Below are 71,915 nucleotides of genomic sequence, written 5' to 3'. Positions count from 1 at the left end.
TTCTGAGAAACACAAGAAGGACGATAGAAGAGTTCGTGACCTTGCTTCATGGCCTGAAGATTCAAGGCGATTGTCTAAGAGCCTTCGACATTCCAACTCCCTTAGAGAAGCTAACGAGCCATATGAAGATGGGCAGATGATGGATCGCGACCAAGATCAAGAAAAGGAGCTAGCAGTGGCATCTATTGGAAATTGGCGAGATTATCACAAACATGCGGATAAAAAAAAGTTAGATGTTGTCTCTTGGAATATAAGGGCGAGGCAGTACACGCATCTGCTTTATGTAAAGGAATTTGCTTTCTAGAAAAGTTTCCTAAATGTAATTGAACCAAAATCTATGTCTCTCTAGGCATTCATTTTATGCATCTGCATTACTTGCATTAAAATCCATTGAAAGAGTCTAATTGAGTCAATTTATCTCAGCTAATTTGGAAAACCAACTAACTAAACACCCTTACGGTATCTAAGCAAAGACTGGAGAAATGGAACAAAGGTTGGAGAAATTAGAACGAATGCAAATACAGATGCATGAGCAATTGACCGAATTTCAACAGAAAATGAGAGACCAGATGCTAGAATTGCAGAGAACTATGATAAGCCAGTCCAACCGATTGCTAGCTGGAGAGTTAGAATAAGTGAAAAACTCAGTGATCCACTTTGGGGTTGATAAAGAGGATCTTGTATACTCTCCAGATTATACTCCGATAAGTGTCCAAGTCCAACCAGATAGGCATCCACAAGGGGCGTTCTCTACTATCAGATCCCAACATTATCAGACTAATACATTAACACCGGTGAATTGTTTGACAGACCTAGGATCCAATTTGAGGAACAATTTTCCTATTGCTCTTGTTAAACCAGCAGAAATAAAACAATCAAGGGTGGAGTACCCAGATACTACAAAGGCCGCGAGGAAGAAGGGGGATAAATGGGATAATGCAAACAGATATAACAAGGGCCACTCAAAACCAATCACTGTGGGCCGACCAAAGATAAAAACCACTAGCCATCAAAGCCCTTTAAAGCAAGAATCTGGAGTGAAACCAGGTACTGAGAAGCTCCAGTTCGCACCAATTCCGATGTCATATAGGGAGTTGTATCAAAGCTTGTTCGATGCGCATGTTGTTGCTCCTCATTACTTAAAACCTCCACAGCCTTCGTACCCCAGATGGTACGACGCGAACGCACAATGCGACTACCATGCAGGAATTACGGGGCATTCAATAGAGAATTGCATTGCCTTCAAGAAGCTAGTTGAAAAATTCATCAACATGGGTATTATAAAGTTGGGTGACTCATCTAGTGCAGAAAACCATCTACCCAATCATATTGACAACGTGATGAATACAATGTTAGATACTTGCCCTTATAAATCTGGAGTGTTCTAAGCGATTAGCTTGTGGAAGAAATCCCTATAGTTATCAAAGCTTATTTAGAGTAATGTTCAGAACATTTTTGTTATTTTTAGCCTAAAGCGATAGAAGTTCCTTTGTGAAATAGGCTAATGTCTGAACGTTATTATTCTAATAAAATACATCTTTGCATTCACTTTTGAGCCAATGTTCTTTCATTCTTTTTGAATAATTATGTCTGATTATTTCATTCTTTTGGATTTTCTTCCACATCATTCATTCATAATCATATTGTATAAATAATTATTCATAAATTTATACATTCTTTTGTATATTCTTTGGTACTTATTATGAGTCCCCAGATATCAATGACATGAGTGACACTGCTGCAGACTTTGAATCTCCTTTTGAGCGAGATATGTTTTTAGAGGGATCTCATGGCTTTGAAAATGACATGGATTGTAGCCTAACTCCGGACTTGTTGACGATGGTAGAACAAGAGAACAGACAGATCCTACCTCACCAGGAGTCATTAGAAATTATGAGTTGGGTGAAGACTGAAATTGACATGACCGCAAAGACAACACAAGACCTTGTTGAGTTACCTCTAGAGTTTAAATATGTCTTTGTATGATCATTCCAGAATATGCTCGAGTTAACCACTGATAATGAAATCTGCACAATAACGCGATATCAGAAATTTATAGTATGAACGGTGTAATTCTTTGCCGGGGCAATGCCTTTCTCGTTAAGTCAGCATAGCTTTGCCTGTTTAAAGTCGAGTTTCTGTCCCTTCAAGATGTTGTCAGATTTTATCCTGATTAAGAAGGAACATCCAAAGTTTTCTGTCGTAGTGGCGCCCCAAAAGGCTCTATATCAAGGAAAATTCTTCAAAAAGGGATAACAAGGACTTGCCTAATCCTATGGGTTCAGATCCAATTCAAAAAAAATCCAAATCCAAATCCAAATCAAAAACAGAAAAAAAGAAAAAGAAAAATTAAAATCAAAAATAAAAGAAAAAGAAGAAAAATGAGAGGTCGAGGCGAAAACCCGCAAAGGGCGCTTTGACCAAAGGTGGATTTAAGTTGAAAACCCGAAAAAGGGTGACTCATTTTGAGCAAAATGGGACAGGGACATCACCATTATTGAAGACTTTTGATGGGCAATACTTCATTTTTGAGATCATTAGTTACTTCGTCAAACGGGTATAGACTGCTTCATGCGTCAATGTCATCATATGCCGGTATAGAATTACAGAGAAGATGGTATCATGAATGATAGCACGATAGCTGAGGTTTGTGATCAATTCAAAATCAGACATCACAGTTCATCACTATAATGAATTGCAAACAATAACTGAGATTTACGAAGGTTGGCATTTGAGGTTACCATCTGCCTTCCTCGTTTTTCAAACAATTATCGGGACTTTGACTGGGGCAATACTATTTTCTCTGGTTTACAAGACGGAAGTAGTTCTACCTATTGAAGTAGAAATCCTTGTTCTCTAGTTTCAGTTGAGCAAAATGAATCCAATCTGATCAAAAGGAAAAAGACTAAAAGCTATTTAGCAGAGTCAGATGTGCCAAAGGCAAATGATATGAGCCCATGACAAACAGGGTCGTCCCAGAGAATTCCACAAGAGGGCTGGATGTTGAAAGAAGATCCTTCCTCAATGAAAAGATTCTAGAGGGAAATGAATGTCAAACTGGGAATGTCCATATGTTGTAAAGATGACCATTTTTTAGAGGAGCACTGATCCTGAGTGAGATTGCTAATCCTATAAACTCGGATCCAGTCAATAAACACTTTGTTTAAAGAAGAGGAAAGGACCAAGGTGAAAACTCACAAAGGGCACTTTGAGTCGGGGAAAAAATAAAAATGAAAAAATGAAAATGAAAAATGGAGAGGCTAAGGGGAAAACCCGCAAAGGGCACCTTAGGCCAAAGGGGATTTGAGTTGAAAACCCAAAAAGGGCGGCTCAAATATGATCAGAATAGGGCATGAGGTAATCAGAGAAATTCAAATTTTGATCAGAATGGGGCATGAGGTAATCAGAGCAATTCAAATTTTGATCAGATTGGGGCATATGGTGATTTTGTTATACCTGAATCAACAAGAAAGAGTAGGCGACATCTTGGGGCATCAACAAAGCAATGTAGATCACCTAAACACATGTCAAACTTAGAATGATCTTCAGAAAGTTTGTACAGAGAAGTTCAAGCTACGATATCTGGGGCACCCAATTCTCATATTATTTATATTGAATTTGTTGTTCTTGGAATACTTTATTCTTTTCCAAGATATACATTCCCAATCAATTTCTTTATTATCCTTCTTTACTATTCTGGAAAATTTATTCATTTTGAGTTATGCTCAGAACCAGCTTTATTCTTATCCATTGTTATGCCTTTTTTGCAAGCATGTTGCATTGGAATAATGATTAATGGATTAATAAAACGTTCACAAAGGAAGTTTTGCATATTACTCTGAAAAGTTTCTAAATAATATAGGAGCCTAAAGCAGAACTATTGTTTAGAACACACCAATTTTAAAGGTTGGAAATTTGAGAAGGAATAGTCTAAATTTAGACTCTCTTTGGATTTTTGTTTTCAAATGCGTTGATTGACAAGGCGCTATGTTGGTGACAAAGCTTAAATAAACAAGCAAGCAATGATTATCAGGCAATAGTAAGAGGTTACCTCGGAGAAGAGATCCTTTATTTGCACATAAGTATGACACCTTGGGAATGGTGTGAGGAACTAGAACGATTCACGTCCTGTATCCTTGAATTACAATAGGAGAAGATTGAGAAAAAGCCACATATTTCTACCATTGGGTTGTAGTGGGAGAATGATGGTACAAATTTTGGCGTCCCAGTAGATTGAACTTTGCGGTTCGCAGTGGGGGCAATTTGACTAAGCGTTTCTTCAAAAAAGCCAGTAAAGGAAGAATGTGCTGTAACACGTCAGTCACAAAACCTTAGTAAACTTCGAGTAATGACAACCTAAGCGATATCATTCTTGAAAAAAATAAAATTCTGCATTCATGCAAACACCATTCACACATGTCGGGTTAGGAGCAGTTGATTCATTTTGATCATGCCATCCTAATCATTAGGCATAATTAGGTTCATTATATAGGTCATGTTCCCCAGAGAATAGATCAGTAAAGATAGCAGATCTGGCCTTCCTGCATTGACAGCGAAGTTGATCGAAAACAAAGCCTTACTTCCCAAGCAGTGCAGTGGAGCAGATTAAAGCCACAACGGTGAATCTTGCTTTCTCTGACATTTCGGTTAAAAAGATTAAAGCTAAATCAGCAAATCTTACTTCCCAGGCAGTGCAGTGGAGCAGATTAAAGCCACAACGGTGAATCTTGCTTTCCCTGACATTGCGGTTAAAAAGATTAAAGCTACATCAGTAAATCTTATCTCTCAGGCGGTGCAGTGGAATAGATTAAAGCCACAACGGTGAATCTTGCCTCTTTGACATTGCGGTTAAAAAAATTAAAGCTATAGCAGCGAATCTTATCTCCTAGGCGGTGTAGTAAAAAGATTAAAGCCACAACGGTAAATCTTGCCTCTCTGACATTGCGGTTAAAAAGATTAAAGCTACAGCAGTGAATCTTATCTCCCAGGCGGTGCAGTAAAAAGATTAAAGCCACAACGGTGAATCTTGCTTCTCTGACATTACGATTAAAAATATTAAAGCTACAGCAGCGAATCTTACCTCATAGGCGGTGCAGTGGAATAGATTAAAACCACATCGGTGAATCTTGCTTCCCCTACATTGCAGTTAAAAAGATTAAAGCCACATTGGTGAATCTTGATTAAAGCTACAACAGCGAATCTTACTCCCCAAGCGATGCAGTGGAACAGATTAAAGCCAAATTGGTGAATCTTGTTTCTCCGACATTGCAGTTAAAAAGATTAAAGCCACAATGGCGAATCTTACTTTCCAAAAGTTACGAGTTACAAATCCTATCTTCCTAATATTACAGTGGAGTGGATCGAAGAACCAAAGTCTTATCCCCCTGAAGATGCAGTGGGGAAAATTGAAAGTACAAATCTTATCTCCCTGAGGTTGCAGTGGAGCAGATTGAAGCAGATAATCCTATCTCCCTGAAGTTGTAGAGGAGCAGATTAAAGTAATAGATCTTATCTCTCTGAAGTCGTAGTATAGTAGATCGTATCCAGTCTTATCTTCCTGAAGTTGCAATGGAACAGACGGAAGAAATCAATCCTATCTTCCTGAAGTTGCAGTGGAGCGGATTAAAACCACAAATCTTATCTCTCTGAAGTTGCAGTAGAGCAGATCACATACAGTCTTATCTCCCTGAAGTTGCAATGGAGTAGACGAAAGAAATCAATCCTATCTCCCTAAAGTTGTGATGAAGTGGATCAAAACCACAGATCTTATCTCTCTGAAGTTGTAGTAGAACAGATCGTATCTAGTCTTATCTTCCTGAAGTTGCAGTGGAGCAGACGAAAAAAATCAATCCTATCTCCCTGAAGTTACAGTGGAGCGAATTAGAACCACAGATCTTATCTCTCTGAAGTTGCAGTAGAGCGGATCGTATCCAGTCTTATCTCCCTGAAGTTGCAGTGGAGCAGACGAAAGAAATAAATCCTATCTCCCTGAAGTTGCAGTAGAGCGGAATAAAACCATAGATCTTATCTCTCTAAAGTTGCAGTAGAGCAGATCGCATACAGTCTTATCTCCCTGAAGTTGCAGTGGAACAGACTAAAACAAAAAAACCTCACCCCCCTGAAGTTGCAGCAGAATGGATTCAAGCTACAAGCTGTATCTCTTTGAAGTGCGATGGAGTGGATTGAAGCAACAAGACACAGTGGACTAGAGTGAAGCTACTTGAAGAAAAGCACCAGGACAAGTCCAAAACAGGCGAGACCGGGCAAAATTGGCCTTTCTTGGTCTTTGCTCTGTTCTCGTTACACGACAACGAGCAAAGACGGGCAGTTGTACAAGCCCAATTTCGCCCGGCCCATACCAACAAAACAAAAATAGCCCATTTACAAAATTTTAACCCAATTAACCCACTACCCAAATTTACCCATTTTGACCCTGGGCCTATTACAAATAAAAGACCCAATACCCAATTACAACCAACAGGCCCAACACCAAATTACCTAACCCTAGCCTATTTGCAGAAAAGAAAAAAAGAAACAGCAGCAACCCTAGGTGCGCCGCACCTAGGGCCTTCATCCACCTGCTCTGCCACTTGCGCCGTGTACGTCTCGTCGCCCAACTGCTCACCTGCAAACAAGCAAAGAAGCACACGCAAACAACATCAGAAACAAGAAAACATCATGTATAAAAACTAAGAAAGGCTTGTAAAATGGGGAGTACTCTCCACGATTTTGAGAAATAAAAAAATAGTTTGAATAGATTCAAAGAAAATAAGGTGCTAAGATCTGTGTTTTTATTTATTTATTTTTCTTTATTTTTTTGTTCGAAATAATATCTATACTTTCTTTCTTTTATTTTTTTTAAAAATAGTTTATATATACAAATAAATTAGAAATAAAAAAAACTTACCTCGAACTCCGGCCACCGCGCACGGCGGCCAACGGCGGTTCCTTCGCCGGATTCTGGGCAATGCCCGGAGGGGAGTTGAGAGAACTGAGAGAGAGAGTTCTCTGTTTTTTTGAAAAAATAAAGTGGGGAATGTTTTTTTTTTCTTCCTTTTTTGCTATTTATACAGGTCATTAAACGACACCGTTTTGCCCTTAGGGGTCAGGTGCCAAAACGACGCCGTTTTGGCCCTGACCTGCGCGGTGACCCGACCCTGGGGGAGGATCCGCATGTTTTTGTTTAAGGGTCTATTTGCGCAATAGATCCATCCTCCTTTGCGTTTTGTTTTAATGTGGTCTTTTATTTTTTTTTCTAATTTTGGCCACAAAGTTTGGCTGTTGTTTCAATTTGGTCTGGAGGCTATGTGCTCAGGTTTACCAAAGTGGCACCGTTTGATCGATGGGGAATATTTCCCTTTTGGTCCTCTTCTTTTTGCGCATGTCTCGATTTAATCCCTTATGTTTTTGTTTCAAATTCACCCACATACTTTCGTTTTTATTTCAATTTAGTCCGTATTAATTATTTTAATGTTATTATTCTTATCATATTACATCATCATCATCATCATCATCATCATCATTATTATTATTATTATTATTATTATTTGCTTATTTATACGTTTTAGATTTTAGATTTAAATATACATAGATATGTATCTTTGATTTATATATATGTATACTTCTATTCCTTATATACTTTAGATTTCATATATAATACGCATTTTCATGATACATATATAATTATTTTACAACTTATATATGTGCATATACATATTTATATATTTATATATTTATATATTCTTTTTTTTATAATTTGTTTACATATTTATTGTATATATCTATATAGGTATTCTTTTTTAGTATATATATACATTATCATTATCTACTTATTTATATATATTTACTATTCTCAAATTTTGTTATACATATACATAGATTTTATTATTTATTATTTATTTTATTTATTTATTTATTCTCATTATTGTTGTCATTGTCTTATTTGATATTTATTTATTTATGTGTTTATTATCTTGAAAGGCATTGTAGTCTTATTTGTTTATTCATTTATCGTGTCATGTATGCAATTCATTTGTCCTTTTATTTTGCTTTGTTGCTATTGTTCGTATTATTCGTGCTCGCATTATTGCATTCATTAACATTTTGTTATGCATATTAATATCCTTAAAAAAATTTTCAAAATTAGGCAATGTTTTGCGTTTGAAAGTTCGAGAAAATGTGCCCTAATGTGCTGGGTTTCGATCTTTCTCGTTCGACCAAATAGCTAAATATCCTTTTAAAATTTCAAAATAAGGCAATGTTTTGCGTTTGGAAATTCGAGGAAACGTGCCCTAATGTACTGGGTTTCGATTACCTCGTTCGACCAAATAGCCGAATATCCTTTTAAATTTTCAAAATAAGACAATGTTTTGCATTTGGAAATTCGAGAAAAAGTGCCCTAATGTGTTGGGTTTCGATCTTTCTCGTTCGACCAAATAGCTAAATATCCTTTTAAAATTTCAAAATAAGGCAATGTTTTGCGTTTGGAAATTCGAGGAAACGTGCCCTAATGTGTTGGGTTTCTATTACCTTGTTCGACCAAATAGCCGAATATCCTTTTAAATTTTTAAAATAAGGCAATGTTTTGCGTTTGGAAATTTGAGAAAACGTACCCTAATGTGTTGGGTCTCGATTTCCCGTCGGACCAAATAGCCAAATATCCTTTTATATCTTAATTCATGCCATTCAAGTTTTTCAGGATCGTATTTTAAATCTCTTTAAAGTTTTCAGTTTTTCGACACTAAGACATTAAGTAATCAACTAGGTACCAATTTTGGGCGTATCGAGGGTGCTAATCCTTCCTTATGCGTAACCGACTCCCGAATCCATTTTTCTGAATTTCGTGGACCAAAAATGTTGTTTTAATAAAATCAAATCATTTATTAAAAACAACTACTTTTTAAGGTGATCTGATCACACATTATCAAAAAAGATTGGTGGCGACTCCCATTTTAATTTTCATTTTCAAAATCCAAGTCGACCTCGTTTTCATCAAAAAAATGGTGTCAACAAGTCTCCTTCTCAAATTGATCATCTGTCTGAGGATGGAATGCAGTACTGAAGTCCAACCTCAAACCTAGAGCCTTATGAAGTTTATTTCAAAATCAAAAAATGAAGCGATGGTCACTATCAGAAATAATCGAGACCGAAACTCCATGAAGTCTTACGATCTCCGTAACATATAACTTGGCCAACTTCTAAAGGGAGTAATCTGTCCGAACATAAATGAAGTTGGTAGACTTGGTCAACTGATCTACGATGACCCATACGAAATCTTTCTTAGTAGGTGTTAAAAGCAACTCACTAACGAAGTCCATAGTCACACATTCTCATTTTCATAAGGGAATCTTAATGGGTTGAAGTAAATTTGAAGGCAACTGGTGCTTAACCTTAACTTGCTGGTACGTCGAACATCGAGAAACAAAATCTGTTACCTTACATTTCAAACTCGGCCACCAGTGCAATTTGCGAAGATCCCGATACATCTTATTTCCACCAGGATGCATAGCATAAGGGCTACTATGCACTGCCCGCAGAATGGACTACCTCAAATCAGAATCATTAGGTACACAAACCCGTCCATGAAAACACAAAACCCCATCACTATTTAACCTAAAATCAGACGTGTTACTATTCTCCACCTAACAGAACTGCAAAACCAAATAATCGTTCATCAATTTTTTATCTCGAATCTGACCAATCCAAGTCGACTTAACTTGCAACTCGACTAATAGACTCTCATTATCAAATAAACTTAGATGAACAAACATCGCCCTCAAATTAGTCATTGCCCTACGACTAAAAGCATCGACCACCACATTGGCCTTACCAAGATGATACTCAATAGTGCAGTCGTAATCCTTAAGCAGTTCAATCCATCTACGTTACCTAATGTTTAACTCTTTTTGGGTAAAGAGATACTTGAGGCTCTTGTGATTGATGTAAATGATACACCTATCACCATATAGATAATGCCTCAAAATTTTTAAGGCAAAGACAACTGCAGCTAACTCAAGATTATATGTAGGGTAACTACCTTTGTTTGACTTAGGCTGTCAGGACACATAAGCCACAACCTTACTGTCTTGCATCAAAACACATCCCAAACTAATGTGTGACGCATCACTGTAAACCATGAATTTCTTTCTAGATTCAGGCTATATCAAAACAGGAGCCTGAGTCAAAACAGATTTGAGCTTCTCAAAGCTCAATTGCTGCTTAACAATCTAGACAAATAGGGCGTTCTTATGCAACAGTTTAGTCAGTGGCGCTACAATTAATGAAAACCCTTTGATAAAGCTCCGATAATAATCCACAAGCCCAAGAAAACTACGGATCTCAAAAATATTCCTAACATATTTCCACTCAAGCACAACCTTAATTTTCCTAAGATCAATACAAATCCCCTCTACAAAAACCACATGGCCCAGAAAAGTCACATTCCTCAACTAGAATTCACATTTGCTCAACTTAGCGTAGAGCTATTTCTCTCGGAGTATCTAAAAAACCACTCTAAGATGTTCATCACGATCATCTTCGGTCTTAGAGTATACCAGAATGTCGTTGACGAATACCACGACAAACTGATTTAAGTACGGGTAGAAAACCCTGTTAATAAGATCCATGAATGCAATCAGAACATTCGTCAAACTAAAGGGCATGACTAGGAACTCGTAATCCCTATAATGAGTCCTAAAAGTAGTCTTATGAACATCCGCCTCCTTAACCTTAAGTTGATGGTATCTAGAACGAAGATCTATATTGGAAAACATAGAAGCCCCACGAAACTGATCAAACAAATTTTCGGTCTTCGAAAGTGGGCATTTATTCTTCACCGTTAACTTATTCAACTGACGGTATTTGATACACATTCTTATGGTACCATTTTTTTCTTTACAAATAAAATTGGTGCACCTAAGGAGACACACTAGGACGGATAAACCCTCGATCAATGAGTTCTTGAAACTGAGCCTTTAACTCCACCAGTTCCTTTAGTGTCATACGGTAAGAAGCAATGGACGCCGTAATTGTACTAGGTAAAAGCTCAATACCAAACTCAACCTCTCCAACTCAGAGGCAAATCTGGTAACTAATCGGGAAAATATCTAAAAACTCTTTAACTGTTTGAATATCCCCAATAGAAAAACCCACAAAAGCTGAGTCACTCACAAAAGCTAAATACACTTCACATCCTTTACGAACCAGCTTTTCGGCCACAAGAGCAAAGATCATATTGGATAAGTAATCCCGACGCTTGCTGATCATAACCACCTCCACATCACTCTCCGATCTTAGAACTCCCCTCTTAAGAGCATAGTCCAAATTGACCCAATGCTCTACGAGACAATTTATTCTAAGAATCAGATCAAATTCCCCAAATGGTAGCTCCATCAGATTAGCCGGAAACAGAATCCCTTGTATCTTTAACGGTACATTCCTATACAATCTATTAACCCAAACTAATTGACCCAACTAACTAAGAACAATAATCTCTTCGGAGGTGCTCTCAACAGAAATCCTCAAGTTTATAAAAACAGAGCTAGCTACATAGAAATGTGTTGACCCTATATCTATCAATACAAAATAAATGGCACTACGAATAAAGAATGTACCGATAATAACATCAGTGACGTCTCTGTCCTCACGATGTCTAGTAGCATAAACCAACATAGACTGCCTCACCTCAGTCTGATTAGGACCTCTGTCGATGCTCTCTGACCTCTGCCCATACCATTACCATCCCTGACCGGACCACGCCTCCTAGGCAACTGCTGAATTGCCTGCTGAGGCTGAACAAATCCCGGAACTAGAGCTTACATCTGATCAAAACACTATAGGCAATCTCAGATATGGTGCTTCATCGACCCACATCACAAACATGCTTCTAAACTCTTCTAGCATTTGCCCAGATGACGTCTACCATAATCTCCACACGGTTGAGTCACAGTAGGAGCAACTTGAACTCCAATCCTCAAAGGCCTATCAGATCTGGCTCGTTTCTTAGGCATTTGAGCAGAACTAGAAGGCTCCGAATCTCTCTTTTTTTACCCCTCTTACGCTTCCTATTTTTGCGCTCAATGCGCTTAACCTTCTCAGCGATCTTCGTATTGTCTACCAAGATGGTGAATTCTCACTCCCTCTGTGGAGCTATTAGAACCCTCAAACTATCCCTTAATCCTTCTTCAAAACGAATACACTTCTCATACTCAATTGACACCATCCCACGAATATAATGGCTCAGTATCAAAAATTCAGCCTCATACTCGGTCACAGTCCTATCCCCTTGGGTAAGGTTCACAAACTCGCGTCTACGAGCATCCACATAACTGGCCCCTATATATTTACTCTGAAAGGTGCTTTTAAATTTATCCCAAGTAATCTAATTCGATTGAGTACCCTCCTCAATCGTTAACTACCACTGATACGCCTCATCGCGAAGTAGAGATACTACACCTTTCAATTTCTGCTCAGGGGTGCAGTCAATGTCATTCATAATTCTCTCTACGGCCTCCAACCAATATTCGACCACAGTCGGGGCGACTCCAGTGACACCTCTAAACAAATCAGTGCCATTGGACCGGAGTCGTTCAGTTACCGACCCACAGCTCCCAGTTTTAGAATGGTGCCCAGCAACCCTCTCCAAAACTCTAAGCATGGCTTGGGATAATGTGTCGTCCTCAATTGCATTTGGTAGGTATCAAAACATTTTTCAACCAGTCGTTATTCAGGCAACATGTTTCTGTGTGAAATTTATTATAAGTTTAAATATAAGACGAACATTTTGATTAGTATGATTTGATAATGAATATTAATACTATGGTGTGATTATATGTATCATATGTCTATAAATATGTTTTCTAGTTATGATTGTAGTGCGTTAGATAATTAAATGGTGATATGAGTATTTTTTGAGTAACCAAAGTTATTTCATTTGGTTTAACAAGTATTTAAGGTAGAAACAGAAAAATATATATTTAGCTATGCTATTACAGAAATGACATATATAAAGATGAAGTGTGAAATATAATGTAAATGCAAGTGCATAATATATGATGAATATGGTTGAGGAAGTTAAAACCTTGATATGTTTTATGCCATGCTTTAGTGAAGTTTATAAGTGCAATGTTTCACCAACAAACTCTATGAGTTGTTGTGTATAGGAAAGGCATTTGGGTCATAAGGAAATAAATCTATCTTTACTTATTTTATCTAATGTATATGGTAACTTTAAGTTCTATTATACGAGCTTACTAAGCATTAGTTGCTTATGTAGTTGATTTTCTTTATTCCTGTACGTCATCGGAAAGCTCGATCGATTGGAATCTCATCGAAACATGATCATACTATTCAAACCTTGTTTTGGTAGATGTTTGGTATATAATTTCCAAGTTATAGATGGCATGTATAGGGTTTGTTATAAAGGGATTTTTTTATTATGTTATTTAGTCAACTTGGTATGGTTATGCCCTTTTGTGTATATGTGTTTGATTGGACTCGTAATGTTTTGGCATGTTTGTATCTTTCAGTAACTTTAAGTATTGTGTAAATATGTGGCTTGAGACAAGTTTATATGTGGTGGAAATGGTTCAATGGTATGTGTGAATATAAAGATGTTTGTTTAGGTTATAATGTATGTTTGAATGAATTGAATATGTTGTGATTAAGGTGCCATAAGAATAACACCTTGGTTAGATATTGGATGAGCATGAAATTGGTATATTTTTAGATGTTTGATGTATGTTTTAAACATATAAAAGATGGTTGAATTAGTGTATTTTGGTGTGCAGGGTTTGTGTTTGAAATAACTTGTTTTAGGGGCAACACATGCTGCATACGGCCTAATACACGGGCTGTCACACGGCCGTGTGCCACACGCAGTCACCTCACACGGACGTGTGTCTTTTAAATTTAGGTGCATGTTTCACTTGGTCATGTCGCGGGTCGTGTGACCATATTTCGAATACACACACGATTTAACACACAGCTTACGACACGATCGTGTGACATAAGTTAGTGAGTTACACGGTTTAAGACATGGGCTGGGACACAGCCGTGTGTCTCTTAGTTCAAATGTCCACACAGCCTGGGTTAAGCCACACGGCCTAGACAAATGGCCGTATGAGCCCTATTTTTGCAAATGTTCAATTCTGTCCTGAAATTTTTGTTTTGATTCGAATAAGTCCCTGTTCCCAAACTATTTTTAGGGCCACTTAAGCCTCATTTAAGGCCCGTAAAAGTATTTATATCATATTTAAATTATGTTATCAATTATAAAAATGTGAACTGCTTGTTGGTCCACACTGCGATGTTTAAGGTTTTGTTTTGCATTGTAATGCTTCGTAACTCTATTCTAGCATCGGAGACGGGTTAGGAGTGTTATACAAGCTTTTGCATATTCTCGCATGCAGGGGAAAATGGATCAATTTGCATTATATTGGGCTTTCGAGCCCAACTCTCATGTATGTGAGTCCTTCCTTTCTACTAGTTCTTACTAGCCCAACAATCCATTATGCATTATTCAATTTGTTTTTTTTTTCAATTTCACCTTTTTTTTTCTCTTCAATCGATTTCCTTTTCTATCGGAGGAGTAGGAGGCGATTCAATTTTTTTTCAATTTTTCCTTTTTTCTCAAGGCATGTATGGTATTCTTTATTTCTGGATCATCCTTGAACAAAATTAAAACTCATAGGGGATCGATCCCAAAGATCAATCTAACTAATTTCGAGATTTTTTACAACTAGAGTGTAAAATTACCCATAACTTTTTCAAACTTATAGAAACAAAGAGGGGTTTTAACATAATTGAATAATAAGAATTTAAATAAAATAAAACTAAAACATAATAAGAAAGTTCAAAATAAAAGTAGATTTAACCAATAAAACAAGAGCTTTAGCCTTTGACACAACTTCAGTTTCGGTTCGAATTTGATTACAAATTATATATCCTACTCCATTTGATGATAAGCCGGTTATTACAGCAGAGGAACAACCTCAAACCTCAAATTCTTCCATAGTATTTAATTAAAATAGCCTGACAATTGACTCTTGTCAAATGAGCAACCTCAAGATCAGCTCCTATAGTTTAACTCTTCAACAACTTTATGAGTAAAAAAAACCCAATTTAAGTCAATGAATTCAATCGCGTGATCCGTTTAAACTAGATCACTAATTCATTTTATGTCACCTAATTACATCCACAAGCCAATTTGTTGTTTAGTAAAATAAAACAACAATTACGAGTTGAATTAAAGAAGAAGAAGAAGAAGCTTTCGTAAAGAAAAAGAGAGAAGAAAGCTTTGATTGAATGTTGAAAAGAAAATAAACTATGGTGGAGAAGTCCACCAACGAAACGTAAGAAAAGGAATTCCCCCTAAATCAGAAGTCCCCCTGGGTCCTTGCTTCTAAGCTATAAAGCTGAATCAAACCCCATTTTACTAACACTAATTAATTTCTTTTAAATAAAATTAAGTAGTTATCTAATTAAAAAAAGACTAACAATAATTAAACTCCTAATAAGATATATTCATAAATAATGTTTTAATATAAATAAAAATAATTTTAACATACAATGATCCTAAAATCTAAAATCTCTTCTCATGTTTTTGACATGTATTGCACCTACATAAAAAATAGACAAATAAACATTAAATTTAGTAGCATCCATATCTAGAATAAACTGCAAAAATATGTTAATTAAGCATAATTATAAAGTTGTAACAAGTGTAAGTGAAGTTATATAATTGATTTTCGGGTAAGACTTCACAAGCACAAGATTAAATTTGAATTTTATAATCACTGTTTCAAATTTTAATCATTTTTTTAATTGTAACTCAATAACTCAGCATTTTCATAGGATTTATGTACTCTCTAATTTAGAATCTACATGAATATTTTTTTTGGTAATAAAAAGTGATTAATAATCGAAAGCGATTACAGAGGTCTGTTTTGAACAAAGGAAGATCTTGAGCATTCCAATTTTGTATCAATATATCCCAATTAAATCTATTGTATAAATTTTATAATCTGTATTTGTTGTAAAATAAATAGAAAGAGAGTAAGAAAGAAAACGTATTTTATAGACATAAGAAATATAAATGAAGTAAATATTTATTTTTAATGACTATAAGAATTTAAAATACATTAAAACTTATCTTGCTCAATAAGATATTCATAACAATATTATATTAATTAAACAATAAAATTATAAATTTCAATTAAATAAATTACATAATTAAATATATTATTTGATTCAAACTCCACTTAGTCATGCCTATACTCTCTTAGTTTTATTTTTTATTTTTATAAAAAAGAATAATAGGAGGGTTTGTTTTTACAATTGTGAAATGTAAACCCACCTCTTTAAAGGACATTCATACACACTTCTTCCATTTTAAATAATAATATTAAAATGGTTTGTTTACAAGTTTTGAGAGGCATGCGGACTAAAGTGATCTTAAAATGTAAGCTTACTTTGTTATAGTCTACTAGATTATGTGGTATTTATATATGTGATACTCATGTTGTAAATGAAAGAAAAAAAATTATATAAAAGTCCACTTAATTATTCATTCATTTTAGAATTTAAAAAAATATATATATATTTTGAAGCTATCTAATTTAATAAATTTATAAATTATTAAAAAATATTGTTATATCATCTCTAGACTTAAACATGTGTCAATATAATAAGATATTTAAAAACTACGCTCAGAAGTTTTAGTGACTAGACCTTATTCTCAATAATGAACTAAGACCACTCGCTTCCCTCTGAAAAACTTAGGCCTCTCGCTTTAAAGGGTAATCCATCCACTTGGCAAATGCTTTTATAGACAATTGTTTTTTATGTGTTAACATTCCTTAAGCATTAACACACGTGTGAAGACCATTGAATTTCACCCTGAATGTAACAGCCTTATATCATAGTGCATGTCCAACACGTTCTGTAAGTGCTCTTTAATGACAACTCCTTTATAACGACTTGTCACGTCACACTATCACCAGCTCCCTTTAATATCCTCCCAAATAATAGAAAAGGAAATTTTATTTTCAACTCTCCTTTAAAGAATGGTTTTTTTATTTATCAGAGTCTATTTTCCCAACTTCAATCTAATGAAGGTGACGTCATGTTATAGAAAAGCTAGCATAAAGTTGTCCCATGTGAAAGGGAACTACTCGAGTGTGAAATTTCTGCCCTTTGCATTGTCCAGTTGTCTTCACTAACAACAACGTAGACCATTTTGCTTTCTTTTTCTACAAAAACCATTTTGCCTCTGTTTGGTGTGCACTGTGCACACACCTTTATGCGTGGGATTGCTGCAATGCCACACAAAAACAAAAACAGGAAAATGTCAATAAGATTATTTCCAATCAAAACAACTCCGCGGTATCCAACAAGGGACTGTCGTCAATGTGAATGCAGAAAAATATAGATTGAGGAGACGTCTGTTTGTTTATAATTTTACTAACGTCTATTGTTTTGTTTTGTCAAACTGGGTCTCGTTTCTCATCTCCCATCCTTTTCATTGCCTTGATTTTCATCGTTTAAAACACGCCCATTTTTCTACCCTTATTCTGTTTGGTTAAAATTTCAGTCTTTTTAGCTGGGTTCTGCGTTTGTTTCACTCCAGCTATTCAATTGTCTTCTTCGTTGCTTCATCACTTACATATATTTTACTTTTCCTTCGTCATTCTTCCGTTGCTTCCATTTTTTTCCCTTTCTCTTGTTGCTCGTAAGGGTCTTATTTTCCTTGTTCAAAGTTCATATTTTTCTATCTGGATGTGAGGAAAAGACTGCAGTTTTATGCGACGATTTTGAGGAGAATTTTTCGTTTTGGGTATTTTTTTTTTAAAGATAGAAATGAAGTGTTTTTCAATATTCGGCAAAGACAAATCAAAGAGCAAGAAAAGAGAAACAAGATCTGCTCCTGAGTTGAGGAACCAAAGTGAATCATCGGATAACCCAGCACTGAGTCGAACAACGAAATCTTTGCCATCTCCAAGGAGTATACCGGAGTTGTACAAAGAGAAAGAGCATAATTTGAGAGTTTTCTCTTTAGACGAGTTGAGGGACGCAACTAACTGTTTCAACAGGAAGTTAAAGATCGGAGAGGGTGGTTTTGGGAGTGTTTATAAGGGAACAATTAAGCCTCTCAGTGGTCGAGGTGATCCTATTGTTGTTGCTGTTAAGAAGCTCAACGCCCATGGTTTGCAGGTACTTACTCTACACCTATTTCTTCGTTTATACCCTATAAGTTGCCTTTTACAATATGACCTTTCTTTCCTGAATGTTTGAAGAATTGACCCCTGCTACAACATAGAAAGGGATTGTTTAAGGTTGCGATATATTGTGCACTGTTTAATATTGGCTGGTTATACTGAAATCTTTGGAATTTATTTGTAGAACTAGTTTATGAATCTTATGATATTGTCATGAACTTTTTAGGGTCACAAGGAATGGCTTGCGGAGATTCAATTTCTTGGTGTGGTTAGTCATCCGAACCTAGTAAAACTTATAGGGTATTGTTCGGTAGATGGCGAACGAGGGATACAGAGGATGTTGGTGTACGAATACATGCCTAATCGGAGTTTGGAAGATCATCTTTTTAATAGTACATCCACGTTGCCTTGGAAAATGAGATTAGAGATTATGCTTGGTGTAGCTGAAGGACTGGCTTATCTACATGAGGGATTGGAAGTCAAGGTACAATCTTCTTTTATTCAAATGATAAAAAAAACATGGAAAATTATGACATTAAGACTTGTTTGGTAGGAGAGAGAAAAATGTAAGAATTTGAGCAGAGGTAGGTAGGAAAGGGAAGATTTGAAGAATTTGCTACAATATCTGTTACAACTAATGACTGGCATTGGTTATTTCTTTGTTTAAGGATCATACTCGTTATCTTTTTGTGTTATTTGAACAGGTGATATATCGAGATTTCAAATCTTCGAATGTGCTGTTGGATGAAAATTTTAGGCCAAAGCTCTCAGATTTTGGTCTTGCAAGGGAAGGGCCGACGGGTGATCGTACTCATGTATCAACAGGGGTAAGAACATATCAGAGTACAGTATTTCATGCATTGCAGCCATGTTGGTTGGCTCTACCCTCCACTATCTGCTGACCTTCAGCATCTTAAACTGTTGCACTATATCCACTTATATTCCAGCTGCATTTGTTTCCTCATTTGGTCGGAGTTGCATTTTCAATAGTTTTGATTTGAGAAGCATGTTGCATTTCATACATTTGTTGAATTAAGGTGTTTGACATTAAGTCTCGTTTGCTTTTTCATAAAAGGTGTATGGAACTTATGGCTATGCTGCCCCAGAGTACGTTGAAACCGGCCACCTCACAATCCAAAGCGATATATGGACATTCGGAGTGGTACTTTATGAGATCCTCACAGGGAGGCGAACAGTGGAAAGAAACCGCCCGACATTGGAACAGAAGCTTCTAGACTGGGTGAAACAGTTCCCTCCTGACAGTAGACGATTCAGCATGATAATAGACCCTCGACTTAGGAACAATTATTCTCTCAATGCGGCTCAAAAAGTGGGGAAGTTAGCTAATAGCTGCCTAAACAAAAATGCGAAAGAAAGACCGGCGATGAGTGAAGTGGTAGAGAGCTTGAAGCAAGTGATACAAGAATTAGAAGAGGCAAGCTCCTCCTCGGTCAACAACTCTGCCGGTCCATCTTCATCTAGGAATGGCACAAGGCGAAGATCCAAATAAGGTTGGTATAGAACGTGTATTTGATTTGGTTGGACTGGTTTGAAATGGTGGATATACCCCGTGTTTAGCATGAGATGCGCAGCTTAAAGGATTTTAATCCAGAGATGAGTTGAAGGATGAGGCTTCTTTGCATACATATTTTTTTACCGCTAGTATATAATTTGTGGATACAACATGGAAGAGGCGGTACCTAAAATGGCGAGATTTATAGGATCTAGAATTATTGGTTTGTAAACTATAACAATAGCGATTGTTAAGTTGTTATGAATTGAATTGCCATACGATTTTTAGATACTAATAAAAATAGTACCATATCATTAACTTTTAAAGATATATAAATACTATTATATACTTGTCCATATAAGCAGAGCCTTGCCCCCTCAAATTGGAAAGTTACAGTTTTAGTCCTTATAAATTAATATAAGGGAAGATTAACTTTGGCCCCTAAAAATAAAAAAAAATTCTATTTAATCTCTTTAAAAATGAAAAAAACTATAAATTAATATATGATAAAATCAATATTTCACATTTTTGGTGACTATTTTTATCCAAGTTAGTCCCCGAACTTGAAAATTATTTTCACCTTGGGACTTGAACATTTCGTATGTTTAAATTAATCTTTGAACTTATCAATTTCCTAGATTAAAGCTTGAACTTTTTTTTTGGTCTAATTTAGTCTTCATATTTCCTCGACAAAGTTGAGCTAATTTGGACAATAAAACAGTTCAAGCTCTAATGTGAAAACAATTGTCTAATTCAAAGATTAATTAGATAAAAAAAAAAGTTCAGAACCCCAATGTGTTGCTAAGTTCAACCCAAACAATGGATTAAGGCTATTTTATTAGTTTAAAACTTCTAATTTAGAGTTATCTAATAGTGTTGAAGTAATTTCAAGAAGTTGGCATCTCTATATGTAGGGTTTATTTGCGGAGTTCATGGATGGATAAGAAAAAGGCAATTCTAGTTTAGATGGTACAATTGGCCAACAAAATGAGCTATTTTCCAAAATTTTAGATTCTAATGTTTTCAAAAACCTAAAAAGGTAAATGAATACTTTCACTCTATAATGATACAAAATCATAGCACATCAAACAAGTTTCTTCACATTCTGTTTTCGACCAATACCAAACTTCACTGAGATTCTGATGATCGTGGAGACTGGAAATCATCACGAACCCTTGAGGGTTTCCAGTTGGATTCTTCCTTAGTTTCTCTTAGAGCAACAAAATGAAGCGCGTCACTTTGGACTTGGTATACATGACAACCCCACGGATATGATTCTGGAGCACACCATACCTTCTGCTCCTCAAATGTTGTCTCCTCTGCAACTGCTTCAGCCACACAACGTACCAAATCAGCTTCTGGCTCTTCAAAACCCGCCACAGCTACACATCCCAGGGAGAAGAATCCATCAGGTGCTCGCGGATACCAAATAGAGACCGGAGTGGTGTAGTCATCTAGACAATTCCTCCATACCTGCAGAGACTCAATATTAACTCCATTTTCAAAATACTACACTGGCATAAATATCTTCCAGACAAAAAAGATTAAGATATTTATCAACTCCAAGCCCTAAAACACAAAGCTAGTGTAAATATTAAATTTCGTAATGACTTTGCTCTGTCTTACCAGGTCATAACCTACAGGAAGTGCAAATAGCTTGTCAGTGTTTCGGTAAACAGCAGCAACATTAGGAGGATGACTCCCTACACGAGCTATGTCACCAATGGACACATACCTGAAGGAAAGAAAAGCATGATCCCACTCCAAGATTTATGTAAAAAGAACTGTATTTGGCAATTTAAGGTGATGATTAGGATGAAAAGTTTGAGATCCAAGGTCGGTTCAGTAGTCCATATTTCTTAATATAAATACAAATAAATAGATATTATTTTGTATGTTGTTATTGAGTGACCTTGTTACAACTAAGTTTCTTATAGCTGGATTTATAATTTCAATGACTAGTTTTTAGCTTTTAAGCTGTCATATGTTCAAATCTAAGACAAGTCAGAAAAGAGCACAAAGAACTTCGTAATTACCCGTCCGGACAAATGGGCCTCCAAATGCTACATACTCCACCATCATCTGCTATCTAATAGACAAAATAAACTATTTAAGCTAAAATAGAGTAATGAAGTGATCTACAGTGAAACAAGAAATGCATGACATAGAATAAAGCACCTGTTTTCTACATAATGTACATCGACCTTTCAATTCTCTCTCGCTGCTCCATATCTTCAAAAAGTTCATACTGTGTTTGATAATTTTTATTCCATCAGATGCAGAACTTGATGAAGAGAACTCTCCTGATTTAATGATGGATTTCTTCATGGCATGTGGTGCTTTCTTATCAGTCTCACTCCAAGAGAAATGTAGATGCCTATGGCTTGAAGAAACCTGCACAATCAAAATCTTGTTTGTTTACATGACATCTTGAAAGTATAAAGATCTATACGAAGTACCAACCTTTGGCACAATGCTCTTCAGGTCAGATTGATGCATTCTCCACATCTTGCGCACTACTGAACAGATCTGAACAGCTTGCGGTTCTGTTCCCTCAACTTCTTCAACATTACATTTTATAACTCGAACAAAAGCTTCTGATCTCCTAAAATTCTTAAGATGCAGGAGCAGGCAAGAAGGCAGATGACTGCCTGCTTTTGCCAACTCCAGTGCCATTAGCTCCTCCCATGGCACATCCCATATGATCTTGCAAGGTTTTTTATCCATCTTGTCGAGAGATGAACACTGCAAACAACAAGAAACGATGGCATAAGAAAATCAGCTGATTTTTTTTATGCGGGTAGTGTCATAGCTCAAGCACCCTTCACTCACCTGCAATAGCGTAACTCGCTTATTGGTCACCAAAAGTATCTTTTGGTATGGTACAATAAAATGCTCTTCATAATAATCAGACCAAGCAAATTTAGAAGGCTCTTTAAAAATTTCAGTACAGCCAAAACGTCGACTTGCTTCTGCCAGATAAAGGACCATCTGCCCCCGAAAAAAAAAAAGAAAAAGAAAAAGAAAATAGTCAATTCACAGATTTTCTATTGTTTCTTGTCCATGGACGAGACCTATCTGCTTTTGTTGGTAATATTTGCCTGGCATGTGAGAGCAGTGGTGTTATCCCACATCCGTTAAATAACAGTTTATAGTGACTCAACTGGGTCTTTCCATATTCTACCAATTTCTTTTAGGTTGGAAAATCATCAGCTTCAATGAATGTTGGATTGGATGGTCAATGGTTACACATTTCATTCATAACTAAAAACAGCAACAAAATGCAAAACGATTGTTTGCTCTAAGCAGAAACATCTGAGTAACAATGATTTTCATCTCGAAAAGGTTATAAGGTACCTGACCAGCAGCTTCTTTCTCAGAGTACTCTCTAAGAATACCATCAGAATGAATAGCTCGGGGGTTTCTAATTCTCTGGAAGGTGCTTCTGTTATTCAAAGCCTCCAAACACTTGGAACAACTAGCTTCAATTCCACCGACGGTCAATGAGAAGAAATCTAATGCTCCACTGACAGGTTGAACGATGAATCCTAGGCAAGCACGCCCAATTCCATGAGCAAGTCCCATGAAACCATTCTGTCTGGTACTTTCCACTGGTTTCCTCACAATTCCAGACACCCCAAAAGCAACACCCTGTGCAAGAGCTTCTGTTCCTTGAATAATTCCATCACCTACTCCAGTGATTCTCCTTGACGTTACCTAAAATCTGGGGTTAGAGTTCGATTCTCAATTATTTTCAATGCCAATTATTTACAAAATGAAAAAGAATGACTTACCTGCTTTGAGCGCAATTGCAGAAACTGTCCATCGGTTGAAAGCTCTGCAAATCCTTTACTCAGAGAAGCCAAGGTTGAACTAGTCATACCAAGTACATCTACTGAAAATAACAAATGAAGAGGGTTATGAATCAAGTCTCTCCAAATACGGTTTTCAATTGCAGGAAGTATGGAACTTCTCCGCATGAATCTGTCTTTCCTCATCACCCTCCTCAGATGCACCTATAATAAAAGGCTCAATGGTCAGTAGCCTGATATTTACAATGTCTGTAGACTGCCTCCTACTCAGTGCACTACATGCTGTTTTAGCAGGCAGAAACATTGCAATATTAAGTAATGTAATGATCAGTGACCTGAATTTTAAATGCATTTCCGATAGCAGAAAGTATAGGACTCCATACACCAAGAACTCCTTGAGGTCTCTGAGCTGGTGCTGTCTCCAAAGAAACTTTCAACCTTACTTCTGAGACATCTATGAGGCTGAAAAGATCAGAAGAGGGAAAGATCATCATTACAGCTAGCTTTCAAATCCCTAAATGATATTTTCTTCAACTAAGTTGAATATTTGACGATGAAGATGAATCCCACTCAACCAGAAAAAAGAAAAAAAGAAAAGAAAAGAAATCAGTGGCATCTGAACACTTCTCATTGAAGGAGAAAATCTAGTAATACTAGAACTAGCATTGGATAAAATGTTTGTCCTTGTACAATATTTGTGCATGGAATTCAAGTGAATCAAGTTGAGCATAATGGCATTCTAAAACAAACTACTGCTGGGCTTGGATGCGTCATAGTCAAATTGAAAAAAAAAAAGTGAATTCCTTTTAAAGGTTAGCTGAGCACATTATCAATGTATCTCCAGCTATTTTGCTTATAAAGATTTCAGAGAATCTTATCAAAGTTCATTTAGTCAATAAAATGGAAAGAAGGAATGCAACAGCACTCACATATCATAATCAAAACCATATACTGCTGCACAATAGTTTCTTTGATGCAATTATATTCGCATGCTAAAGTTGAACAATACTTCATAGCTATTACACATGAGAATATAGTCTACACTTCCAAAAACATGGATGATGAAGAAAATAAACCCTAAAAGAATAACTTAAGTATTTAACAAAGTCAAGTCAACTTGGATATAGAAAACTAATTGTATGCATTAAAGCAGCAAGTAGCACTAGCAGATATATGTGTCTAGTGTGCACATACACTTGCATGCATCATCCAGGAGAATATATAGCCACAGACAGAAAAAGGTGTACAATAGGAAAGGAGTTATAGAAACTGAGTCATGCATCAGAAAAACTGTCAATAACTTTATGCTATTTTCCTCTCCAGTTATAATGAACAAGGAATAGTCATATAGGTAAATTCTATTAAGGCATCAACCTAGCCAACATTGTTGGCTTCCATGCATAGTCCTGAAACCCTCTTCCTGAATTTTTAACATTAGAAATTCCTAACTGTAAAGACGTTGAATATTAGTCTTACTCAACACGTATCTCTGGGTCAACTTGAGTGACACTTGAACTTTGGGGGATGTGATCTAGCTGAAGATTGTTATAGAAATCAACTATTGCCCATATGATTGGCTCATGAACATTAAGCCTCCAAGACTTGTCAGTCACCTATAATAGAATATGATCAATTACATTATCATCTAAAACAACATAGTGTACCAAAATGCTAAGCATCATACAAATAGAGCATTACCCGTATATAGACATATGGATACACTTGAACCCCATCAGAGTTCACATTTCGCATTGTGATAGTCATCTTAAATACAGGATGATGAATATCACTCATCTGCTCAGGTGCCAATAGCACTGGCATTAAAGTTAGAGGAAGCTGGTTGTCAATCTGCAAATAGCCCAATATGAGCTTGAACCTAGCAAAAAGGAATAGAATTTATTAGCTTATTCATCTGAAGCTCCAAGAAAGATAACCGATGGAAGATGGATGTGTAAGTCCCAAGACCTAGCAGATATTTGCAAAATATTGTTTTCAATGAAGGCTGAATGAAATAGCAAAGTCTGGGGAAGGGGTGTTAATTTAAGTCAAATCATATAATACACCAGACTGTTCCTATTTATAAAACAAGAGTACAGCACACGAATAGGCATTTGAAGTGAGAAAAACAAGAGATTCTAAAACTAATCCAGCTCAAATATCAGTGATAAAAATGTAAAGGAGGACATAGTCTAAATTCTGTGCGTCACCAGCAGTACTGTACAATAACCAAGAACAAAAACTTCCAAACAGCTGAAGACTACAACATCATGCCTAGAAGCTCTTACCTGCTGGTTGTTCCACCATCATAGCCTGTAGAATATGAAATGAAGAGTCTGTCCAGGTACAAGTAAAAGAGCTCTCTTGGCATGTGGTCCACAACAGAAACCCCAACAACTCCTAACTCAATGATGATTTCTATTGGTGTGACATCAATCTGTGGCTCTCCAGCAGCTGTCAGAGACCTTCTATCTTCATGTGAACTTAACTTCCACGTCCAATCATCTGTGAATCTAACAACTTTGATATTACCTATTTCAAAAACATGCAACTGCATTCCGAATTCTCCTTCACCTTCAGAAAATTGCCCAGCCCTTTCCAAATCGATTTTCCAGATTTGGCTATTGCAATCTCCATAGATTTTAGCATCAATGAACTTTTGTCCATATGGATCTTCCCAGGAAAAATTTGTAGTTGAAAGAGCTCCTAAACTTATCCATGTGTTCTCACCAAATCCAGATTGGCGAATACATATAGTTTTTTCAGTGGTTCTGTTCTCAATCCTGTTTATTCATATGCTTTAAGAAGTCAATAGACACCAACATAAACATGCACCGCATCTCAAACTCTCAATATTTAATATCTAGGAAACAATGTATACTTGCCTGATAGGACCTTTGGCTGATCCAAGGCGGAATACAACTATAAAACGTGATCCTTCTTCATACCCACGTATTACTACATTCAAAAAAGTCCTTGTAGCATCACGCCGCCTCAAAACCAATGAGATAGTATCCTCTTTTACTATTTGAACAGGAAATGACCATTCTGTATCTTCTAGTCTTATCTAGAAATTTCAAATAAATCAACTCAATAAAAAAGATAAATTTGATGCATCATAAAGTGCAGACAAGAAGAAGCCAACAACCCCAAAACCATAAAATAAATAGTTTCAAAAACCAAGTTGGCAAAATTATAGATCATTTTAGGAATCAGAAGGCAAAACAAAAGTGCAGTTTAAATCTAGAAAACCAGTGCAGGCAAACATGAAGTGAGAAAGGCAGAAGTATTATCCCATAATAACAAGGCAAACAAAGAAGAGAAGTAGATAGTTTACAAAATTGGATATAAGGTTTAAAGCACTCCACTGACCTGAAGTTTCTCCATTCCATCATTCTTATAATGTAAAAAGGAGACTCTTGAATCAGATGCGCAGAGAACATTGGGCTCATCTTCATTGCTTAACTTAATGTATAAGTCCTGACCAATTCTATTTGTAAAGGTCATGTATGGTCGGACAGTGATCACCTACAAAGATTTTACCAAATGAAGCGCCTTCATTCCTGATAACATCTAATTTGTAGAGCACTGAGAAATATTCCTACCTTTGTAGGAATAGATTGATAGGGGCAGGGCTTTGCAGAAACAAAAAGGTGAATACATCTGCCATCAGCATTATAAGCATAGAGATCCACAGAGCCATCCTGTTGATCAGGAAAAAGTAAGTGCTAAACAACAATATCCTTTTAATAAGATATGGCTTCAAGTTACTGTTAATGTTTGATCTACCATGTCACTAAGGGGAGAAAGATCTTTAACAGGTCCAAAGTGCTCGTTGCTAGGCTCGGTAACTGCTACACAGAGGCCATACAAATTAAAGTTCAATGAAGAGGCAATTGTGTGACCATTGTACATTTCCTCATCAGTTATTTCCTCGATTCCTTCGTTTTCCTTTTTGGCACGAAGTGGAAACCTAATCTTCCTTGTGCTTTTCTTCCCTCCGATATCAACAAGCCTGTATGTAAGCGGTGGACATCTGGAAACTGAAAACCAGTAAGGAGCATAGACTCTGATTGTTTTTGACAAATTTGTTTGTTCTTTGTCATAATTCTGTTCAATAACGAGTTGAACTATCCTGCGTATTCCATAAATATAAAGGGTATTAGATCAGAGAAAACTTAGCTTTAACATGTTCAAGAGATTCGAATTTTAAAAATCCAGAATATAATAAACCTTCCAGAAATAGAACTTTTTAAGCTTATTGTTTTGGATGGAATTTCGTGAGGATGAGATATCAGAACAGCTTCCTGTAAATCAGTAAAAAGTTAAGAGAGAAAAATAGACAATGAAATATGACAAAGAGCCAGATCTGATGTTCACTTTCATAAGCATTATATATAAAAACTACTGGATTTTCCTAAAATCTCACTCGTAATGGTAGCCATCCTCTCTGTGGAAGTAGTGAGAAGAATAAAGGCCTGCATATATCAGCATTGTAAATATTTACAGTTCCTCCAGGGTGAAATATTCCTCTGGAGCAGGCAATGAAATGACCACTAGGTCGCATCTCAAGGATAGAATATTCAGCTGTAAGAGGAAGATAATTGGTGATAGATAATGGGGATTTGATCACAAGACTCCAGTCCAGGATAGGATCAGAACAAATGTCTTTTGAGATCTCCGTTGCTTGTATGCCCAAACAAAACCACAGTTCAGGTGAAGAAGCATTAGAAGAGCTCTCGACTAGCAGGGTGCAGCATAGCAATTCCTCAGACTCAGTCAGAGCTGATACATATATCTCACAAGTGCCCTTAGGTTTTTCAGAAACCTCCGGCTGACCAGGCTTTCCAACTACCGAACTCCAAGAATACTTATTAGAACCGTTAACATTTGAAGGTCGCAACTGGAAAACAAATGATCTAGACTTGCTCAAGGCTGACAAGGGAAGAGGCACTGTATCACCGCGTTTCAATTCGGCCACAAATAATTCCTTTGCATCAAGTGATATTTGTTTCCTATTCCTGATCCATCTCCTTTGCCTCACAGAACTCAAGGATGCTATGGAGTCATCTGACTCGGGCCATTTTAGGCTTTCTACATCAGGAGCATGAACCCATCCACCAGCAGTACTAGTAGATGGTGTATCCAGATGCCAATCATCTAGCCAATCCCAACCCGAAGGTAATTCAACTCCAAAAGCTGCCTACATGATTGTAGAGGAATAAAAAAACCAAATCAGACCTCATCTTTAGAGTATTTTAAGTAGTTCCTAAAATTTCAAAATACATTTTCAAGGCCCTAGAGGAAGAATGGGCTTTAAAGCATGTAATTATGAAAGAAGTGCAACAATATAAATACAAAGATACAAGTATCAAAAAGTTGAACAGAAAACATATTTACATACTGTGGCATGAAGTATACAAGTTTATCCATTGCAATTAGTAACCATATTATCCAGGATCAATGCACAATTTATATAAAGTGGAAGGGGTTCAGAAAGAAATGAATCTCATGTTTGTGGAATTAGAGACAAAAGCAAGACAAGAAAAATTAAATGAATAAAAATGAAGTGATCATTTTTTAAAAGATAGATTCCTGGTGTAATACAATGGACAATATGTTCTGTGTAGATAAGTTTTAGGAAAAGGATGAAGGAGGCATAATGCCCATAATACAAAATACTAGCATAAATAGAGGTTTGTTTCTGCAAAACCTTCACTTTAAAACAATGAGCACATTAACATGTGAATTTAGAGAAGGCAGCAAAGAAAATTAATTATGGTCCAAAATGAGTTACTGCTACTTACAGCTAAGAAATTACTTATATTTCTTACCTGCTGGGAGCCTCCACCATAGGGCTGATCTTGATTCAGTTGAACATTGCAGCCAATCCACCCAATATTTGGATCATACTTTTCAGTTTCAAAGAACTCATCTGTCTGAATTCTGCTACCATCAAGTTGACTGCCTTCAGGCATTCTTACATCAGTAGGCTGCTCCGTCTCACTGGAAGCTTTTGATACAAGACATAAATCAAGTGTAAAATCTGTGTTATTATGCACGGATACCAGTGACCTAATATTTACATATCTGTTGCCATCCTTTACACTAACTTCACCAGCTACAATATCATTGCCTAAGTGCCAACTAGCAGTGGGTGCTGCATAGTTGAGTTGCACGGTAGTCCAAGGTCCCTCCATGCTAGGACTTATCTGAATGAATCCAGATTTTCTGCCACCGACAAAAGGTTCATTTGTCTCATCAACATTAAATTTTGGAGGCAAAATTACAGCACATCTTAATTTCCCACTTGACTTCTTGCTGCTCCTATCTGCTTGAGTAATATTCTGCAAGAAATAATCCATTCAGGAATCACAGCAGTTAAAATGCTTCAAATATTTCCACTTACAAAATCAATTTAAAAATAAATAAAAGTTATCTCAACTAGCTCTAAAATAAGAGGATCACATTTACCATAGAAGGTGGCAAGAATAAGTCCCTCCACATTAAGCAATTGGCGTAATCAAGGGAATCATCTGGGATGTACACAGCTATCTGGTTCAAAGGAGCTGAAAAAAATCCAATGGCGTCACCTGTAAAAGAAATTGTGGATTCAGTAATGAACGTATGCAAATTAGGATGTTATCTGCTTCCTAGAGTTACACCCTTGTGAATTCATGTGGTAATAAAGTTATCAATACCATATGCAGAAATTTAATGTTACTGTTGAGGCTTTTCTGTTCCTATTTATTGTTTTAGAGTAGATTATTTCAAGGAGCTATGACAAGAGTTGCTTAGGACTTAGGTTTAAATTAATTAGATTTGTTTTCAAATTGAGTTGTGGCATTGATTCAAAATCACAATTACCTTCCTTGGGTTAAGAAAAACAGGTTATATTTTATCCAGAAGTATAATATCAACATTGTTGGAATACATGATTTTTTTAAATTGTAATACAATACTCCTCAAAACAACAAATTCTTACAATCATATAAGCTTGAGATAGTAACCTAAAAGTGGCCTGATGCAGGTGTTATACATATTAAATATACCACTATTCTGGAATCCTTGATCAGCCAAACCACATTTCCGATAGTTTTCTCAACAATACAACAACATAAAATTATTTAAGAGTTGCGTTCAACAGCTTAATGACTTGGAATGTTATATACACATGCAGGAGGTAAATCATTGCTTGTGAAATGAATAGATTGGCATGAATATCTAGTACCTTTTCCCACGTCAGCAACAATTAGCTCCAATGTATAGGAGTCCTGTGCAAATTCAAAATCATAGTAATGGACTATGCAAAAAAGGGAAACGCGGGCATAAAAATGCACAAGGTTCATTAAAGAAATATGAATATTTTTCTTACGTACAGGGGAGTCAACTATAAAGAAAAACATTTCACTCCAGTCAACTAATTCAGAATCAGAAGACATGATACTTGAGATACGTCCACATGTCCGTGCACTTTGTTGATGAAGCAGTGATTCACTTGGAAGGCTATGGCTTGGAGAAAGGCAAACAGCCACAGTATATTGATGAGAACTCAACCCTTCAACTCTGGGTAACTTCCATCAAAAGCATTCCAACAGACCATGAAAATGATCAAACTATTTGTCACATTAGAGTCAAACAGAGCATAAATAAGTGAACTTAAAATCATTTCACACGCAACTTCAATTTCCTTCCTACTTTTACTGAAGAGGGGGGAAAAACCAACCAAGAAGGTAATCAGTTTAGTAACTAATTTGGAAACTATTTTTACACAGATACTGTGGTTTCCATCAATTTCTAAGTGAGACAAGGCCTTAAAAAGGTAATAATCGAATAACCAAAATAAGACTGGCTACCATAGCAACATTACAATTCTGTACAAATCCATAAATTGCCATGATAACCCAAAATGTAGAGCTTAAGAAAAAAAAATCAGTTTTATCCTTTATAGCTTTTAAAATAAGTTCAAAAACAACTAAGTATATTTTTATTTTCTTTCAGTTTAACCTTCATTATTTTGACTCTGTAATCTATGTCAAAAGAAGTTGGTGAAATAGCAAAAGCACGCCAATAACTTACTCAACAAAGTGAACCAAAATAATAGGAAAATGAAATTTCACTTACAACGCTGATCTATCTCTAAACATTTTTCATCTTTACATTAATGCATAAATAAATCACAAAGCTTGTAATAAAGGACAAAGAAAGTGATATCCTCCATCAATATAGTTAAAGAGATTAATAGACTATACCACTGCATCTGCTATAATGATTGTCACCATTGTTCTAATTTTCCTGCACAGCTCTCCTTTCAAGTGAGAGTCCGACATGCTTTTTGATACAGGAACATTTATAGGCTTCATGTTGCCAGCTGGCATTTTAATAATATCTGAGAACCCTCTCCTCTCAGTGGCTCTAACAAAAATGTCCTGACCAAGTTTGTTTTGTGGGACGATATAATAACTTCTCTTTTGGTGGACATTAACAATTGATCTTGTTGCAGAGGTTGGAAAACATGCTTCCTGTTTAACATAGAGAAGAAACTTTTCAACACCAAAAATCAAGACAAAAAGGAAATTTTCAGAACTGAAAATGATAAAAGATAAGAAAAAGAGAATTCATATCAGCACCATATAGACACCAAACACTAACAAATAGTACTACCAGAACATATCAAGCAATTCCAAAAACTTACTGGTCTTTTATAATATTGATGAATAGCACTAAGATTATTCCAGCTTGCATAAGCTTGAATAATCATATTAGCATTAGACACAGAGATATTCAAGTTGAGATCTCTCGTGGAGGTGAAACGTAACTGAGTAGCTGCACCAGGGGAACTAGGATCATACTGATACCTGGAAATTATCATAAAATTTGGGCCAGGAAAGTCAATGCAAAAAAGACATCAAATGAAATACAAGGAAGACAAAAAGTAGTATAAGAGCAGATGAAATCTAAGATAAAGCTAAAAGAAGCTAAGGATAATTTATTTCATAACAACATAGCAAGGTAAAGGACCATACATCTTCTGTGAATAGGAAGAGGAAGAAAGTAAGAAAATTTACAAACTCATCCAATAAATGTGAAATTTCAGAATTTTGATTACCAAGAAAAAATTCTTAGAAAAATATAAGTGCTTAAATATCAAGCTTTCAGTCTTCAAACTTAACTCTTAAGACAAATATCAACTGCCAAAACTACAACACCATTCTATAAAGTTTACATACCACTGGGGTAATCAGTTTGATCAAAACCAGCATTATAAACCAAGCTTATGCAACTATTAAACTTAGTGAAGCAAAACAAACGAAATTATAAAACTCAAATTAAAGGAAATTAATAAAGCATAAAATTTTCTTAAATCTAGAATGGACTATCAGTTGGAATCCTATTCATCACAAGAGAGCACAGTATCCAAAAACTACACTTTTTTTTTTTTTATCTTGGATAAATAAACTACACACGCCAAACAGCTGAGGGGTGCCAACTAAAGTTCTACATTTAATTCGATGCATCATATGATGATTACCTTAAAAACCCATCCATTGGCTCAACAATCGGCTCCCATGATTCATATTTATCATTATATGACCTCGCAGCTAAAGAGAAGCTAACAGTAGAATTTGAATAATTAGGTCTTCCCCGTAAACTGAATGCAATTCCACTCAATGATATATTAAACAATGGCACCATCTGCAAAAAGTCAAGCATAAAGCTGTTTGAATTAAACCAAAGAAAATTTACCCAGTATCATAAAGGTTCCTAGTTGTAAAAGATAAATCCAATTACAACTTGAGAGCCTTTTTTACTGAAAACTGAAAGTTTTAGACTAGAATATTTCAGAACTAAAGACGAAGAGAAAAACCATAGACCACAGCAAACAATGATCTGCCCAAGAACCATAGAAGAAACTCAGATAAAATTACATACCAGGCCACCATAGTCATCAAAAAGGGCTGCAGAAAAGGTTGTTATTTCTGCATCAATGACAGTATCATCTGAACCACTGTGTAAATATGGATCAGCCAGCTTTAAAGCAAACCTCCTTGGGGGTTTTCTGGATCCACCACGGACAAAAAAAGTCCCCAACTCATTAGCAACAACCCAGATGCTAAATGGTACAGTGCCAAACTTGGCATCTGTTGTGTCCCAAACACTTTCTTCCAGAAACTGATCACCAGTTACCATATCACTCCGAATGCATCTTAATGTGCAAATATCTTGTTGCTTTGGTGGGCCCTTACATGCAATGCAACCTAAAGAAACATAACCGGGAGGAGCTTGAGGCAACCAAAAAGAAATATTCTCCATTCCTCTCTGTTTCTTAATCTGTCCAACTGGCTGAAAGCCTGAAGGTGCTTTGAAAAGCTCTTCATCTTCAGCATCATGCAAAACAATACATGCATTTGGAGGCTCATACCTGGCCCTCAGAAAATTAAAGATCATCAATGTCTATGAATAAAACAAGATATGTCCAAAAAAATCCATTTATTAAATATCACATACCCTTGAACAGCAATATCACCAAAATACACCATTCCTTGGGGGACCTCTGGACGCCATATGGACAGTTGCTTCCTTGAGCTTGAACCTCTATTCCACCAAACCAACCTAAAACTAGCAACAGCTTCAAAACGCCGGCCAGAATTTGCAACTGTTGAACGATTTGACTGTTGATTGCTGACACGACCAGATACTGAAGCTTGGATATCTGAACTTCTAGATGCTTTCGGATGAAATTCAGGAGACCTAAGAATTCCATAACGTAATTCATATGCTCTAGCTAGTAACCTCAAAGTAGTGGGTTCTGCTGGCAGGAAGGTACCAAGAGAATTGTCCACGCGCCAAAATGCCAGACTGGATGGATATCCACAATTCACAAGTAGCATTTTGGAAGCAAATAATGTCATTAGAAACTTTGTTAACATAACAGTACTAGCAACTCATGAAGGATAAAAACATTTTCCCACAAGAATACACGGACAACCAAAGTCATAATAGGATGGAGCTTTATGATTATACATACCGGTTGGTAGCACTGGTGGTGATGCAGTCCCTGAGGGAACAAGGAGAAACAAAAGAATCTAAGATGCAGAAAGTAGAAGATGATGATGGTCGCAACTTTCCAGGGGAAACCACACAACCTAATGCAACATAACCTTCAGGAGGTTCTGGGAACCAAACAGAACAGTAGCTTTCCCCCTCACCAAGCACACCATTTGACGATGTCTTGGAATTAACTTCACATTCATCAGAGATACCTCCAGAATCTAAAGGTGGCCAAATTCGTTTAAAAGACACCGGTCTCTTGACTGGCACGTAGTTGGTATTTACAGCAAGAATTCCTTTTGTAGGTGGTTTGTCCCTGTCAAGTGAAGACCATGAGCATCAAAGCACAGGAAGAAGCAGAATAACTTTCAAACCAATATATAGTAAAGAGTTCACTGACAATGGTGTCAAACAGTCACCAAGAACTGCAAAACCAACTGGTGCACAGGCTCTCCAAAAGGAATATATCTGGTCACTGTCGGGATCTGTAAAGCATGCTAGGGCTATAAGTCAACCATGTGAAACTTCAAACAAATTCATCTCCAACAATATTGGATTTAAAAAAGGAGAAAAATAATCAGGCATACTTCTAATTGTTCCAACTCTGTCAAACTGAGAACAATTGACAGTCATTTCCCTTGATGTTCTCCTTAAAAAAGCCAAAATATCTTCTTCAACTGCTAAAAACAGTCTAAGGATGCTGAATGAGAAATTCATGAATATGTCTGAAACAGACAAATGTATATTTGTCTTTCCAGAAGCATTAGAATACTTAATGGTGGTGTCAAAAGGCTCCAAAATTCTGACTCCATTACTCTCCATTGTCAAGCCAAGGGCATTTGCAGTCATCTCAACATTATCACCTTTCAGAACAAGCCTGCAGTTACATGCCAGCATCAAATATCAACTGTCATATCGTCAAAAGTTCATTGCAAGTATAAGCCCCATTCCTAGGCCACATGTCTCTAGCTCTACAATTTGACATTGAAGGAAACAAAAAAAAAAAGTTCTATTTTGACATCTGACCACTTTAAGAAGTGCTTGCAAGCATACAAGAATGATTTGATCATGAAATTATACTACTGCAAATTTCATAAACTGAAAGTTTTGAGAAATAAGGAATTTAACATAATTTACATGAAAAAGATGGTATAACAAAAAAGAAAATTGAATATGCACTATAGTTTAGAATATGAGCAAATCTATGAGTATCAAAAAGTAGTCGGCATTGAGAAACAAGTGACATGAGGTTTGTAATTGATGATGAAAATAGCAAAAAAAAAAAAAGAACCACCTTCCAAAAGCATCCAACTGAGCATGCAAAAGCTTGTTGGACAAGACTGAAGATTCTCCTACATCTTTTGATGCATTGTAAAAGGTCAGTTCTGGACCAATTGCCTGCAAAAGGACAAATTGTTCATGGAGATCTATTTAAGTGTAAATATGTCACTTTCAATCAACCATAGCAGATATTAATTTTGTCACATTTAGAATAAAACATGTTAAGCATATGTGAGCATGGGGCACAATAACATATTATCACACTTTAATGGAAGTCTTGACATCAATTACATAGTGTATACAAACAGCAAGACAGCATTTACAAAGATTCATACCCAATAACGTATCTAAGTCAGTCAGCAAGAAGTAAAAATGAAGAAAAAGCATTATCAAACAATAAATGTAATCAGGTATACTGGTTTTCTCCACTTCCATTTTTTTCAATTTCAGAAACTTATATATACGAGTTAGTGAAGAAACTTTCATAAATATGAATAGAAATAGTGTGCCGGTAGATGTGTAGATGTGTCAGAATTTAAATTTCTTAAAAGGAAAAAGAACTGTTAAGTACTTTATATAAATTGTAATACAAAATCTATTGTAAGAATACAAATTGATTACCAATACTCTCAAAAGATTAAAAAAATAGAGCTCAAATTTATCATATTCGTTAAACTATACACAAAGCCTAGGGGCTCCAACATTGTAACAATTTGATTTGGTAACTCTTGAAATGTTGGCAGACGGCATCCTGAAATATGTCAAGAACAGTATCAACGCCCTCTTTTGGGAAAAAGAGAGAGCATCATGCTTCAAACCTAGGATCTCTATCCAAATCCCACTTCATCCTTACCACTAAAGTGAACACAATTGGCTTTTCTACCACCCAATTTTTTATATACATGGGATTCGAATTGCTGTCCTACTAGTTACAATTCTTGATGCAAATATCCTTTCAGTTTCCCAGCAAATCACTGACTGAAGCACACCTCAATAACTAGCTAACTTTATGAAAAATAATAATAAACTCAAAAGAAAGTCCGAAATAACAACAACAACGAAACAACCAACCAACCTGAAATTCAACTATAAACTCTGCAGATCTGTCAACAATAGCATTTTGGGGTGCAAGCTGATTAGCAATTTCCCTTGCAGTATCCACTTGCGGATCTTCCTCTCCTCCCTCAAAGTAGACCAGATCATCCTTTGAAGCAGAGTAGCCACTGTTTGTTCCCAGGGAAATACATGAATCTAAATAATGCCCATTCTGCACCAAGATAACCGTAGCTATGAACAGGGCCCATTCTCGGAGAAGATGTTGGTTCATTAGGTCAACAAAATAAGATGAGATTAAAACTTATACCTTGATAAGAACATTCTTGAATTGCAACTTTTTCCCATTCCCCACATAAATCATAGCCTCATTACTAGGTGCACAAAGATCAATTCCCTCCCTATCTTTTAAATGCAATATTCCACCATTACCATCATATATAAAGTGATCAAACTTTTCATCATCAGCAATTAAGGGTTTCACAGGAGAGAGTGAGAACTGAGCCAATGGCTGTGTGTATGTTGATTTATCTAATATAATAGCATCTACAATATGCAAGGACTTCTTATCTTCTTCATCTGTCAGCATAGTGCCAACTGTTGGAACAAAAAACTCAACTAGTGCCAGCAGAAAATCTAGTGCTACAAGCAACTGAGGCTTCTGGACACAAACTGAGACAGATGTTGTCGATTGACCAAATTTTGCATCAAGAAGTAGCATCGTAGGAAATGGTTTGATATTATTCCCTTTTGTAACATTTGCATTAGATATGAGCTGGCCATTGGTATTAGCAACAGAAACTACAGGGTTTTTCGGCATCGCTATTGCCAACTTGAACTCTTCCTTAGTTCCCACACGATTATCAATCACAGTGAAACCCTTAAGACTTGCAGACAGAAAACCTTCACCTAAAGTATTAGACATGTAGAGAAGCCAGGTGCCACTTGCCTGCATAACAAAGAGAAAAAGAAATAAGGACCTGGACATGCATGCGATTTACTATACCATGAACAATTAACTTAAAAGCCGGGCAGTCTCTTTCATCTTGAAAGACATGATACCTCATAAAGATTCATCAAAAAGAACAAATGAGATGATAGAACTACAGAATCTGAAACAAATGTACAAAATGAAAATTTACCTGCACAGTGGCCAGAGGTGAACACCATTCCTCCCCAACATATAAGCCCATTTCAACAAGATTGATGACAACTGAAACTTTCATGGCAGTCCAAGTTTCATCATTTGGAGTCCTAGGCTCAACATCTGCAGTATTCTGAGGAATAACATCTTCTACAACATCCTCTGATGATGTTACAAAGTCGCTGCCTATTGGTGGTACAATATGTGGCGTCTCAGATATATTAGACAGTGCACACTCAGTAATAATCATATACTCCCTGTTTGACAACTCTGCTTTCAATTCCTCTATCTGAAAATCATGTCAAAGAAACATTTAACTCAACATTTCTCTTCATAAAAAAGGCAACAAGACCACAGAGGATTTTGCTTGATGTACCAGTACATCAATGAACACATAGTCCATTACCTTGATGTCAGCTTCAATACTTGGTATTTGATGCATTAAGTCTCGAAGGGACCTCCGGATGACAATAGAAACACCTTTGACGTCCTTAATAATACTTTCACTTAAGTCTGATTCAGTACCAACATTTAAATTGATGTCCTCAACCTGCATCCCATTAGAGAAAATGACTGAGGAAAATGCATGTGAAAGTTTAAGTTAGAAAAGTTCAGAGTTGAAATATATTATTCATCAGAACAAATTTGTCCCATCTGATGTGGTAATAATTACTTGGTCCAACTTGAAACATCTTATTTATGAAATTCATAGGCCAAACTTGAACTTATTCAATAATTTTTTCCCTGGCTAGAAGGGTATGCTTGGAAAAAAGATGGTGGAATTTGTATTATTACTCAACGTTAACAACAGAGAATCAAATCTGATTGATTATTCCTTTTTATACAATGATATGTACCAAAATACACTACTTCTGAAGAAAGTGTTGAACATTTATGGTATAAGAAAGTCAAATAAAGTACCAACAAAAGCCTCAAAGAAATGATAGCTTAAAGAAGGATTCACCATATCTAAGTTATAGAAGGGAGAAATCATAAACACATTCATGCCACTTTTACTTCAATTTCTTACATCTACTAAGCTGGCCTATCAATTGGCAATCTAGTCATGATCCTCACCATAATTGTCATTATTTCAAAATGGACAGCATTCAAGTCACTTTTACTGCCACAGAACCAATGGAAGGTATTCTGCACCGTAATATGAACAACATCAAGCTTCAAATAACTGTCACGGAAAATGAAAACAGTTAATATTAGCATGTCATGATAATGAAAAATATAAAGATAGCTCACATGGGCAGAAAACCAACTAAAAATTAAAATTCAATAAAGCTATATTCCAGTATCAACATACTCGAGGCTGTCTGTCTTGCGAGGCATCAGAATTATAGGTTTCCTAAGTGAAAGATCCAACCTTAAGGCAGGTGACCCTTCAATTTCACTAGTCGTGAACCACTTCTCCGAGTTCGTACCCTGATCTTTCAATTTGACTACACTTTTTGAATCCTTGGGAACAAGACCCATAAAGTAACTGATAACCTACATTACCAAGTTTGAAATACATGAGATAACTAAAATGGCACTAAGTAATTGCTAATAATTAAAAGTTATGTTACCTCCTGCACAAAGCGATTCAAGTAAACAATGCGTACTTCAGAAAGTTGGCCAAACAGGCTATATTCAAAACCTTCGTAATCTTCATGATCAATGCTGAATGAAGTGAAAACCAGCTTCACAACATCCAGAAAGAAAACAATGGTTAAAATTTACAAACATTATAAACTAAATTCAGACAAATATACCAATGAGTAAAATATGAAAAGTACAGAGATCCACAAATTCAGACAAGTACACACATTAGGGTTCTGTCGTTACGAAGAACTCCAAACAAAACCAGTTACACTCGAAAAGAAAATGATCTTGAAACAACTTGTGCAACAAATCCACAAATCTAACAGATGAAATATTTTTTCTTTGTACGGTTAGTAGAAGATGGCAAAATTAAATACCTCAACAAATGATGTGCCTCCAGGATCTCTCATATCACAGATCCAGAAATACATATGGTTGCTAGGGAGGCTGTCATCACTTATTCTCAAGTTTCCCAATGCTGCATTGATACTAAAAGAAGATGGGAACACCTTTAAACAAAAGAGAAGTTTTAATATTAAAAAAATAAACATCAAATTTAAAAACAGGTAACTGAGTTTCAAATAGAAAAAATGCAGTTGTTGAGATGAGAAAAGGGAAGGAATAAAACATTAAAACTAAGGCAAGATTGGGTAAAACTGCGAAACAACTGAGGCAGACCTTTATATCAGTACGCAGATTTTCTTGCGACAAAGTAGCAAACTTGGTTTCATTTTCATTCATCAACAAAATCTGAGCATGAGCCATATTTAATGTTAAATTGAAAATAATTCTGGATTTCCCTTTTCCTAGCAGACCTTTGACCACAGGCTCCTCAATGCTAGTTGACTGTAAATTGTCAGTAGGATCTTCACTAGAAATATCACGTTTCACACCAACTGCAGAAGAACTATCACTAAAAGACTCACAGCTTTCTTCCTCAATGGTGATAGAACTAGCAAATTCCATAATAGCAAGGATTGTTGGTCTACGACAGAAAAAAGACAAAGTAGCCAGAGTCACAGTGACCTGAAAATAGCCTGTTATTACTTCAATGAAATATAAAAGAACAAGATAATAGATGAGGAGAAGATGACTGAAGTCTATTTCCAACCCAGAGAAGAACCTACCTTCATGTCAATATTGTCATATAGGGGAGAGTTCTGGTCATAAATAACTATTTGTGCCTTTACAAAACTATTTAATGTATCACTTAGTTCAATATCCTCTGTTCTCGGAAGAAGTTTGCCATCAGGGAGTAAACCAGTAACACGACTAAAACTCTGAGTCGGTAACGAGGTTTTCCCTGATGAGAGAAATCCTTGCAAACTAACTAATTCAGATGCTTTACGAGGTGTGGGTGTTGTGCTCTCAACAGAATCAACCAAATTTTCAGGGGCTTCATAAAATTTTTCGTCTCCTTCACTTGGGGACAACACAATGGAAGCATCATCCAATACTGAATGTGCATCTGCACTTCGTATAAAAGATCTTGCCAAGTAGCAAGGCTTAGACACAGTACTGCAGCAAATCATATCTTCGATTTCCAGTGATTTCAGCATAGTGCCAATAAACATATCATTCCCTTTTATTGAAAGTTTAACCTGTGTTGACAAAGGTAAAAATTTATAAGATCAAAACAAATAGAAATATGAATTGACATAAACGTGATAATGTGAACCTTACCTGACCACCTATTGCTCGGAATTCAAATAGTGGATACTCTTCAGCAAGAAGCACCTTAATGAAACTCCGCTCATGCTAGAAAAGATAGGCAAATAAATCAATTCCTAAGCAGTTCGACTTTAGTTGAATTTCATGGCAATATAGTCCAGGCTTACCTCATGGTTATAACTAAAGCTGATCTTCAACTCATCAAGAACTCCAGTTATAAAAACACTTTCTATCTTCGCTAAATCAACTGTATCATGCTTGTCATTAGGTTCTGTTTCCGAGTCTGATGAAGTTTCAGATAGACTAGTAATAGGTGCAGAAGCCTGCAGAGAGAATATTATTTAGAATTATTCCTTTCTTTGCATCAGAAATATTATGTGAACCATGAAAAATAATTCCTTCGTAACAAGTAATATGCTCTTGCCCTTCTTGATGATGCCCCTTGATTTTATAGAGCATTATCCTCAAGAATGTGATGCAAGTGTGCTAGAAGAAACTTTATCACTTCTAAATTTCTAATTTCCTTACTAGCATTTAGGACTTCATCATACAAAGTCCAGCTATTTTTATGTCCAAAGGGAGAATTACCATTTTCACAACTCAAGTGCCTGAGAACTATTTTGGTAGATTTATTTTGTAGGAATCATGTTTCTCAAGATAGTAATGTTTTGGGATCCTACTCCAACTAACTAGTATGCCTGTTTATATCTCAATGTATTGTTAGACTTGTTGGAGTTAATATCTATTAAAGATTCAGGTTACTAAGAGAATTTGTAGCTAAGTTTCCTATCACTTCTTCTTCTACTACTATTCCCTTGCTCTCTTTTTGATAGATTAAACCAGGAAGACCTACTGAAGCATGATATATAGCTCCCTGCAGGCGGCTTTGCCATGCTTTCCTTGAATCATCACCATCACACTGCAATATTAGTGCATTCACATCTTCCATCACCTAGTAAGAAAAATAACACAAATAAAGCAATATTCGGGGGGGGGGGGTTCCACATTTGAACAAGAAAAGAATTTAAGTTACTATCTCACTACATTCCTTGGTTAATACTGTTTTAATAACTGAAATGACCTTACAACCTTGCTATTTGACCGTGCAGCATCACAAACAGCCAGCACAGATTCCATATCACCAGCCAACTCTGTTGGAACTAGATACACTTGTTTTCCTCTCAAACTACAGGGCAAGTAAACCAGGACATAAACTTAGAAACTGAAGTACAAGTGAGAAGATCACATAAATCAGGAAGGCTATATCATAAAGTAAACTAGCTGGTGTAACTCTAAACAAGCAAGAAGCCGTTGATGACTTTAGCCATCAAAAAATGCAACTTTTTTGGTGTATCCAGCCACATTTGAGTACATCCATCCTCATCAAATTCATATCTGCCCAACAAGATTACAAGAGGTGGAGTTTCGTCCATGCTCCACAATTCTCACAGTAGGTTTCTAATATAATCTACTAAAAAGAGATTTTACTATGTAATAGTCATTAGTGAAGCAATCTCTTACAGTAGCTACAAGTTCCAAAAACATAATTTTTGAAAATTAGATTAAAAAAGCAGGCTCAGCTTTAAGACTTCAAAAAGAGATCTAATTCTACTAAATTTTAAAGTAGTGGTGATGCATGTTAGATGTAATGTTGTTCATTCATATCTCCTAAATCCTAAAATACATATCCGGTTATCTTTTATGATCATGCTAGTTGACTTTTTCATACAATCTTCAACATACACATTTATCTATATAAGATGATCATGCCATTGGAAAATCAATTTGGAGAAGTTGGCTACTAACCTGACATACTGTTTGTATGACTTAGAACCGGGAGTTTCAAGTACATACAGAAAAGGCCCTACTAAGCACAAGTATCTCCGTTGCCAAACAGCTTCCCTGTTTCCCACACCCTATAAAATAAAAATAGAAGGGGAGGGGGCAGGAGTAGGAAGAAAGGTCAATAGAATAAAAACGGACCAGAAACTGACAATATATGTATGTGTATGTGTATGTGTATGTGTATGTGTATGTGTATGTGTATGTGTATGTGTATGTGTATGTGTATGTGTATGTGTATGTGTCTATGTGCATGTGCATGTGCATGTGCATGTGCATGTGCATGTGTATATGTATATGTAAGTACAAGAGAGACAGGAGAGAGACCTTCCTACTAAGAACAAACAACCAACCCTCAAAGTCAGCTTGATTCCAAGGACGAAAGATATCTGGATTGTCTTTGTCCTCCTCCCGAAAGATTTTAATTACTTGCATCAATCTATGGTACCGTGCAGGAGAGAAGTGGAAACCTAATGATGGTAACTGCACAGCAAGTCTTGTTGATGGGTATGATGGGTTCTCTAAGCGAATCTGTGTGAAAAAATAATTGACTTCAAATTAAAGAACACACAACAATCTTACAACAATGTTTCGAGGGAAATTGTCTACAACTTTACCTGCTGAAGTTTCAAGATTACCCCACATTTTTCAATAACAGGCAAGAAACTAACAACATCAACATTGGTAGAACCTGCAGACTTCTTCGGAAACGTTTGACTCCAATGGTAACCACCATCAACCAGAAAAGCAGAAACATCACTTAAAACCAAATCAAACTGCAAATACAAATCAAGCACCTCTGAAGATGCACGTGTATAGTCATCCTGTAAATATTCAGCAAATACCATATAAATTACACATCTCAAATTATTAACTAATTAAGGTGGGGCTTATCTTCATCCTCTAACCTGTGAACGGATGATCAAATTTCCCAAATCAAGAAGAAGTTTTGTTGAATGCTTGCTGTTGGGTCGAAATTCAGTTGGAATCGTAATCTTAGGAGCTGCAATATCCAAGTCTAGCAGAAACCTACAAATAGGTAAAAGATAAATGCTTTTGCATTTTAACAGCTTATCCAAATAATTTTGCTCTCAAAGTTAATGTGCAGAATATTTGATCACATGAATCAAAAGGAGTTAACAAGACATGATATGTAAGAACTACACAAGAGCCAAACATGGTCAAGGCTATACAACCCAAAGAGCAACATCTGAAGATTATAGCTTACGTACCTAGAAAAGTGAATTCTAATGAAATAAGACAATGGAGATACAAAAAGAATTGATCAAACCATGATATTTATACACGGTAAAGCAAAGCAGAGCAAGACAACAAATGAAGCTTCCAAATTCACAGTTATGTACTATTAGCCTCTGGTCAAGGTCTCATGAGGCAATTATGGTTCTGACATCAATAGACATAAATTATGTAGCTATAAACATAAGACCATCCATTGCAAGTATTAAGAAGCTGCAGAGATAAATTTTAAAACACCGAGTCCAGAAGGCAATTATTCAAGATATATAATTCTTCCCAGACTGCCAAAAATACAGTCACTAGTGCAACTTTGACTCTAAAGAAGCAAACCTGGCATGGTCCTTCAAAGCCTTGTTCACTTGTTGCTGAGCAGACCGTCTGACTCCATCAATTGTCATCTAATAATCAGTTAATACACGATTAGCAAACCAATCAACACTGACAATATGTTAGTAGTAACTGTCTGAAGGAAGAGAGAATAAAAAACAAGATAAACTTGCTACTTACTGTTGGTGCTTCAACAGTAAATTTATTTAAAGAATGTGCCTTAGAATTCTTTAAAACAGGAACATCTAGTCACCTTACTAAATTCCTAAGAAAATAAATACTCTCACACTAAGACACTAACTTTGTTGTTTAGTTTCTCATATGTAGACACAATGATACACCAAGGATACGGTTGAGAATCTTTGATTTATTTGACAGCATTGAACAGCTAACCTTTAGGGATTATAGCTGATTTTTAGAGATTCTAATTAGAGATATTCTTCCTTACATGATTCAATATATTATAGTTTTTGAGTGAGCTTTCCTCAATATATTAGAGTATTCATCTCTAATTTCATCATGGTATCAGATTTTTTATTTGTTTTTTGGGATAATTCTTTTCAGATTTTCAAAGTTTTGTTCCAAAAACCCTAAAAACACTAAATTGGTACTTTCCATCTTAGCCTTTATTTTCTCCCTCACCGCCCCTACCATTGGAGTCAGAATCTACTCATTGGCGAAACCTCAGAGTCTGGTGACCAGAAGACCCGTGCATGGGCCTCATGCGCTGTCACAAGGTTTTGCCTCTTTCTTTCACGTGCCGCGCGTGGCCTTCTCTTGCTGCTGCCACGTTTTTCCGACGCCGTCGCAGTGCTCTCTGCTCCCTTTCAGTCATTCTCCTTTGATTGGTGGTGTATTTCAGCCAAGTTTTTTGTGTAGGATGTGTTTTTTGTTAAAAAAATTTCAAGCAAATCTTTTGGGGTATTAGTTGTTTTTTTTAGCATTATGGCGAAGGACAAGAAGCTCATGATTCCAACCGATAATCCATCATTGCAAATTAGTCTTGTGAAGCTTGATGAACGTAATGATCTTGCTTGGTCAAGGTCCTGCTTGTTGTTTATCAAGGCTCGTGGATTGCAGGGATACATCACCAGTACCACGTCAAAACCTGAACTCATTGATTCAACTTTTAGTCAATGGGATTCAGCAAAGCCTCTTGTTACGGCATGGCTTATCAACTTTACGCAACCCCATATTTCCAAAACTTATTTGATCCTTGATACAGTGGAGAAGATTTGGAATGTTGCTGCTCTCACCTACTCTCGTACTGGGAATGGTGCACAAATTTTTTAGATTCATAATAAAGTTCATGGTACAAAACAGGGGAGCTAACAATTTCTCAATATTTTGCTAAATTAAGTGGCTTGTGGCAAGACCTTATTATCAAGATTTTTAGGCAACTTGTACCAATGATGCCCAGAAATTTCAGAAGAAGATGGAAAAAGGGCGAGTTTTTGATTTTTTGGTTGAGTTGAATACTGGGTATGATCAGATTCGGATTCAAGTTCTTCAAAAAACTCTGTTCCCTTCTCCATAAGGCATACTCTTATATACAACAAGAGAGTTGGCGTGCTGTTATGCTTTATAATCCACCTACTGAGAAAGCTGGCCTCATTGCTAACCAAGATGGTCCATCGGGTGGTAAGTTTGACAATGGTCACTTGACATGTGACTACTGTGGTAAGCCTCAGCACACTAAAGATTCGTGCTGGAAGTTACACGGTCACCCTGTTCAAGGTCGTGGTGGAAAACGAGGGGGTAATTCTCGGTCCCAGGCAAATTTGTTAGACTCTGTGACAACAGAGGACAAGTCCACTTCTGCTGGGAGTTTTACCTCGGACGAGATTCAACATCTCTGACATCTCGTCTCAATTGGACTCTACCTCGAGTGCTAAGTCTAATCATGCGAAATTAAGTTCTGTTTTAAATGCTTCATCTACTTTTGAATCTTGGATTATTGATCCGCTGTGAATAAACGTATGGCAGAATCAAACAAAAACGTATTTAACTATACTACTTGTCCATCTAAAGATAGCGTGCAAATAGCTTATGCCTCTTACCTCCGTCTCTGGAACAAGTTCTGTTGTTTGTACTCCCAATAACACTTTATCCTCTATCCTCCATATCCCTAAATTTTCGGTTAACCTTTTATCTATTAATACTATCACTAAGCCTTAAATTGTAAACTTGAATTCTTTCCCGATTATTGTGCCTTTCATGACCTCCAGACAGGGAAGACGATTGGCAGTGGTAGATTATGTGATGGCTTATATCTTCTGAATCGATCATCCAATATGTCTCAAGCCTTATTTGGAGAGGATAAAGATGTCAACCGAGAGATAATTCAGTAGTATAGGTGGTTAGGACATCCATCATTTAATGTTTTTGCCAAGATGTTTCCTACTTTGTTTTCAAGAATTTAGTTGGATTCTTTAATTTGTGATGCATGTGAGTTTGCTAAGCATACAAGAAACAATTATCCTTTACGTAATAATAAAAGTATTGTTTCTTTTGAGATTATTCATTCTGATGTTTTGGGCTAACTTTTTTATTTGGTAATCGTTGATTTGTTACATTTATTGACTGTTGCACTAGGATGACATTGGTTTTTTATTGAAGTCCAAAAGTGATGTTTTCTCGTGTTTTCGTTCTTTTCATAAATTGATTACTACCCAGTTTGTTGCTAAGGTTAAGATTTTGCGAATTGATAATGGAATCGAGTATAACTTTAATGATTATTTAGAATCATATGGGATTCTACATCAAGCCAATTGTCTCAGTACAAGTACTTAGAATGTTGTTGTCGAAAGGAAAAATCAACATCGTTTGGAGGTTGCTAGATCACTTATGTTCACTATGAACCTCCCAAAGCCTTACTGGGGGGATGTGATTTTGGTTGCTGCTTATATCATTAATCAGATGCCTCTTCGAATCCTTAATTTTAGAAGTCCCACAGAAATCTTACAAGGCAAGACAGATTACATAACTTCACTGAAGGTATTTGGTTGTGTTTTCTTTGTCCATTTTCGACATAGGAGCAAACTAGATCCTCGAGCAGTCAAATGAGTTTTCATCGGATACTCTCCCACACAAAAGGGTTACAAATGTTATCATCTATCATTTAGAAAGTATTATGTATGGAAGTAACATCGTGAGGATAAACCTTACTTTTCCTTATCACAACCATCTCTTCAGGGGAAGATTACTGAAAATGAAGAGATGACACCTTACTCTGTTACTCTTCCGAGGGAAATTTAGTTCCAGTAGAGACTTCGATTCAAGAGAAGACTAGTGGACGGTTGTCGGATAGATCTAATTTAAGGACATACAAAGATAAGAAAGAAGATGCCATCATACAATCTATTATGTTCCCTAACTCTTCACTGCCACGTGAGTCTTCTTTACCTAAATTTGATACTGATTTAGAATTACCAATAGCCCAACGAAAAGGTGTTAGAACTTGAATTTTTTATCCTATCTCTGACTTTGTCTCTTATGATTCCTTATCCTCATCCTATAGAGTTTTTGTTTTGTCCTTATTCTTTATGCCTGTTTCACAGGATTGGAGAGGAGCTATCACTAATCCAAGATGGAAGAAGGCTATGATAGAAGAAATGCGGGCTTTAGCAAAAAATGAGACGTGGGAACTAGTTAATCCTCCTAAAGGGCAGAAAATGGTTGGCTACAAACGGGTGTTTAGTATCAAGTATAAAGCTAATGGTTCAATTGAAAGACTCAAAGTCAGATTAGTAACGCAAGGATTCACTCAGACATATAGAGTGGATTATCAAGAAACATTTTCTCCGGTTGCTAAATTGAACACAATTAAGATCCTTTTATCATGTGAAGCAAATCTCGACTAGGACTTAGATGTAAAAAATGTTTTCTTACATGGAGATTTGGAAGAAGTGTATATAAAAGCTCCTCCAGGCTTCGAGGATAAAGACACTCAAAGAAAGGTGTATATACTAAAGCAATCTCCCAAAACCTGAGTTGACAGATTTAGTAAGCCATGGTGTCATTTGGCAATCGACAGAGTAATGTTGACCATACCCCTTTTATAAAACATCACAAGGGTAAGATTACTCTCATTATAGTTTATGTTGATGACATAATTATGACAGGAGACAACAGGGAAGAAATGGCCCGGCTTAAGAAACAATTGGCTCAGGAATTCGAAATCAAAGACTTGAGAAAGTTACAATATTTCCTCGGAATAGAAGTAGCTAAATCGAAAGAGGGAATTTTATTTCCCAAAGAAAGTATGACTTAGACATTCTGGCAGAGACTAACATGTTAGGTTGCAAACTAGAAAATCACCTATTGAGAGTAATCACAAGTTACAAGTAAGGATCGGTGAAATGGTGGATAAAGGGAGATATCAAAGACTCGTTGGACGATTGATTTATCTCGCTCATACTCAACCTGATATAACCTATGCAGTTAGTTTGGTAAGCCAGTTTATGCATGATCATCGCAAAGCTCATATGTAGGCAGTATTGCGAATTTTGCGTTATTTGAAGTCTACACCGAATAAGGTATTCTCTTCTCCAAAAATAGTCATCTCAAACTAGAAGTATTTACAAATACAGATTGGGCCAACTCTCTTGATGACAGAAGGTCTACAATGGGTTATTGTACTATTGTTGAAGGAAACTTAGTCACTTGAAGGAGCAAGAAACAAAGTGTTGTTGCTCGATCAAGTGCAAAGACTGAATATAGGGTCATGGCTCAAGGTGTTTCTGAACTTTTATGACTGCAAAAGGTATTGGTAGAGCTAAAGTTGTTGAACGAAAATGGATCAAGCCTGTACTGTGACAACAAAGCAGCCATCAACATAGCTCAAAATCCAGTGCGGCACGATAGGACCAAGTACATCAAAATAGATCGCCATTTTATCAAGGAAAAAGTATCCAATGGTGTCTTAAGTCTATCTTATCTAGCATCCGAAAAATAGTTGGTTGATGTTTTTACAAAAGGGCTTAGCTATAAGATTATCATAATCTTTTTTGCAAGTTGGGCATGCGAGACATCTATGCACCAACTTAAGGGGGAATGTTGAGAATCTTTGATTTATTTGACAGCATTGAATGGCTAATCTTTAGGGATTATAGCTAATTTTTAAAGATATTCTTCCCTTACATGATTGAGTGAGTTTTTCCTCAATATATAAGAGTATTCTCTAATTTCATCATACACAAAATTAAGAAAGGCCATTTCAAGTGACTTGGGCTAACGGAAGTACTCCTCAATAGAGTTAAAAAGATAGCATAAGCATAACAAAACCTGTACTGCTGTTGCAGTTTCCACTGCCATGGTCTGACTGACAGCTATATTGCTTTCAAAAAAATTGATAACTTCGTCAATGGATTCCTTGAGATACTGCCAAAAGACATTGAATTAAAAAAAAAATCAGTATATAATCCAAAGGATTTAGTAGTCAAGAGTTGGGTATAATGGCGTACAGTCGCATAACATGGAGAGGCTTTAGCAACCAAGCTCCAGTCTACTTTGGTATCAAATGGCTTGTAGCAGAAGACACCAACTAAAGAGTCAGATGTAGTTGCACTCTGCAAGAACAAATATAAAATTAAGGTTGGTCCAATACTATGAGAAAAGAAAAGTAACCAATCAGCAACAAGAACATTGTAACCAATAAAAAATGCAATTCTGAAGAATGGCAAGAAATTAAACCTCAGCAAGAAGACCATTGGGAGATGATAATTGATATGATCCCAGATTCACGTCAAATACTTTTGTCTCTGGATAAAGCTTAATGGAGCAATTGAGGCCTTCACATGATAATTCAGCAAGACATGTACGGGCCCCATCTAGAAGCTTTGAAGCATTACGTTTCATGTGAATTTCCAGAGAAGTCTGAAGAATATCAGGTTTTGCATTAATCATAAGTGACTGATCATCATCTTCCTTATAACCTATAATTTTGTTTAATTTCTCCCAGTCCTCTTCACTGAAACTGAATGATTCACTGTCATCTTTAAGAGATTGACTGGCCCTGGAATTGTAAATGATTCACTGAAGTTGTAAAGTCTACAGCATAAGACGAGACTAGTTAAATTGAAAGAAGATTTCTCTGTACGAGCACTTACCATCCCAACGACCACCATGATTTTTTAGCTGTCTGCTGCTTCAAGTAGTTTTCTGATTCTATTGACCGCTGCACGAACTTGTGTGCCAACATTCTGCACAATGCCAGAATAAAATCAAAGTTATCAACAGACAAAGCTACTTCACTGAACCAAAAATGTAGTGAAGTTTTCAAAATTTATAATCAGTATGCACATCTGTATGTGGACTGAAATATACTGTAGCAAACAAGCCCAGACTACTCATGCATGTGCCTACATGGTGTCCACAAATTTCTAACTTCTCCACTCTCCGATCTATCTTATTATAGGAACTATACATGATAGAGAGTATGAAGTGCTACCATCCAACACTCAGTTAGTCTTAGCTATAGTGAGTTACTCCATCTATTTTCATTTGGTATATGACCAAAACCAAAGCTAAAAGTCATACCAGTGACTAATAGTGACATATTTAAACAAAATACAGTACCTCCACTGCAGTATAAGTTCAATATCAAGTCCACGATCAAGCTCCTCAATTTCTTTACAATCATCAACTACTGGACGATTCACATCAGATTTAAGTAGGGATGCATATAGGGATATGTATTTCTTCTGCAGCCTTGTATATCTCAAAACTTGCTCCCACGACAGTTTCCCACTGCCAGAATAACCACATTCTTAGACAAAGCAAAACCAGAACCAAAATAAAAGTTGTCAAACTGAAATCATGTTCAGACAAAAGCCATAAGTCAATATATGTATAATCTTTGGTAAAACAGTACTAATTTTGAAGACTTCCAAGATGATAGAGATTAGAGGTATTTGCAATAGGTTAATCACATTATAGGATTTTATGCCAAAAACAATAGAATAAAACTAAGATGCCAAGAAACAGAGTTAACTTGTTCACCTAGCCTTCTTCATCTGATCAGAAACAGCTTTATAAGCATACTTCCACCAAGACCTTGGATCTGACTTCAAAGAGACAGTTGGACGGTAATGGGCATATTTTAGCCTCTGATTGAAGGCAGTGAAGTTGTCAGCCAATTTCAGAATATCCCTGTATCCATCCTGCATGAAAGAGGAGAATAAAACCATTAAAAACCTACAGTCAAAGAATAAAGAACTTCCAAGATAGAAACACTCGGGAAAACCTTTGACAAACAAAGGGTCACATCATCCAAGCTCACTGCTCCTTTTTGGAGAGGTTCACCACTGTCAGAAGATCCATTTTGTCGAAGCTTCAAGTACTTTGCATTCCCAGTTACAGGTTGTAGGATGTAAGCGTGCTCTTCTATAGGATGATCAACTGGTCTGCCATCTTTTGTACCGAATCTGAAAACCTGCAGTTCAACGGAAACCAGGAGAATCTAGGTTGAGAACCAAGGAAAGTGTGAATGAACAGACATGGACAAACAGGTTAAATTCAAAGAGTGACAGAGGCCTACCTGAATCCACTCAGAAGGAAGTAAATCCTCCCACAGCTTATCAATATGCCACGGTAATATATCAGAGTCCAGATACAAAGCAAGTCGATCCAGTTCAACCGACTATAAACAGGGGGAATAAAAACACAAAAAGGTCATCATAGATAATAGCTAGAATACTGGGAAGGAAAGGAATATCAGGGAGCATGAAATTAAAAGCATAAGAAAGTCTCAGAAAAGCAGTAGTGAGCAGAAAACAGCTCCAGTTTTTATGGTGGTGAGATGATACTAATTGTGATGACTAACAATGCCTTTTCCAGAAGCAATTAACAGCCATGACAGTTAGGACAATGGAATCAAACAGTTGCATAGGGGACCCAACCAACATCCAATTTAACTGGTAATAACACACTAAAAAGTTAATAATAAAAAAAATGGCAAATGCCAAGCCTAGGATCAAGCAAGTCATAGTTCTGTTGTTGGTAAAGAATTTTAAATCTGACGAACCAGTAAATGAACAATATATTTTGCTAAAATTGTGCAGCATCAACAAGCAATCCAACAACAAACAAATTTATTTCTATAATTATAAAGAATGTATTCATGATGACAATCTGGCACAACTCTTTTTACGATGATCTTTGTTCAATTAACTTCTCTCCATCAAAAGTGATTCAAACAATAAAAAATAAAGTTTGATATTTCACTAAAAGAGAAACCTTCTGTATACGATCCAGTGCACCACCAGTAACAAAAGTCTCCTTCCCGCTGTCATCAACTGTTACAGCTGAGAGTTTCTCCAACGTAAGGCCAGCAGCAAAAGGGTGGCCAGGATTGCTAAAATGGGAAGGAGCAAGAAAGCACCAGTAAGTTCCACATGAATTGTTAAAAACATAGAACATTAACCATTAGGCTTTACTTTACCTCTCAAGATCCTCATATCTGATGTGAATATTTGATATTGAGAGCTTCAAGTTACCAATTATTGTGCTGATAAGGGATCCCAACCATGATTTATTCTTCAAACACAAAGGTGGATTTTTATCATAATTAGCTACCAAATATAAAGTTGTCTGAAGAAAAGATTCAAAACACCAATACTTTTTGACTCGTGCACAATAATTATTGGCAAATTTCAGAAGCTAAATGCAGAATCAAGGAAAAGGAAGTGGAATACAGTTGAGCTCTGCATACAGAAGATAAAACATAGCTTTTAGTCTACCCTACCTCATAGCACCTGTAAGTTCTAACGGTTGGAAATATTTGTAAACACTGAACCTTATCAAGGCCATAAAAGCGCATGGATCATAAAGGAGAAAGTTTATGTAAGGTAAAATAAAGTTTAAAAGGTAAAAAGCCTAAATGTTCAAGCATATAACCATGTGAAGAAACATGACCAGCTAATGACAATCACTATTTCAATTTTCAAAAGTACTATATAGACAATCTCATCAAAATACCATTTCAGACTTCAAATGATGCATTCTCTCCAACAGCTTCATTTCCATTTCCTATCATCACCAACAAAGATTAAATCAGTAAATATATAAATTCAATATTCAACCACATCTTATTCTTCTACGTTTAACATTAACAAACACACTGCTCACCCGGTCTTACCCGTACTCGGTTTTTCTTAGCTTCTTGGATAGCATCCTCACTACACCCTTCAACAAAAGTTGCAGGTTCAGCTAATAGAAAAATCTGATCCAAGTAAACCAAAACTGGATCCTGGCCGAGCCTACTCCATGGGACCTGAAGTCAGCACGTAAAACATAGGAACTTTACAAGAATGCAAGAAACTTTTGAAGAACTATAATATGCATGATGTCAAAACTGGCACCAACCACTTAAGCTAGAGTTGCTGCCCCCTCTTTGGGAGCCGGAGGATTAACTTCCAAGGTTCAAATCTCATCTCCCCACTCAGACTTCCTCACATAACCCCCCCCCGGGCCCCCAAAATCAAAAAAAACAAAAAAATGCCATGCAACACTAGAAGTTTTATTATATTACACTTCAACTCCATCCTCAACATGTCTGGCGTAGCATATTACCACCCAGCCACCACTCCCACACAGTCACTGTACCACCAACATCGTCTCAACCATCTTTAACAATAACTTCATACCAGAATTAGTTTCTGAACCTCATAAATTTCACACTCATGGATCTAGGATTATAATTTGCTCCCTCTATTTTGTATTTTATATTTCATCAAACAGCTGCAAGCAAGTCTAAAAAATTAAGAACATAGAGCCTGGCCTAATAATAAGAATTTGTGACAACAATAGCTACACCACAAACCTTAAGTTTAACTGATCCAAGAAATCCTGCCTTGACCTTCACTGGCAGCTTTAATGCATTAAGTGCCTCAGGCTTCAGTTGCATGTTAGTTAGCTCAACATCACCTGTTTTAAATTTGAGAAAGTTAAGTGAAGATATCAAGAAAGCAACAGAATCCAAGGGAACTAACATACAAATAAATTGCACAATCTTTGAAAGATAAGTCTTGAACATCATAGTCCATACCACTTTCACCAATCAACTTTAAAACCTTCTTGTATCTCCCAATCATATCTTAAGCAACCTCAATCTAATGTTGTTTGTCGAGTATTTCAAATTCTTTCTTAGATTTCCCTCACTGTCCTAAAGTTTTTTCAGGTTTTTGCCTCTTCTAAACATTTGGGTGGAGAATAATTTTTATCAGAAGGAACTCACGTTAGTAGATAATAGACATCCAAGCAGAAGTGAACTCTTAAAATCATGGTGGCAAACATGCTCATAACCCCATGCCTATAACTTCAATAAAAATTAATTAACAGTCTTAGATAGCATGTTTATCACTTCGAACCAATACTAAAATTGTCTTGATTCTATCAACATTTCCATCCGCAATAAAAGATTAAGCAAAACAGAAAGTAGATAAATAATTAGTCCAAAACAAACCAATTTTGAAAACACTCACTCACGATTAAATCACATGACAGAATAAAACGTTCAAGTTAGACGTAAGAAACAATAGAAGAAGCATAAACATGAAAAAAAACCCTTAATGAACATTATCGATAATAGACACAATAACCCAACAGATAAAAAACCGAAGTGATGAAAAAAGACACAAACCTTTCCAAACGCTGATCTTAAGAGCTTCTTTATTGAGACCTCTGACATAGTTCCCCAAATACCTCTGCAAGAGGTACGCCACTTGATCCTCCAACATCTTCCCTGTTCTTTTTCTTTATTTGAATCTTCAATCTGAACTATACGAGATACTGTTCATAAAAAGGAATCTAAAATGTAAAACATTGTAAAATTTTGAGGAAAGAAGGAAGAAAACTTGAATAAATAGCGGTTATACAAAAAAAAAAGGAAAAAGGGTATGGGTTTTTCTCAAAGAACACGCCAGCACCTTTTGAATGGAAGGTAGTGACTGACTGGAACAGACTAGAGTAGGGAGAGTCGTTACAGTTACAGAGCAGTTCATGGGTAAGTCCTTCATGTAGATCTTGTTTATTTGACTTTGACTTTTTTAATCAGTGGCAAGTCATTATTGGTTTCTGTAATATGTGATGCGAAAGTTATGGTATTTACAGCTCAGCTGATTGGAATAAAGGGTATTATTCTCCCCCAATATTACTATTGTGCCATTCTAAGAAGGGCGGTGGCGCGCAGCCGTTTTGCCTTGCAAATTTTGACACCTAAGCTTTGTTAAACGTTTGCCGTTAACTCATCTACATCGAAGTAGTGGATATATTTTTGCTTGCCCTTTTTTTTGTTCAAAAGATTTTGAGTTGTATTAGTTTTTATATTTTAATTTATGTATTTCTTACTTTTTCAATTTTAGGTTTCATCTTATTAAGATTATTAAATTAAATTTTGTTATTTTTAAAATCGTTAAGTAAATAAATTAATGATTCAGCTGAAGTTTAATTATGGAGAATATGTGGGTCTTAATGGTCTTAGTGGAGGGTTAGCTTTATGGTAGAAAGAAGGTCTTAAAGTTCAAATAATGGGTGCTAATATAAACATTATTGATACTTTGGTTTGTGATATGGGTAAGGGACAAAGCTCTCGGATATGTTAGATTTATAGAGCACTAGTGTTTCATGACACACAAGTTGTTTGGGATGTGTATAAGGGATTTTAATGATGTTCAGGACTTAGAAGAGATGAATGGGAGCAAAATGAAAGCAGATAGGTGTTTAAGAAGTTTTCAGAATTTTATTGAAGGTCGTTCTCTTATTGATTTGCCCGCTAAAGGTCAATTTTATACTTGGTTCAACTCTATAGAGGGGCAGGTGATTAGAGAGAGGCTTGATCGAGTTCTGGTTAATAAAGATTGGCTGGATATATTCTCAGACTCGTTGGTGTTTAATCTTTTTGTTGTAGGTTCGGATCACTCGCCAATCGTTTTGACTACTGGTCGTAAAGATAGACAGGCTCCAAGGAGATTCAAGTTTGAATTGATGTGGGCAGAGCTCGATGAATGTGAGGAAATTATAAAAGAGGGTTGGGATCAGTTTTTTATGGAACCTCATGCTTTTATCTGTTGCAGAAACTTAAAAGGTGTAAATGTCACTTAATGCAGTGGAGCAAGAGTGTTTGTTGGGAATAATAGGGTTGTTATTGATTATTTGTTGGAGAAAATTGAGATTGTTCAGAGGAGTATGAACTGAAAGTTGAATTGAAAAGGGTTTGGAGTCTAGAGGAGAAATACTGGTTCCAGTATTCTAGAGTTAAATGGCTGGAGTTTGGTGATAAGAACACCAAATTCTTTCATCAAACAACAATGTATTTGAGGCAATTCAATAAAGTGTTACGTATTAAAGATGAATCTAGTGTTTGGCTTGATGAGGAGTTGGATATTATTAAAAAGTTCAGGGGGTTTACCATAGTCTTTTTCGAACCGATGGTGTTAGGGAGTGGAGAAATACGATAAATTATGTGCCTAAAGTGTTTTCTGTTTATATGAATGAGTAGCTGGTTAAGGGAGTTCCTGAGGAAGAGATAAGAGCTGCGGTTTTTCAGTTGGGTGCTTACAAGGCTCCTAGGCTTGATGGTTTCAATGGTTTTTCCTTTCAAAAATTTTGGGAGGTTGTAAAGGAAGATGTAATTAAAGCAGTAGGTAGGTTTTTTTCATAGTGGTATACTTTTTAGAGAGATGAACTGTAAAGATATAGTTCTCATTCCTAAAGTATAAGTCCCTAAAACGATCTTGCAATTTAGACCCATAAGTTTGTATAATTTTGTTTATAAGATAATAACGAAGGTGCTGGTGAATAGAATGAATTCTTTTCTGGGAGAACTTGTGACATATAATCAAAGTGCTTTTGTGAGTAACAAATAGATACATGATAATATAGTGGTGGCTCGAGAAATTTTTCATTATTTTAAGCTTAAGAAGAAGGGGAAGAAGGGTGAAATGACACTAAAAGTAGACATGAATAAGGCATATGATAAGGTGGAATGGGATTTCCTTGAGGAAGTGATATTGAGATTGGGTTTTGATGTTAGATGGGTCGGCTGGGTGATGGAGTGTGTAAATGATAAACCGTCAGGTAAGATTGTTCCAAGTAGAGGTATTAGGCAGGGGACCCTGTCTTGCCCTATTTATTTTTGTTTGTCATGGATGTTCTGTCTAGAATGATTATTGTTGAAACACAAGCACATCATCTAAGTAGTGTCAAACTTAACAGTCTATGTCCAGTGGTTTCCCATCTTTCTTTCCTTTTTTTGGCAGATGATTCCCTATTTTTCTTGAAGGCTTAGATGAGAAACTCTCAAGAGCTTGTGCTTTTACTTGAACAGTATGGAAGGCTTCGGGGCAATCAGTCAATCGAGCCAAATCCAATATTGTCTTTAGCTCAAATATGGATATGAGAATAAGAGCTGAAATTGTCGCTGTGTTGGGAATTCCTAAAGCGAGATGTCCAGATTAATATTTGGGTGTTCCCTCGTTATTGGGTAAAATCAGATGTGAAGTTTTGGGCTAACATTAAAGATAGGGTGTTGAACAAGATGCAATGTTGGAAACAACAAATCTTATCAATGGGTGGTAAGGAAGTTATTTTGAAAGCAGTTGCATGTGTTATCCCAACCTATAGTATAGCATGTTATAAATGGCCAAAGAAACTTTGTTTTGATCTCAATAATGCTACGGCTCGGTTTTGGTGGGGGCAATATAGACTCTTTTGTGGATGTGGTTGCTTCCACGTCTCCATCTTTTTGCATGGCTATGGTTGCTTCCATGTGTCATGCTTGCATTTATGACCGCTGTTGTCACTGCTTGTGTCACAGCTGCTTTTTGTCATCTCTTACATCATCATTGTTTTAATGATGATTAAGATTTGATTAAGGCTTTTTGTCATCATCTGGATGTCTCAATCAAGCATTAATGGCTGCTTCCATCCATCTTGATGTGATTAATGGTTGCTATATTTGTTGACTTCAACTTTCTTGCATATTATTGTGATTCATTTCTTGAATTTCATCCAAATGTAAAGAATCTGATAAGTACTCGGCTTTTTGTGGATGTGGTTGCTTCCACGTCTCTATCTTCTTGCATGGCTATGGTTGCTTCCATGTGTCATGCTTGCATTTATGACCGTTGTTGTCACTGCTTGTTCACAGCTGCTTTTTGTCATCTCTTACCTCATCATTGTTTTAATGATGATTAAGACTTGATTAAGACTTTTTGTCGGATGTCTCCATCAAGCATTAATGGCTGCTTCCATCCATCTTGATGTGATTAATGGTTGGGAATCTTAACAATGGATAAAATGGCCGTGGGACTTGGATTCAAGGATCTTGAAGCTTTCAACGTTGCATTACTGGCCAAACAATTCTGAAGATTAGTTCAAAAACTAAATGCCTTGTGGGCTAGAGTTTTGAAGGCCTTATATTTTCCTCATGTTTGAGTTTATTGATGTTGTGAGGGGTTCAAGAGCGTCATGATTTTGAGCAGTTTATTGGTTGGTTGAGATATTTTAAAAGATAGACTACTTTGGCAGGTTAAGGAAGGGATTGAGGTGTCTATTTGGAGTGACCACTGGGTGCCTAAACTAAATGGTAAGCTTCTTAAACTTGTAGCTGTTGCGGGCACGTACTTTCCAGAAAAAAGTTGTGGAATGGATGAATAAAGAGGAAAGGGTATGGGATGATGAGCCCATTGGTAACTGGATTTTTTATGAGGCAAGGTGTGCAGTTAAAGAAGTCACAATTTGTCAGTCAAAGGGAAAGGATTCACTTGTATGTCCATATGTAAATACAGGAACTTAATCTGTTAAATCTAATATTCTGAGTTGAAGAAATCTTCCCTTTAAGGTGGAGCTTCGAAGCCTTCCTCTTCTAGACAAATCAACAAAAACCATTGGAAGCTTCTTTGGAGTTTGAAGGGTCCAAGTAAAATCAAGCATTTTTTGTGGAAGCCGTGTACTGATTCAATTGCTACATTTGTAAATCTGTTTAAAAGAAGAGTTGTTTCTTTATGCCCAATATGTCAGCAAGAGGAGGAGTCTATTGAGCATATGTGTTTTGCTGTGAATGGACTCGTGAGGTTGGGTTTGCTGGTTTCAATGGTCTCAAAATTGAAAGGGATAAAATTTGCAAATTTGATAAATGGTTTTTTAAGGTGTTGTCTTGTAAAGAACTGTTGGTGGAGGATAAAGTATGGGTGCCATTTACTGTTTGGTATATATGGAAAGGCAGATGCGACGTGTCATTGGAAAAAAAGAAAGTGGATAATAAGGGTACAGTTGATGAACTTCGCTATGAATGAAGTGTTAGGTTCTTTTCAATTTACGAATAAAATTCACTACAATGTTTCCTGTTCTGCTGATTAGTCCAGGGCCCTACAAGAAGGTTTTGTCAAGATGAACTGCGATGGAGCTTTCAAAGTAGCAACAAAGGAAAAGGCTCTTGGTATTATTTCCATGGACGTTAATGGTAAAATGCTAGGTGATGGGGGCAAAAAGGTGCATGTTCATGGTGCCTTACGAGCTGAAGTGAAGCCTATGCTGTCAAAGAGGGTCTAAAGCTGGCGATAGAGTTGATTGTTGAGTTAGACTCAAAAGGAGGTTATTGGTGACTGTCATAAATTTCAGGGATTGAAAATGGAGAATAGCTAATATCCTAGATGATATTGATTTTTTAAAGCAAAATCTATTGGAGGTGTTCTTCGCTTCTGTTAAATGGTCAACAAATTAAGCTAGCAATTGGGTACCTAATAGAATTGTGATACTATTGACAAATATGAAAATATCAAGTCTTGAATGTCTAAATTTAAAATCTATAATACATAATTATATACATAAATTTTTAAATTTCATATAATTATCATGTGAGTTTTAATGCAATTAATTCAATTAATATACAACATAGCAATGACAAATTTTGATATAACAAAGGCTAATTATTTTTCCTTGAAACCACGAGTACTTATTGTTGAACTGCAAAAAGACGCGTGGCATAAAAGTATATCATCCTATGCCCAACAATACCAGGCCCATGAACTAGCAAATTGAATTTCTCATTGGAATCCATTTTATTAGTTGGTCCAAATTCAACCCAACAACACCCCCTATCTTTGAGGTCCAAAGCCTTGCAGGATACAATAAACTGTGAATTATACAGTTAAAACATGCTTAAACAAAGTTTAAAACTTTGATTTCATTAATATAGTGATTCCATTAACGAAAGATGTTCATGTAATTGAATAATAAATTGCAATAAAAACCCGTGTACTGACTTGATGATCAAGGTATTCACTATCTCAAGTCTGACTTGAATTCGAGTCGCGCTACTTACTCTCCTCTTATAATTCAAAATTATAATTCAAAATAAATAAATAATGTGCAGTAACAAAATACATACGTTGATAGATTCAAACTCCGTACACCCCCTTTCTGGAGTTAGAAACAACAGGAATACAAATGATTATGACCAAAAATATGTGCCTTTTTTTATTATTATTGAAAACAACGGCACCAACCACCTTTTAGTTGAAACAGGAATTAGTCCTTTTAGCTCAGTTAGAAGTGTGTTCTATAATCTTGTCCAGTTTCTGGGCTTTTATTTCTTATTAACACTATCTTTTGCTGCTATGGATCTAGACGTTTGAAAGCATCCCAAACCAGTTCCCTCTTCTTTAATATTCCAAGAAAAAAGTAGTCATTTAAAAGGAGGAGAGAATAATAATAATTCTTGTCCCATTTAACTCTGTCAGTGTCAATGCAACAAGCTTGTGAAATACTACAAGACAGTTGCGTGGAGGATTGATGATGAACCCTAACATGGCAAACAGTCATTGTTTCCCTGGTCCAAAAGTTATCGCAGATACCCACAAATTCCTCATCTCAGAACCTAATATAACCACTTTTTTTTATTCCCTTTTTTTAAAAGAAATTTCCGAATTCCCCCACTTTACTTGTCACTCTTTAAGTGTTATTAAACAAAACATAATTACCATTAAGCTTAGTATGTAATTATAATCAACACAACAAAACAGAGTTGTTGAACCTACAACACAAAAGAAAACAGCTTTTTTGAGCAAGTACCATTTATGTCAGTCATTCTCACTTAACAATCAACATCAGTGATACTGAAATGAGAAAAAGAAATTTACTACAGAAATAGTCTAAGAAAACTTCTTATCATTCTTCATTGATTCAAAAAGAAAGAACAAAGTCGATCTAATTAACAAAAACAGAAGAAGAAAAAAAAAGAGCCACATCATAGAGTAGATCCAGTCTATATATAACATTCACAGTTAAAATCTAGTATATATATGATTTTTTTTCAAGGAAAAAAGGAGAAAAAAAAACACCCTTCAAAAAAGAAAAAAAAAAAACCCCATCAGAACAGGTTCTTTTATCATGGCCCTACTCTCCACGGATCTCCATGTCACTATTCATGTATGGTAGATATGTTGGATTATAACCACTGTGAAGTGATTTTAAGCAGCAGCAACAGTGCCTGTATAGAAAGGGTAATCTTGAGCTTTGTTTGGAGAATTAGATTTCCTTTGCTCCTTCTTTCTCAGAGCTTTCATAGAAGAAGAAAGGTTTCTGTTCTTTTCCAAAGCTTCATCCATATCTATTTGTTCTTGTCTGCACTCTTCACTACAGAACGGTGTGTCCCCTCTGCAACATTTCAACATACAACAAATTAGCACCCAAAACAAAAACCCAATCAAAAAAGATTTAAGGCACTTGATAAAATATGGACAAACCTATACATAAAGATATCACGGTTACCCCCAAGAGGCTTCTTGCAAAGGAAACAAGCATCCAAGAAATGGGGTTGATGATAATGATGATCTTCAAATCTGGCATCATAAAACCTAGTAAACCTCGGAGAGAAAACCGAAGAAGAAGAAGAAGAAGCCAAATTCCTCAAACTACTCCTCCTTGAGTAACACAAAAGAGGCCTTGAAAAAAACCCATTTTGGTTACAACTTTGGTAATGGGTTCCTGAATATCCAGCTTCCATGTCTACAAGGGAAGCCAAACCATCATCTTCTTCAATAAAACAAGGCCTCCTTGAAGGACCAGAAGACTCCATTTTTGAGCAAAGGTCTGGTCTTTTTTGTGGGAATTAAAGTGAAGGAGTAAAGAGAAGATGGTGAAGCAGATGAGTGGGTGAAAGAATAAATGATGGTTTAGAATTTTTATAGGGAGGGGAAAGCTTTGTTCTTTGTTAAGAAAAAGATTGCAAACAACAGCAGGTTTCAAGAATCCGTGCAATTCAATCCATTGGCTTAAAAATACCTGCGTCCCTAACTTCGAAATTACTTCCAGTTATTAGTTGCGTGCCCTTTGGGGTGTTTTTTGCCATTCATTTACACTTAAAATACCATTATGCCATTTGGTAAAATAAATGAAAATTACATTTAATTTAAAACATAAACCATAGCAAATTACATTTAAACTTAGCAAAACAAAATTCCACTATTGTGTTAAAAAATAAAATATGTTGATACCTTTTTTTAAAATAAAAAGATAAGACCAATTATTAAAAGATAAAAGACAATAGTTATTTGTAAATCAAGTTTTTTAATAACATCGAATATTTAATTGTTAATAAAGAAAAGAAATGGCAATTTCGTGGTTTAGGAAAGAAGAAGGGGGCGAAAATTAGGAAGGGAAGTCCCGTATTTGGGACTAAATCATAAAAAGAACGAGGCCCACGGCTACGCCTCCGTATTCTAACGTAAAAATTTGACGCAGGCTCCACGCTCGTACAGTGCGCGTTAACGTAACGACCGCACCTGCCACAATCTTTTCCTACAACGACGGTTTGGTTTAACCCAATTTCCTCGACATTGTGGGTGGACCTCTCCAAACACCAGTTTAACTCATTTTTGAGTTCTTTAACCACCACCACCGCCACCATCACCACGAGTACCACCTATATTCATAGTAAATTAGAAATTTAAATTTTATAACTTTAGTTTTAGGATTTTAATTTTTTTGAAATTCAGATTTAAATTTAATTATTAATATTATTAAGATTATTAAATTTAAATTTATTACAAATATTATTTTTTAATTACATTGTTATTAATATGTAATATTATACACAAATTTCGATTTGATGTAATTTCATACATATAAAATTTTAATTTCACATAACACTAACATTGTTTTCTATGAGACATTATTTTCTTTAAATTATGTAGATATTGTTGATTAACTTTATTAAGAATGAGTAAATTTTAATATTTCCACATTAATTTAAATTTTCTTTTGAAATAATTTTAATCATTTTCACGTAAGTTTAAATTATTTTGTCACTTCCATAATCATAAAAACATGTATTTTTTAATCTATATGAAAATAGTTTAAATTTACTCTTTTGTATTTTAGTTTAATAAAATGTTGCATTAGCAATTTTCAAATAAGATAATAAAAAATAGTGCAACACAAATAACAGTGTTAGTAAATGTGAAAATTGAATTAAAATTAAAGTTCTATGTATATAATTACACCAAAAGAAAGTTAGGGTACAAAATTACACATTAGATCAAAAATATATATATATTTTTATATTTTTTTCCTAATTTAAGAAAAAACTAATAGTGTTAACAATAAGACTTGGATTTTAAAAACTTTAAAGTATAGAGATTAAATTCTTGAAAATGAAAAGTATAGAAACTAAATTTTAAATTTGTGAAAAGTACGAGGACCTATAAAATATTTTAACATTTTTAAGAAGTATTTTAGTGGAGTTTTTAAACTCCACAAATAGGATTAATGATTGACAAATGTCATATAAGGGTATAGTAAAATATTTATAAAAAAAAGGAAAAACACAACAAATTTTAAAAAATACGTCTCATTATAAAGTTATACTTTTAAATATATTATTTAATTAGTATGAATTAAGGAACCGTGACTGTGAATAATTAGCATCACAAATGGATTTTTTTTTTTAAAATCAAAATTAGAGGAAAAATGTTATTTGAATAATTAAATAATGAATAATCTCCGATTGGTGGAGGAAGGGGGGACATAAAGCATACCAAGAAACAGAATCTCAAAGTCACGACTTATGAGCAAACCTTAGCCCTAAAGAAAATGTCTTGAAAGAGAGTTGAGACCATGTGATCAAACTTAACTTATTGGCCGATGAAATCCCAATCAAATTTAGAATTGCTTTTTTAATGCTTAAATGGGAAAATATAATTCAACAATTTTTTGTCAAAATATGTAATAAAAAATTCACCAAATATTTTTTTGTGAAGGAGTGAAGAGAGAGGACAAGAATGGATGACGTGGTCATTACTCGAGCCTCGGTACTTGTTCCGAGGTTTTGGTTTCTCCAATCACAGATGCTGCCCAAAAAAATCACGGTCAGACCGCCTCTAAAACCACTACCTGCCCGTGATTCTGTAGATGTACACGTGTGGTGTAGAGCTTGTCATCACCGCTCCACTTAGGTGTACTGTTTTCCATGCACGTGGCGTCTCAAAACGCGACAAAAATAAATAAATAAATAACTTAATTACGTTACAGAGTTACACAGAGCAGTATTGAATGAATGAAAATTGAGGGACATAAGCAATGATCCCTTACGCCAAGTTCTTGTTTGTCGCTTTGAGAATGCTAACAGTAACGGTTGTGATCGCACCACGTACATATGCTGATATGCCCCCCCCCCTTTTTTATGAGCATGCATGCATGTTTGTTTCCTTTTTTTTCCTTCTTCAAGATTTGGTAGTTTCTTATGCTATTGTAAATTTGTAATTGAAAATGTAATTTTAGTTTTAATACTATAAATTATGTCAGTAAAAAAGTAAATTTAAAATATTAATTAATTTTTTAAAATTAAAAACTTATAGAACATCTCTTTATTGTCCATCTTCGACTGGATTAATTAGTTTTTATATTATAATTTTATCATTTAAAAGTTTAATTAGTATATTTGTAAATGCATAATTTCATTCTTACACCAACTTATTATCCATTAGTTCCCTCAATTTGACATTAATTATTTGTTTTAAACTTGTGACCTATACATTTTAACATTTTTTTACATTTAGATAATTATTTTTTACATATTTAAAAACAGAAAAAAACTATTTATCCGACTGTAAAAAAAATCTTAATTATTTGATATAATCAATAAAAAATAGATATAAAGATTAAAAAAACACATTTCAAAAAAGTAAAAGTACTACAAATAATTAAATTATTGTATAGAAACTAAAGCAATAAAAAAAACTTATAATGCAGTGATCTGTAATTGAATTTGACCTGAACTTTTTTAAATTTTGATTAATTATATAAATTACTGAATATTGATAACAAATTATTCAAACATATTAATAAGTTTAACTTTTAATTTCTTATTCATAAAATTAGATAAGTGTTTTCTAGAAAAATATTATTTATTGTTGGTATGCTAACAATTTTAATTTCAAGAGCAGATTAAAAAAGATATTTACACTTTTAACAAGTAAAAGTTCGTTTCTTAATCATTTTCCATACAAAAACATACACATTTCACTTAATTTTATAAGCTTCCATCAATATCGTTTAATACGCTTGATAAAAAAAAACTATTACTACATATATTTAAAACAAGCTTCAAAGATTCAAAATCTATAAAAAATTTGAAAAGAAAAATATACCTTATACTTAAAATTTGGAGGAAAAATGATGAAGAAAATTTTTTTCTTCTTTTCCTACTAGGCATGAATATGAAAAAGAAAGAATATGTTCATCGTTTCTTTTCTTTTTATATATATTATTATATTACTTATAAATTATTATTTTGAGTAAAATATTAAATTATTATTTAACAAAAATATCATTCAAAAGTTATATCATGAATAATTTAGCTTCTTCAAGAAGATTTTTAAATTTTTTAATATTATTTTTAATACTACAAAAATTTTGGAGAGGCCTACTTATATTTTTGGGAGGGCTATAGTATATATACAAAGGGGAAAATTGCAAAAATCTTAAACCTTTGATGGCCTACTTATATTTTTGGGAGGGCCATAGTATCTCTACAAAGGGCTAAATTGTAAAAAATTTAAACCTTGGGGGGCCATGGCCTCCTGGGCTTCTACTAGGCTTCACCATTGGGTGTTGTTATTAATCCTAAGTTAGTGTTGAGTTAATTTGTGATACCAACTTGAAAAAAAATATAACTTATTTTAAATAAAAAAGACATTTTAGTAATTTTTCTAATTGAGTTGGTGCTCGATTGACTTGTGATATGAACTCAGGCAAGGGTTTAAATAGAAGTATAGATATACAATTGATAGAGTTAATAAAATGTGCACAATAAAAATAAAATATATTTAAAATTTTAAGTAAAGCTTTGGTTAAGTGGTAAATTTACAGTTTTATTGATACAGTTAATGTGGATTCAAACCCGATCATATCCGTATTTTATTTTATTTTTAGTTTAAAAGGACTAAAGTACCCTTACATAATACAACTTACTTTAAATATGAAAGAATGTTTTACTAATTTCCCTAACTAAGTTGAAGTCTAATTGACTCGTGACACCAACTCAATCAAAGGTTTAAATAAAAATATAGATTCACAAATTAATTTTTTACAATTAATGAATGAGTTTTTAACATTTGAATTATAATTAATATATTAGATATTAATAGATAAAAAAGTAATTACTTGGATCTTTCACCAATTTTTTAATCTCATTTGTAGAGATAAAAGATTGTGGACATTTATACTATAGATAAAAGGATTATTTCAATAAGTGTTAGTGTAATGGTATGACACATCACATTCTTAAGGGGAGATGCAAGTTCAAATCTTTGAGACAATATTGTTGGAAACGACAGCTACAAACCCGGACACCATCAGTGAAAAGATAAAAATTTCACAAGCAGAGTTAAGATGATTAAAAGTGTCAATTTATTTATTTTTTTAGATTTCAAATATAATTTATGGGACACTTCTCATTATCTAACCCCTTCGCGTGGATTCTTTCTTTACACTGGCAGTGCACCAAATAATAGTCCTAAATAAAATACCTAATTAAATTGATGTTACAAATTAACCGAATATCAATTCAAATTAAAAAATGCAAATAAACTACCTAATTAACTTGATGTCACAAACAGGAATGTTTCGTTTTCTAAAAAAAAAAAAACCCCTCACAAAGTGGGGTTTGAATTTAGAACACTATGATCCTTAAAGTCTCAACTTTACTATTTCAACCAAAACTTCATTGTATTTTTTACAAATATTTATAAATACATTATTTATAAAAATATAGGCAATTTAACTTTGACCTCCTCTAAAATTTTTTCCTGACTTCGCCCCTAATTTTTAAATAGTTAGATTCAAAATTTACTATGTATTTATCTTCAATCTTATTGTATATAGTTGTTATGAATGAATTTTGTCCGATTATATTTTAATTATTCATACTTTTTTGCTTTGTACTAATTTTATTATACTTTATAATTGTTCAAAAATATATGTGCAATTATATTGTGTTTGTATTTATAAATTCTAAAAAAAATTCAATCAACTCATCAAAATTTTTAAAATGATAAAAATTCATAAAAATATTCAAAATTTTATCCAAATCAACTTAATTCATAAATTTAATAAAGAACAAAACATTATAAAATAATTGTATCTCAATACACAGTAATATAATCGAGTAGGTTATCTCCATATAATCGGTTGTTGTAAGTGCACCTAAAAGAATTAAAGTAAAGAAGCAAGCGCATTAAAATCACATTTGGTTTTATTCAACATCATTGTTTTACTTAAATTTACGATCTTTGTTTAACTTTAATTCTATAACTTTTTAAAATATTAATTTAGAGTAGCTATTTTTATATCAAATTTAAATTTTCTCATTGAATTAATATCTTAACTAAAATTCATTGTTTTTATTTCACTTAGGAACATAACTCATTTTACTAAAATTTGAGACAAGTGACCGTCATAGAAGACTAATTTAGTAAAATGTTTATTCTATACTTTTTTGTTGTTGTAGATGAAAAGTTATTACCATGTAAAAAAAAAAAAGTTCTCCAACAAACTTGATTATTAAATGGTGTGGTTGTTACCATTATAGACGAGAAGTTGATATAAAGAGTAAAAATAAAAAATAAAAAATCGATTCTACAGCAAACTTGACTATTATAATGAAATGTTATTATAAATAGTAGTTATTATAGAAAGAGATGAACATAATTAGTAACAAGTCTTACAACAATCTATAATATATATAAAAGTACGAGTTTGGAAAAACTTTTAAATTGACGAGAGCACTCTTTTTGTTCTATCATATTACTAAAAAAGGTATAATTTAATAGAAGTTGTGATAATAACACATGTAAAAATAATTATTAATTAAAAAAATTTTTCTAATTTTAAAATAGAGTTGTTATTTGAATAGAGTTCTAAGCATCATAATTATCACTTTAAAGTTAATTACGTTAATTAATTGTTATTTTGAATGAGGTTACTTTACATAATTAGTTACTTATAAAACTATATTGAATGTTGAATATGTTAAAATACTTTAATTATTAAAAAAAATTTATTATAATATTTGAATTGAAAAGTTAATATATTTAATTAAAATAAGAGATATTATTTTATGCTGATTATTATAATTAAAAATATAATATTTAAAAAATTAATTAAAATATTAAAGGCATAAAACCATACACAATGCTTGTAATATTAGAAATTAGTTAGACATAAATATTCTAAGATAGCTTAAATCGAATAATTAAAATAAAAAAGATATTTTGGGTAGTTATTGAACATTTAAAAATACATTTTTATATTTATTATATTTGTAATTATTTAAATAAATATAAATTAATCTGTGATTGTGATAACAAATTAAAGCTAGACGTGTGATTATTAAATAAGATTAATAAGGTTAAGGTCTGTGAACAGATTCTTGCTAAAACCACAAGGCATCCAACAACGATATACATTTCAGCCGCGTGGAACAATTAAATGGTCCCGCGTGTGTCTCCCTAGCACCGGCATGTCCTAGAACGTGAGACCACTTTTTATTTTTTTATTTTAATTTCCTTTTTCTTTTCATTTTTTGGGTATTTAATTTAATTTAATACATTACAAAAGAAAATTCTTTTCTTTGTTTTCTATGTTTTTGTACTTCCATTAAAGTAAGCATCCCAACTCCCAAGCTTTTTCTTTTCTTTTTAATTCCTTTGTTTTTTCATTATAATATTTTATTAGGGGCGAAATTAGAATATTTTTTAGTAAAAATGTAATTTTATTATTTTTAGTAGTAAAAATTTTAAAAGGCTTAAATGAAAATTTTTCATTTTAGGGGGAGCCAAGGCCCTTGCTAGCCCCCCTAATTTCGCCCTTGATTTTATTGTTAATGCATTTTTAAAAATTAAAATAAGGGATTGTTCTTAAATAGAAAAATACAATAAAACTCATAGTTGATAGATTTAAGGCATAATGTCAAATTTGGTCCTTAACGTTTATATATTTTGTCAATTTGGCTCTTATTCTTTTATTGAGCTAAAATTGACTCTCAACATTTCAAAAAAGAGTAAAATCATTCTTTTTAACGAAAATACTGACTTAAACATTAATATTTTCAATGATGGTGTGGCAACCCGTATGGCAGTTCACATGTACTATTAAGTTGACATGACACTATTTGTCTTATATGTCATGTTAACAAATAATTTTAAATGTTAAAAAATGATAAAAAAAGTTCATACTTTTTTTAAATAGCATGAAATACATGTGGATTGTTATTCAAATTACCATGTTTAAAAATTGAACATTTTAGTCAACATTTCAAGTACATGTAGATTGTCATTCAAGTACATGGGCACTCAGATCGAGTAAAAGTTATGAGTAACGTACATTTGAAACACTTATCTAGTGTTTTAATTTTTGACTTATTGTTGGCTTTGCAAAGACACAAGGGCCATTTCAGAGTTTTAAAGCGGGTAAGCCGAGGGGCTTACAAACCAGAGTTAGAGGCAATACTCAAGGTAAACCTGGTGTTCAATGTAAGTGTGCCAAAGTCTTTTCGTGTGGATTAAGAGGATTTCGATCAAGGCAAGTCACAATGGGGGCAAGTAAAAGCAGTAACCTCTTACTATCGAGATGTACAAGTGAGAAATACAGTTTGTGTTAGGCGACGGCGGATAGGGGAGTTCATTCGTTAACCGACTCGAAATTGCTATAACCGAATTAACCGACCTTTCAAAAGTTTTAACCGTTAACCGAACCGATTTTTTTTTTAAAATTAACCGAACCAAAATTTTTTCGGTTAATTAGGTCGGTTAACAAAATTAACTGAAAATTATGTGTTGTTTATTTTTGGTTAAAAATTACCCGAATTACACGCATTACCCGAATTGAATCACAACATAATTAAAAATATTACATAAATCTTTGAATCACTACATAATTAAAAACATTACATAAGTCTTTGAATCACTACATAATTAAAAATATTACATAAATCTTGAAATTAACACATAATTGAAATGTAAGTCTTTAATATTCTCTATTTATATCCCTTTCATCTCTCGAAAATATCTCCATTTGCATTAAACCTAAAAAAAACATGTACAAAAATTTAGCATATAATAGAAATATACTCATTTAAAAAAATCAAATAATATAAACAAACGAATAGATTATAAATTAACAAGAATAAGATAGTAAGCATACCCTTCAACTTACGAAAGCTCATGAGTCTAGGGTAGGCTCTAATGCATTCCAAGAAATGTCTAAACATTGAATCAATTAAATAAGTAGGAGTGATATGGTAAAAAAATTGAAACTATTAAAATAAAACAATAAACATACCATTTTCTATATTGTCAAGCTCTTGGATTTGTTCTTCAATCTTTTTTATGTCTTCTTGTGATGATGATTTTTGAATCCAATCTTGAGTACACACAAGAGCTTGTACAATTTTAGGAGTTAAAGAACTCCTATATTGATCAAGCACACGTCCCCCGGTGCTAAATGCAGACTCTGAAGCAACCGTAGAAACCGGTATAGCTAACACATCTCTGGCAATTTTTGAAAGAGTGGGAAATCTAGGGCTGTTCACTTTCCACCACAACAAAATATCAAAATCTTCAACAAATTCCTCATTAGCCTCAGCTAGATTTTGTCCA

The 71,915-nt window shown here is 34.9% G+C and overlaps 5 protein-coding genes across 6 annotated transcripts in view; 2 read left to right on the top strand and 3 right to left on the bottom strand.

The window, feature by feature from the left end:
- Positions 1-17,174: 17,174 nt before the first annotated feature.
- LOC107886400 (probable serine/threonine-protein kinase PBL19) lies at positions 17,175-20,046 on the top strand. The gene is made up of 4 exons (XM_016810350.2): positions 17,175-18,210; positions 18,442-18,699; positions 18,920-19,042; positions 19,291-20,046. The coding sequence occupies exons 1-4, from the start codon at positions 17,857-17,859 to the stop codon at positions 19,723-19,725; spliced, it is 1,170 nt and encodes a 389-aa protein (XP_016665839.1). The 5' UTR covers positions 17,175-17,856; the 3' UTR covers positions 19,726-20,046.
- A 564-nt stretch (positions 20,047-20,610) lies between these two features.
- LOC107886399 (uncharacterized) lies at positions 20,611-55,652 on the bottom strand. Its single transcript, XM_016810348.2, has 64 exons — positions 55,400-55,652; positions 54,581-54,684; positions 53,897-54,031; positions 53,737-53,787; positions 53,201-53,295; positions 52,996-53,113; positions 52,298-52,399; positions 52,004-52,192; positions 51,760-51,920; positions 51,337-51,507; positions 50,868-50,960; positions 50,452-50,773; positions 50,223-50,327; positions 50,044-50,139; positions 44,761-44,828; positions 44,082-44,202; positions 43,791-43,997; positions 43,501-43,704; positions 43,138-43,247; positions 42,421-42,517; positions 42,185-42,283; positions 41,499-41,654; positions 41,344-41,418; positions 40,788-41,261; positions 40,339-40,686; positions 40,038-40,169; positions 39,645-39,758; positions 39,383-39,567; positions 39,145-39,253; positions 38,474-38,617; positions 38,066-38,356; positions 37,234-37,872; positions 36,946-37,137; positions 35,884-35,987; positions 35,177-35,466; positions 34,990-35,074; positions 34,567-34,905; positions 34,047-34,397; positions 33,471-33,960; positions 33,070-33,233; positions 32,233-32,395; positions 31,790-32,059; positions 30,917-31,111; positions 30,769-30,811; positions 30,012-30,130; positions 29,372-29,884; positions 27,967-28,740; positions 27,771-27,844; positions 27,327-27,672; positions 27,143-27,241; positions 26,910-27,065; positions 26,423-26,604; positions 25,826-26,320; positions 25,239-25,416; positions 25,017-25,153; positions 23,876-24,002; positions 23,523-23,744; positions 23,086-23,445; positions 22,561-22,719; positions 22,192-22,473; positions 21,907-22,122; positions 21,765-21,817; positions 21,355-21,463; positions 20,611-21,201 (listed from the first exon to the last, which is right to left on the bottom strand). Exons 1-64 carry the CDS (start codon positions 55,494-55,496, stop codon positions 20,857-20,859), a joined length of 13,044 nt encoding a protein of 4,347 aa, XP_016665837.2. The 5' UTR covers positions 55,497-55,652; the 3' UTR covers positions 20,611-20,856.
- Positions 55,653-56,445: 793 nt separating this feature from the next.
- Positions 56,446-58,215, top strand: LOC107887644 (uncharacterized). The gene is made up of 5 exons (XM_016811888.1): positions 56,446-56,842; positions 56,938-57,170; positions 57,257-57,401; positions 57,640-57,834; positions 58,085-58,215. Exons 1-5 carry the CDS (start codon positions 56,446-56,448, stop codon positions 58,213-58,215), a joined length of 1,101 nt encoding a protein of 366 aa, XP_016667377.1.
- A 3,696-nt stretch (positions 58,216-61,911) lies between these two features.
- Positions 61,912-63,011, bottom strand: LOC107886398 (FCS-Like Zinc finger 2). Of its 2 annotated transcripts, none has more exons than XM_041098546.1 (2): positions 62,511-63,011; positions 61,912-62,415 (listed from the first exon to the last, which is right to left on the bottom strand). In XM_041098546.1, exons 1-2 carry the CDS (start codon positions 62,834-62,836, stop codon positions 62,229-62,231), a joined length of 513 nt encoding a protein of 170 aa, XP_040954480.1. In that variant the 5' UTR covers positions 62,837-63,011; the 3' UTR covers positions 61,912-62,228. The 2 variants fall into 2 exon arrangements, with proteins under 2 accessions (XP_040954480.1, XP_016665836.1); XM_016810347.2 differs by having other exon boundaries at positions 62,505-63,006.
- Positions 63,012-71,283: 8,272 nt separating this feature from the next.
- LOC121220358 (zinc finger BED domain-containing protein RICESLEEPER 2) overlaps positions 71,284-71,915 on the bottom strand; it is a 2,370-nt gene continuing 1,738 nt past the window's right edge. The window contains exons 4-5 of the mRNA XM_041100048.1: positions 71,599-71,807; positions 71,284-71,342 (exon numbers count right to left, since the gene is read on the bottom strand). Coding sequence (XP_040955982.1) covers positions 71,284-71,342; positions 71,599-71,807 — 268 coding nt within the window. The remainder of the gene's footprint in view (positions 71,343-71,598; positions 71,808-71,915) is intronic.

The sequence above is a fragment of the Gossypium hirsutum genome, chromosome D08 (genome assembly GCF_007990345.1).
Source record: "Gossypium hirsutum isolate 1008001.06 chromosome D08, Gossypium_hirsutum_v2.1, whole genome shotgun sequence".
NCBI lineage: Eukaryota > Viridiplantae > Streptophyta > Magnoliopsida > Malvales > Malvaceae > Gossypium > Gossypium hirsutum.
This window is presented reverse-complemented; position numbering and strand designations above follow the sequence as displayed.

What these genes read in the sequence shown, in the direction of transcription:
- LOC107886400 (XM_016810350.2), top strand. Translation starts at nt 17,857, where the DNA reads ATGAAGTGTTTTTCAATATTCGGCAAAGACAAATCAAAGAGCAAGAAA. An exon ending in ATGAGGGATTGGAAGTCAAG is followed by an intron (nt 18,700 to 18,919) that starts GTACAATCTTCT and finishes TTATTTGAACAG; the next exon opens with GTGATATATCGAGATTTCAA. An exon ending in GTACTCATGTATCAACAGGG is followed by an intron (nt 19,043 to 19,290) that starts GTAAGAACATAT and finishes TTTTCATAAAAG; the next exon opens with GTGTATGGAACTTATGGCTA.
- LOC107886399 (XM_016810348.2), bottom strand. Translation starts at nt 55,496, where the DNA reads ATGTTGGAGGATCAAGTGGCGTACCTCTTGCAGAGGTATTTGGGGAAC. An exon ending in ACCACCAGTGCTACCAACCG is followed by an intron (nt 34,398 to 34,566) that starts GTATGTATAATC and finishes ATATCCATCCAG; the next exon opens with TCTGGCATTTTGGCGCGTGG. An exon ending in AGAAAGAAGCTGCTGGTCAG is followed by an intron (nt 22,720 to 23,085) that starts GTACCTTATAAC and finishes TTTCGGGGGCAG; the next exon opens with ATGGTCCTTTATCTGGCAGA.
- LOC107887644 (XM_016811888.1), top strand. Translation starts at nt 56,446, where the DNA reads ATGAATGGGAGCAAAATGAAAGCAGATAGGTGTTTAAGAAGTTTTCAG. An exon ending in AGATGTAATTAAAGCAGTAG is followed by an intron (nt 57,402 to 57,639) that starts GTAGGTTTTTTT and finishes ATGATAATATAG; the next exon opens with TGGTGGCTCGAGAAATTTTT. An exon ending in TGTAAATGATAAACCGTCAG is followed by an intron (nt 57,835 to 58,084) that starts GTAAGATTGTTC and finishes TTACTTGAACAG; the next exon opens with TATGGAAGGCTTCGGGGCAA.
- LOC107886398 (XM_016810347.2), bottom strand. Translation starts at nt 62,836, where the DNA reads ATGGAGTCTTCTGGTCCTTCAAGGAGGCCTTGTTTTATTGAAGAAGAT. An exon ending in CGTGATATCTTTATGTATAG is followed by an intron (nt 62,416 to 62,504) that starts GTTTGTCCATAT and finishes GAAATGTTGCAG; the next exon opens with AGGGGACACACCGTTCTGTA.